General features: G+C 33.5%; 2 protein-coding genes and 1 long non-coding RNA gene across 8 annotated transcripts; all 3 read left to right on the top strand.

Moving 5' to 3' along the window:
- The first annotated feature begins 15,715 nt into the window (after window positions 1-15,715).
- LOC140841356 (protein TRAUCO-like) lies at window positions 15,716-23,197 on the top strand. The gene is made up of 3 exons (XM_073208708.1): window positions 15,716-16,816; window positions 22,153-22,392; window positions 22,977-23,197. The coding sequence occupies exons 1-3, from the start codon at window positions 15,760-15,762 to the stop codon at window positions 23,072-23,074; spliced, it is 1,395 nt and encodes a 464-aa protein (XP_073064809.1). The 5' UTR covers window positions 15,716-15,759; the 3' UTR covers window positions 23,075-23,197.
- LOC140841357 (uncharacterized) lies at window positions 16,826-19,105 on the top strand. The gene is made up of 2 exons (XR_012120140.1): window positions 16,826-17,121; window positions 17,222-19,105. It is a non-coding gene; the product is annotated as an uncharacterized lncRNA (long non-coding RNA).
- Window positions 23,198-48,788: 25,591 nt separating the features above from the next.
- LOC140841355 (zinc finger CCCH domain-containing protein 46-like) lies at window positions 48,789-53,341 on the top strand. 6 transcript variants are annotated; one of them, XR_012120139.1, is made up of 8 exons: window positions 48,789-49,963; window positions 50,476-50,658; window positions 50,741-50,920; window positions 51,009-51,103; window positions 51,187-51,426; window positions 51,565-51,718; window positions 52,143-52,207; window positions 52,370-53,341. XR_012120139.1 is itself a non-coding variant. In XM_073208705.1 (7 exons), the coding sequence occupies exons 1-7, from the start codon at window positions 49,029-49,031 to the stop codon at window positions 51,984-51,986; spliced, it is 1,821 nt and encodes a 606-aa protein (XP_073064806.1). In that variant the 5' UTR covers window positions 48,789-49,028; the 3' UTR covers window positions 51,987-52,132. The 6 variants fall into 6 exon arrangements, 5 of the variants coding, with proteins under 5 accessions (XP_073064806.1, XP_073064807.1, XP_073064802.1 ...); XM_073208705.1 differs by lacking the exons at window positions 52,143-52,207; window positions 52,370-53,341 and adding an exon at window positions 51,953-52,132; XM_073208706.1 differs by lacking the exons at window positions 52,143-52,207; window positions 52,370-53,341 and adding an exon at window positions 51,983-52,128.
- The last annotated feature ends 18,748 nt before the right edge of the window (window positions 53,342-72,089 follow it).

The following is a 72,089-nucleotide window of genomic DNA, read 5'->3' as shown; positions in this document are numbered from 1 at the left end:
TAAGGTACATCCTCTAATCAAAATGCACAATAATTTCATATTTCCTAAAAATATAACCTAAAAATAATTATATATATATATATATATATATATATATATGGAAAAAGTTTGTATTCATTTGAAATAGATGTGATCTAACATTTTTAATTTAATAATAAGTAGATACATAATTCAAGAAGAAGAATAATAACAATGCATCATCAGTTTCCATGAATTTCGGTTTTTAAAAAACAGTCTAAAGATGAGATAAGCCAAACTCGTGAAATTCGAAGTATATTCCAATATGGGGAAAAAAAATAAATAGTTCATAAATTTTGAGCCTTCATTTCAATTAACACTATTCTACCTTTAAAAAAAAAGGAGAGTTATTCAAGAATATACAAAAGATATATCTCCATTGAAATTCATGACCTCAATAGAATACTAGGAATGGTCAAGTACCGCCTACATTCGATAAGGATACTAATTAAACAAACTTTTTTTACTAAGATAAAATAAATTGCATGGGTTTATTTTTTGATGTTCGGAGATTTGAATAACTCATACGTCATTCATTCTTTTTCACAGAAAGATTTTACTAAAAGACTTTGACAATTACAATGGCTTGCAACTACCCACTTCAGCAGGACGTACCAATGCTTAGCTGAAACTCTTACATGGGTGTATTCAACCTAGAGATTTAACGACTTTTAATGACTTTTTTTAATAAGAGACTTTTGTGGATTTGACAGACATTTGTAGAATCTCACAGATTTCTAAACAGAATTCCATAGACTCCTGTAGACTTTTTGCAAGACTTTTGTAGACTTTTGTTAACTTTTTCATATGAAAATCCATGACTCTTGTAATATTTTTATGGGGGTATATTCAATCTAGACTCTTCATTTGAAATATTATTATTATTATTAATGTAAATAAAATTTATTTAAAATGTAAATAGATTTTATTTGTGAAAACAAATAATGAATCACTAGTCAATTTAGAACTCAAAATTGAACTTCTCGATCCTAACCAATTCAACATAAATATTAATTAATCAAAAAATTTAGAATATATAACAATTTCTTTTTGTGAATATTAGATTAAAAAATCAAAATAGTATGACAATTTGATAAAATTTCAGAAGTAGTTTATGAAATAAAATCTAACTTATATTGACAATATGTTCAACATCGCTCCACATTTGATTTGCTATAGCATCTCTCCATGCATTAGCATTTGTCCGTTGTTGTTCTTGTGTATCGAATAATTCACCAAAGTTGTCATCTTCGTAAACTTGTTCTGATGAAGATGGTGGAACTTCAATCTCGGTTTCAACTGAAAATTCATCATAACGACACTCCTTGCGAAGAAAATTGTGTAATCCAGCACAAGCCAATACAATCTCTGTCTGTGTTGTATATTTAAACGGAGGAGCAGTTTTGAATAATTTGAACTGCGATTTAAATATGCCAAATAACCTTTTAATTACGTTCCTCAAAGAAGCATGGTAAAGATTGAACAACTCTTTTGCATCTTCAGGGTGGCGACCTTGGCCAGTGAAATCTTGGAGATGATAACGCACACCACGAAAAGGAGCCAAGAATTGACGTCGATTTGGATATCCACCATCCACTAAAAAGAATTTACCTATCAAACCATATTTTGTAAGATCAAGTAACTAATGTATAGAATATATAATCCTAAAAAATAAAAAAAAAATTAAATAAGCTAGTAGCATTAAAAAAATAACCTTGTGTCACTTTAAGCCCGTTATTTCTTGATAAAACATCTGTCAATACGTTTGAATCATGTGCAGATCCCTCCCATCCATTGAGCACATATATGAATTATAAATCAAAGTTACATGCTGCTAAAACATTTTGAGAAATCGTCCCATGACGATTACGATAACTATTAGTATGACGCCCAAACACCGTGGCAGGAATATGAGTGCCATCAATAGCTCCAATGCAATCCTATAACAACAATATAATAATAATATTTACAACAACATCAATAACAAAAACAACAAAAAGAATTTCATTACTTACATTGAAATAAGGATAAAATCTTGTACTCTCTCTTATTTTTTCGGGCACTGCAGATCCATGTTTGACCATCATATCTGCTGCAATGCTATTTAATGCTTTCAACACCTTGTTGAAGTTTTGGCTTGTATTGTAGTGTGATCGTTCAAAGGTTTTACGAATTAAGCAATATCGGGTATTATGACCAACAACGAGTAAAAATACGGCAAGCATTTCTTCAATACAAATGTATCATGTATCTTGTAAATGTGTTTTCTCTCTAAGAATGTTTCACAATTTTAAAAATACATCGGGGTACATTCTATAAATCTCTCGAAAGTTTGTTGGATCTTCTTTTAATATTTTATGAATATAATCGTAACCCCTTGAAGTTATTGGCCGTCTATTTAAAGGACGATGAACACGTTCACAATTCATGTTAGCTATATGCTTAGTAAAATTATAGAGGCTCCCACGAACTTCAACTAACAAAAACCTAATATTTTCGTGTAATTCTTCTTCAAATTCATCTTCTTCCATTTGTTCTTCTACTTCATCGACGTTGATATTTGACATTTAAATAAACTACCTGATATCAAACAGATAATTAAAATAAAAGAAACTCTATAAATTTATTAAAAACCATTCCATGTATCAAACAAGATATGTTCAAGAAACAACAAAAAACTTATATAAATCATCCAAAATTCAAGAGTTTTCTACTAGATCAATAATTAGAAAAACAATGCGAATAGAATTTTTAACATAAGGTAACTATTTAAGAATTGTGTTTCAAAACATACTCATTCATTCAATTTATAATATATCCATCCCGAACGCTCTTCAATGGTCATTTTCAAGAAATCCATCTCTTTTGATCTGGTATTGAGTAAATCAAGCACCTTATATCGAGTACGATTATCTAAATTTGGGACCTCCTTGATAGCATCCCAACAAGTGTCACCTGCATTCCCTATTGATTCTATCTTAGAAACCACCTTCTCAAGACTATGGGAGAACTCATGCATAGCATTTGGGTCAATACTTTTGAATGTGTTTGATTTTGCTTCAAACTCGGTCCTATTCCGTTTCCTAGTTGTTGCTGGAACCTCTGAACTTATGGGCTGAGAGGGTAATGGTGAAATAGAGTCCTCGAAAAATGGAGGTTGATACGAAGATTCTTGTCCGTCGCTTTGCACGAAATATTCACCAATGTTGTGATCAAACACATAATCGTCTATTAAACTAGTTCTCCTATTTTCTTCTATCTCAAATTTTCTTGCATCAGTGTCATCTCCTACTCCAATTGAGTGTTTTCTTGTAGCAGTTCCAGTCCCAACCACAATTCTCAGGTCTTCATAATCCTCAAAAGTGTTTGTCCGATAGTGTTCATGTTTAGGATGAGACTGGTAGCATAAGCTTACAATAACTGTTGTATCTTCCTTTGAACCACTTTAGACGACTTTGATATTGTGTAATAGTTTTTGCACACCCAATCTTGTCATTCAGAGCGGGAAGTATTTTCTTTTCTACAGTTTTTTTTGCTAAATACCCCATTCTTATCACGCCATCCTCTCATGGCAGCATCAACCATAATTTTTAGAAATTCATTGCTCTTTTCAATCGTCCACACATTATATATTTCTCGTGAATCTCCCATTGATAGTATTACTTAAATATGCATAAGATAAAATCTCAAGAACAACTCACAACAAATTTTATTAAAATTCTATAATCCATAACAAACCTAAAACTATGCAATATACGCATATTGAAAACATGATATTTAAATAATAAAAAAAAACTTACAGACTATTAATTATATTCATTCAAACCTAAAACTATGCAATATACATATACTAAAAACATGATATTTAAATAATAATAAAATACTTACAAATTAATAAAATACTTGCAAATTATTGATTATACTCATAACAAACCTAAAACGATGCAATATACATATATTAAAAACATGATATTAAATAACAATAAAAAACTTACAAATTATTAATTTAGTGAGACATTTGGTACAATTGTGAAATTAGGTTTGTGTGCATCGAATTATTCTCAATAGGATTTGTGTGAATGTGTAGACAAAATCATGAAATTATATAGATTTATGATAAATAATCATGATCAAGCTGACAAGGAAAAAATAAAAATGAAACACCATAGTAATTGAGAAGTCAACTTGAATTTGTACAACAACAAAAAAAAAATCGTGACTGAAGAAGGGAATAATACCTTTGAAGGAAATTGTGCAGGAGGAAGAAGAGCGGCCGCCGATATGGGGTGCAAAAATTTGTTGATAAAATTCTACCAAAATCTCTAAGGTGAGTAGAAGAGAATTTTTTATTTCTAATTGTTGTACCTATTGTTTTAAATTTTGTACATAAAGAAATCTATAAGAATCATGGAAAATCTATGGAAATTTCTACTGGTGTATTCAACATGGGAAATTTATTGACTTTTAATGATTTTGTAGATTTTAAAAATCTAGAGGTATTCAATCAAGACTTTTGCATACTCTATAGAAGTCTTGTGGTATTCAAAATATACTTTAATGGAGTTTTAAAAAGTCAAGTGGTATTCAACATTGACTTTTATAAACTCTATAAAAGTCTACAGGTATTCAAATTTTCCATGGACTTTTAATAACTCCATGGAATTCATTGACATACAAACATTAAAGCCTAAAGTACAACTACAAATTGTAAAAAATTGTATTTGGTTCACCCCAAAGATTTGAATGGATTTTTAAAATTTCTAACTCTCTCTCTGTCGCTTCACATCATATATCTTCATATCTTCTCTCCTCTCATCTATTTCTATTACTCTCTCAAATTTTCGAAGTGTATCTCTATATATATTTTCATCTTTCTTTTTCAAATTTTTCATTTTTTAGCTGATTGTTCATTTAATAATTTTTTATTTTAATAACACGGAGAAATTTTGAATTATAGAATTGATTTTGTGATTTTTAATTTATGATTTATACAAATTAATGTAATATTCAATAATAATAAAAGATGATCAAAAAAATGTTGTTTAATTCTTAATAATTGAATAGTTTCGTAACAACAATGATTTTTTAAATTCATTTTCGTATTTTTAATTAATATGTAAGCTATGATATTTTTATACAAAATTATATTCACACAATAATAAATAATATTTTTTTTACATTTATATTATCAATTTAAAAATAATATTACATGTTAATCAATTGATGTATTTTAAAAAATTTACAAACATGCATATAAACCCACATTATATACATGTATGGATTAAACGATTTAACTTTTAAATAAGTAAATTTATTTATTAATATAAATATTAAAAATAATTTCAAATTGAATATGTTATATATGTCAATTAATTATTGGTTCAAAGAAATTAATAAAAAATCACATGTTATAGTTAAGTACAAAGTTTATAAAATTCTATAAAAAAAAATCTACACTACAAAAGTCTATAAAAATCTTGCAAAAAAGTCTACATAAATCCACATAAATCTGTTTATAAATCTGTGAGATTCCATAAAAGTCAATAAAAATTTATCAAATCCATAAAAGTCTATCATTTAAAAAAATAATTAAAAGTCATCAAAACTCTGAATTGAATACACCCCCCCCCCCCCACTTATAGATTTTCATAGTCTTCAAAAATCAAATTTGAATACCACTTTACTTTTAACAACTCTACAAATCCTAATTTGGATACCTCAAAACTTTTATAGAGTCTACAAAGTTCCATGTTGAATACCTCTAGATTTCTAAAATCCATGAAAGTTAAATTTCTTAGATTGAATATACCCCATTAGTATCTCAAAAACTTAATATAAAATAGTAGTAAGACTTCTAACTATCAATAATTTTAAAATAATTAATTTAACTTAATAGAATTAAACTATATATATTATTTCATACAAAATAATTTAACAAGAATTTAATTTATATAATTATTTTAAAAAATTACCCTCTAATTAAATTTTTGTTGAGATTTAATTTTTTAAGTTAAGCTAATAATTAATTTATCATTTAATTATTCTATCGGGTGATTTTGGTCTGATTTGATTTCTTAGTGTGTTTTTAAAAAATTTAATAGTAATAAACTTTGCATGAATAATTGATTGTCTAAAAAATTACATTAATTATTATTTATATTGACCTGTTGTTAGTAATTAATTCAACAAAACCAAAAGTTGAGGATGTGATTTTTGCACAAGAAGCCCAAGTTGCTGGTCAAAATCTAGTACAAATTTAATGAATATAAAATGGAAAAAAAGCCAGTAAACGACGTCATTTGATGGCACAGTACCGTGTGTTGTTTTCTCTGCACCGTGTGTAGTGCGTGGGTTCAGATCCTCTGCGGTGCAGAGAAAACAACACACGGTACTGTGCCATCAAATGAGGTCGTTTACTGGCTTTTTTCCATTTTATATTCATTAAATTTGTACTGGATTTTGACCAGCAACTTGGGCTTCTTGTGCAAAAATCACATCCTCAACTTTTGGTTTTGTTGAATTAATTACTAACAACAGGCCAATATAAATAATAATTAAATGTAATTTTTTAGACAATCAATTATTCATGCAAAGTTTATTACTATTAAATTTTTTAAAAACACACTAAGAAATCAAATCAGACCAAAATCACCCGATAGAATAATTAAATGATAAATTAATTATTAGCTTAACTTAAAAATTAAATCTCAACAAAAATTTAATTAGAGGGTAATTTTTTAAAATAATTATATAAATTAAATTCTTGTTAAATTATTTTGTATGAAATAATATATATAGTTTAATTCTATTAAGTTAAATTAATTATTTTAAAATTATTGATAGTTAGAAGTCTTACTACTATTTTATATTAAGTTTTTGAGATACTAATGGGGTATATTTAATCTAGGAAATTTAATTACTTTTGATGACTTTCATGGATTTTAGAAATCAAGAGGTATTCAACATGGATTTTTGTAGACTCTATAAAAGTTTTGGGGTATCCAAATTAGGATTTGTAGAGTTGTTAAAAGTACAGTGGTATTCAAATTTGATTTTTGAAGACTATGAAATAAGTATCCAAAATTTCCATAGATTTTCCATGATTCTTATAGATTTCTTTATGTACAAAATTTAAAACACTAGGTACAACAATTAGAAATAAAAAATTCTCTTCTACTCACCCTAGAGATTTTGGTAGAATTTTATCAACAAATTTTTGCACCCCATATCGGCGGCCGCTCTTCTTCCTCCTGCACAATTTCCTTCAAAGGTATTATTGCCTTCTTCAGTCACGATTTTTTTTTGTTGTTGTACAAATTCAAGTTGACTTCTCAATTACTATGGTGTTTCATTTTTCCTTTTTCCTTGTCAGCTTGATCATGATTATTTATCATAAATCTATATAATTTCACGATTTTGTCTACACATTCACACAAATCCTATTGAGAATAATTCGATGCACACAAACCTAATTTCACAATTGTACCAAATGTCTCACTAAATTAATAATTTGTAAGTTTTTTATTGTTATTTAATATCATGTTTTTAATATATGTATATTGCATCGTTTTAGGTTTGTTATGAGTATAATCAATAATTTGCAAGTATTTTATTAATTTGTAAGTATTTTATTATTATTTAAATATCATGTTTTTAGTATATGTATATTGCATAGTTTTAGGTTTGAATGAATATAATTAATAGTCTGTAAGTATTTTTTTATTATTTAAATATCATGTTTTCAATATGCGTATATTGCATAGTTTTAGGTTTGTTATGGATTATAGAATTTTAATAAAATTTGTTGTGAGTTGTTCTTGAGATTTTATCTTATGCATATTTAAGTAATACTATCAATGGGAGATTCACGAGAAATATATAATGTGTGGACGATTGAAAAGAGCAATGAATTTCTAAAAATTATGGTTGATGCTGCCATGAGAGGATGGCGTGATAAGAATGGAGTATTTAGCAAAAAAAACTGTAGAAAAGAAAATACTTCCCGCTCTGAATGACAAGATTGGGTGTGCAAAAACTATTACACAATATTAAAGTCGTCTAAAGTGGTTCAAAGGAAGATACAACAGTTATTGTAAGCTTATGCTACCAGTCTCATCCTAAACATGAACACTATCGGACAAACACTTTTGAGGATTATGAAGACCTGAGAATTGTGGTTGGGACTGGAACTGCTACAAGAAAACACTCAATTGGAGTAGGAGATGACACTGATGCAAGAAAATTTGAGATAGAAGAAAATAGGAGAACTAGTTTAATAGACGATTATGTGTTTGATCACAACATTGGTGAATATTTCGTGCAAAGCGACGGACAAGAATCTTCGTATCAACCTCCATTTTTCGAGGACTCTATTTCACCATTACCCTCTCAGCCCATAAGTTCAGAGGTTCCAGCAACAACTAGGAAACGGGATAGGACCGAGTTTGAAGCAAAATCAAACACATTCAAAAGTATTGACCCAAATGCTATGCATGAGTTCTCCCATAGTCTTGAGAAGGTGGTTTCTAAGATAGAATCAATAGGGAATGCAGGTGACACTTGTTGGGATGCTATCAAGGAGGTCCCAAATTTAGATAATCGTACTCGATATAAGGTGCTTGATTTACTCAATACCAGATCAAAAGAGATGGATTTCTTGAAAATGACCATTGAAGAGCGTTCGGGATGGATATATTATAAATTGAATGAATGAGTATGTTTTGAAACACAATTCTTAAATAGTTACCTTATGTTAAAAATTCTATTCGCATTGTTTTTCTAATTATTGATCTAGTAGAAAACTCTTGAATTTTGGATGATTTATATAAGTTTTTTGTTGTTTCTTGAACATATCTTGTTTGATACATGGAATGGTTTTTAATAAATTTATAGAGTTTCTTTTATTTTAATTATCTGTTTGATATCAGGTAGTTTATTTAAATGTCAAATATCAACGTCGATGAAGTAGAAGAACAAATGGAAGAAGATGAATTTGAAGAAGAATTACACGAAAATATTAGGTTTTTGTTAGTTGAAGTTCGTGGGAGCCTCTATAATTTTACTAAGCATATAGCTAACATGAATTGTGAACGTGTTCATCGTCCTTTAAATAGACGGCCAATAACTTCAAGGGGTTACGATTATATTCATAAAATATTAAAAGAAGATCCAACAAACTTTCGAGAGATTTATAGAATGTACCCCGATGTATTTTTAAAATTGTGAAACATTCTTAGAGAGCAAACACATTTACAAGATACATGATACATTTGTATTGAAGAAATGCTTGCCGTATTTTTACTCGTTGTTGGTCATAATACCCGATATTGCGTAATTCGTAAAACCTTTGAACGATCACACTACAATACAAGCCAAAACTTCAACAAGGTGTTGAAAGCATTAAATAGCATTGCAGCAGATATGATGGTCAAACATGGATCTGCAGTGCCCGAAAAAATAAGAGAGAGTACAAGATTTTATCCTTATTTCAATGTAAGTAATGAAATTCTTTTTGTTGTTTTTGTTATTGATGTTGTTGTAAATATTATTATTATATTGTTGTTATAGGATTGCTTTGGAGCTATTGATGGCACTCATATTCCTGCCACGGTGTTTGGGCGTGATACTAATAGTTATCGTAATCGTCATGGGACGATTTCTCAAAATGTTTTAGCAGCATGTAACTTTGATTTATAATTCATATATGTGCTCAATGGATGGGAGGGATCTGCACATGATTCAAACGTATTGACAGATGTTTTATCAAGAAATAACGGGCTTAAAGTGACACAAGGTTATTTTTTTAATGCTACTAGCTTATTTAATTTTTTTTTTATTTTTTAGGATTATATATTCTATACATTAGTTACTTGATCTTACAAAATATGGTTTGATAGGTAAATTCTTTTTAGTGGATGGTGGATATCCAAATCGACGTCAATTCTTGGCTCCTTTTCGTGGTGTGCGTTATCATCTCCAAGATTTCACTGGCCAAGGTCGCCACCCTGAAGATGCAAAAGAGTTGTTCAATCTTTACCATGCTTCTTTGAGGAACGTAATTAAAAGGTTATTTGGCATATTTAAATCGCAGTTCAAATTATTCAAAACTGCTCCTCCGTTTAAATATACAACACAGACAGAGATTGTATTGGCTTGTGCTGGATTACACAATTTTCTTCGCAAGGAGTGTCGTTATGATGAATTTTCAGTTGAAACCGAGATTGAAGTTCCACCATCTTCATCAGAACAAGTTTACGAAGATGACAACTTTGGTGAATTATTCGATACACAAGAACAACAACGGACAAATGCTAATGCATGGAGAGATGCTATAGCAAATCAAATGTGGAGCGATGTTGAACATATTGTCAATATAAGTTAGATTTTATTTCATAAACTACTTCTGAAATTTTATCAAATTATCATACTATTTTGATTTTTTAATCTAATATTCACAAAAAGAAATTGTTATATATTCTAAATTTTTTGATTAATTAATATTTATGTTGAATTGGTTAGGATCGAGAAGTTCAATTTTGAGTTCTAAATTGACTAGTGATTCATTATTTGTTTTCACAAATAAAATCTATTTACATTTTAAATAAATTTTATTTACATTAATAATAATAATAATATTTCAAATGAAGAGTCTAGATTGAATATACCCCCATAAAAATATTACAAGAGTCATGGATTTTCATATGAAAAAGTTAACAGAAGTCTACAAAAGTCTTGCAAAAAGTCTACAGGAGTCTATGGAATTCTGTTTAGAAATCTGTGAGATTCTACAAATGTCTGTCAAATCCACAAAAGTCTCTTATTAAAAAAAGTCATTAAAAGTCGTTAAATCTCTAGGTTGAATACACCCATGTAAGAGTTTCAGCTAAGCATTGGTACGTCCTGCTGAAGTGGGTAGTTGCAAGCCATTGTAATTGTCAAAGTCTTTTAGTAAAATCTTTCTGTGAAAAAGAATGAATGACGTATGAGTTATTCAAATCTCCGAACATCAAAAAATAAACCCATGCAATTTATTTTATCTTAGTAAAAAAAGTTTGTTTAATTAGTATCCTTATCGAATGTAGGCGGTACTTGACCATTCCTAGTATTCTATTGAGGTCATGAATTTCAATGGAGATATATCCTTTGTATATTCTTGAATAACTCTCCTTTTTTTTAAAGGTAGAATAGTGTTAATTGAAATGAAGGCTCAAAATTTATGAACTATTTATTTTTTTCCCCATATTGGAATATACTTCGAATTTCACGAGTTTGGCTTATCTCATCTTTAGACTGTTTTTTAAAAACCGAAATTCATGGAAACTGATGATGCATTGTTATTATTCTTCTTCTTGAATTATGTATCTACTTATTATTAAATTAAAAATGTTAGATCACATCTATTTCAAATGAATACAAACTTTTTCCATATATATATATATATATAATTATTTTTAGGTTATATTTTTAGGAAATATGAAATTATTGTGCATTTTGATTAGAGGATGTACCTTACATTTTGATGAAGAAGAAGACAATGTAATCATATTTTTAATTTCTATAAACTATATTTTGGGTATGGTGAATTTAAAATCTAAACATATTTTAATATTTCGGACACAAATTAAATGTAGTGCTAACTTTTAGTTTTATCTTATACTCCATGATGTAAATGTTCTAAATTTTAATTTAAGCATTAGGATGCTAATATTCTTATATTGTTGCAAATTTTATTAATTGAAAAAATAAATTTGACAATACTCATTGAATTAAGAGAATGATATCAAGAAATTGTTAACAACTGGTAAAAATATTATTATTAATATAATATTATTTAATTTTAAAATAATTAATTTAACTTAATAGAATTAAACTATATATTATTTCATACAAAATAAATTTAACAAGAATTTAATTTATATATTTTAAAAAATTACCCTCTAATATAATTTTTTTTGAGATTTAATTTTTTAAGTCAAGCTAATAATTAATTTATCATTTAACTATTCTATCAGGTGAGAGAAGTCCAAGTTGCTGGTCAAAATCCGGTACAAATTTAATGAATACAAAAGGGGGGAAAAAGACAGTAAATGACGTAGTTTGATCGCACTGAACCCCTCACGCACACACATTGAACACCCAATTTCACACACTCAAAACACACACATAAAGCCGTGAGTTTTTGTGCAATAAGGGGCTAGGATTTTTGCCCTATTCTTGGTTCTATCATCACCGATCACTCGCTCACACATAGCACGGTTGTTTCATGCCATTGTTACGCAAGAAAAACAATCGAAACATTACTCCGATCACCCACTGTTTTCCCCGCAACAATATTCGATGGTTCGAGCGTGTTTAAAAATGCAAAGGCATGTCTAAACCCTTCTTTAATGCATCGATCATGTTATATATTGTATTTGATGATAAAAGTGCATGAGAAACAATTTTATATAGCCTCATATGAATCAAAACGGTTTTAAAAAGATTTTGGACATTTGTGCTTGGAACTCACGTATTCTTCCAAATCTTGGTGGCGTGTGCTTCGGCTGGGTTCATGGGACATGCTGCTGCTGTATTAGTATGATTTGGAGTGTTTTTAGACACTGGTAGATTGTCTGGAAAGGGGTAGGAGCCGCTGGTACAGAAAGAAGTCGTGGGCTGGATGGATTATGCGTGTTTTTGCATGCAAGGAGATGTAGGTGGGTTTCTGGTGGGGTTCAGTGCATGGACTATTTAGGGGCTCTTGGCTATGGTTTAGGCAGTCTCTAAGGGTCCTAGGATGAGTCTGGTTATGGTGGTTCATGGTCTGGAGTTGCAGCTAGGTGGCTGGAACTAGAAAACTACAGCTGCACAGAATTGGTTCTCATGTGAAGGGCTGTCATGGCCGGTCTTGATGGTGCAGTTCAGTGCATGGACTATTTAGGAGCTCGTGGCTATAGTCTGAGACGTGTTTTGGCTAAGTTTGGTTCGAGTCCCATGTTGTTCGGTAGGTCGTAGGCTATTTTATTTAATTCGGGAATCGTACGTGTCCGAGTGCGAGTTATGTTTGGTTAATTAAATATTGATGTTTTGGCAGCATGTCTAGGGTGTTCCAACGAAGTCCACGATGTTCGTAAATATGTATCACGTACAAAATAATGTTTCTGAGCTATTTGATTTGTCTTATAGCCAAATTATGTTACGGGTTTGGAAACCAGAGAACGTGTCCGAGGATCTCTTCAACTCCTTCGGGAGATTATGTTATGTTAGGGAGCAGACATCCAATCCAAGGGCTGTGGTGATCACTGTTGGCCCAGTACTCTGGTTTAATTTGATTGAACGATTTAAGTTATGGGCTATTTGCATTGAACAAAACTCTACTCAAAATTATTTACGTTTACGATTATGCATGAAAAGTATGAAAATATGATTTTATGATTTTTATAAAATTGTTTATTGCAGGAAAGTCGCGTTCACACATAATTATGCTTATAATATTTTATGTACAAACTGAGTTTAAATTGCATGGATTTTTATTACGTATTATTCGTTATTTAAAGTTTATGCATGCTAAGTCATTAGACTCGCCAGACTTGATCGGTTCAGATGATGTAGTTGAGGAGACATGAGGCGGCGACCAATAAGCAGGCTCGGGCCAATGGCAGTGCAAACCCGAGGACCTTGTAGTTTGAGTTATATTATCACGCCTGTTTTTAAACTGTTTACTCTGACTTTTTATATATTAGTATTGGTGACAAGCAAATTAAATTTATGGGTTTTTAGACTATTTTTAAATTAAAATAGTCATTTTTGGATGTTTGTGATTTATTTTAAATGATGGAGTCTTAAAATTAATTTTATTTTAGTATGAATGATGACCGTTATTTATTTTATGAGTTATATTTATAATAAATTATTTAATAAGAAAATTTTAAATTTTCCCACAAATGTTAAAGTATTAGTATTTTAAGACACAGTTCGTCACAGTTTGTATCGGAGCGCAAGGTTTCCTGATATAGGTTTTGCCACTGCTGGTTGCGAGAAACTCATGAAGTCACGCCTCAAATCTGTAAGTCTTTACGGTTTTAAATGCATTAAGTTTTAAGTACGAGTTTCTTTAAACTTCATATTCAAGTTTTTGAATCATTTTAACATGTTATATGAATATTTCGGTTATGCATGTTGGTTATGTGTTAGGTTAAATTGTGGAACAACATGCCTCATAGACGTGTGATCGACCGTGAGGCTCGTGATGAGGAGAGAGTTTGCCCTTCACGTCCACCACCAGACCTTCAGGTTCAAATGCTTGTAGGCATGACTCAGTTCTTTGCACAATTTGCGATGAACAGAAACGTCTACTGCTAAAATACTACTAGATTTATTTATAAAAAATAAAGCTTTGGCTGAAGTATATTTACACATATGCATAATTAAATCGAATCATTCACATTTTTAAATAATTAAATAACTCCGACTAATTGAACAAATCTACTGCAGTTAAATAAAAAAAAAAAATCGTAAACAGTCAACCAAACTTAAACCCAAAGATCTCAAAAATAGCATAAATAATTAAAATCCAATCTATAACACTCCTACACATAACAGACGTAATAATCCGACTTCTTCAATCAAGCTTTGCAGAGTTGTTGGTTCAATTAGAATAAATATTTTACAAATAAAATTGGAAAAACTGAAGGAATGTGCTAAAACTCAAGGAAACAAAGAAAATTCTAATGGAATTATTTGATATCATTAAGCTAAATTTAAGAGAGCTTTTTCTTGTTTGTTGAGGCATCTGCTTTTATCTATATTCCTCCAACTTCTTTGGCCCATCTTCCACGATCATTGGTCGTGGATCATGAGTCAACTTCCTCAATATGTGCAATCAGCATGCACAAACATAAAGCACATCTTCTCAAAACTAATTAATCTTCCAACCTAATGGGCCTTAAACTGACATGTTTTAGTTTTTATTTGGGCTATAATAATTTGAGCTTGTTATTTAATTTTGGATACAACAATTATATTCATGTATTATATTGCATACAATGTGTGTGTACAATCGTTACTGTTTGCGTGTGTGTGTATGTGTGTGTGAAGAGTAATAGTAACTAGCGAATGACGCACACACGATGCTCGTGTAAAATAATTAGTATTATGTGTATGTATCATGATCATTAATAAATCGAGTCAATTCATAAAATTTGTTATAGTTTTTAATTATTATTTGAATGAAAATAATATAATTATATTAGAGTAGGTTTTTGTGAGACATTATCACGAATCTTTATCTATGATACGAGTAAACTCTATCGATATTCACAATAAAAAGTAATATTTTTAACATATAAAGTTATATTTTTCATAGATGATCCAAATAAGAGATCTGTCTCACAAAATACGACATGTGAGACTATTTCACACAATGTTTTGTCATTATATTAATATGTGATTTGTAAAGATAATATACGATTTTTTGAATTTTTAAAGGAGATTAGATTTTGTAGTTATGAGTACATTATATGAAAAATATTATTTATCGAAATAAAAAGTGTATTTTTATAAAAGCTGATTGATATCACATAGTAGAACTACTAATTTTTATATATAATATAGATAAACTAGTAAAAAGTATTTATAAATTTTTAAAAAAAAACTAGAAATAAAGTGTAAATAGTTCATGGTTTCTTTCGGGCCTTGTTGCATATCTAAAGCCCATATCATATTTTAGTCCAAAGAAATTTTATTTCATCTGATTTTCCTTCAATGCCTCTAATATCTACAATGGAGTCCGTTCAAACACCGACCACCACCGTGAACGGCGGCGACACCTATACTACCGTCGTCGCTGTCTCAGTAGCTAAGGCCGAGCGGGAAACCGATGTCGATAACGTGAATGGTTCTAAGGAAGAGCTGGAACACGCAGCCTCCGAGGAGATCTCCTCTGACGAGACCTCCAATTATGGAACTCCGACTTTGCACCCAGAAACGGATGCCGAAGAGGAAGATGAAGAAGAAGACGAGGAGGGAGAAGAAGAGGACCATACTACGAAGAAGCAAAAGCAGCTTTCCGAATTGCCGAAAGGCGATTCTTCGGATGCCGGAATTTCTGTAATGCCCTCAAGCGCTGATACGAATACGCCGTTGCCTTTTACGAACGGTAAGCCAGCACATGCCGTGAAGAAGCCGAAGAAGAAGAGCAAGGATGTGTGGACCACCACTTCCAGGAAGGGGAAGAAAAAGACCAAGCACGTCTCCAACAATGGTCATAACTCCAAGAAGGCAGCAAGCGGTGAGCTCTCGGCCGAGGGTAAAGTTTTAATCACTCCAATCCCAAGATTTCCCGACAAAAACGACGACAGCCCAGACTTGAAAATATGTCTTTCAAAGTTGTACAAGGCGGAAAAGGTTGAACTCAGTGAAGATAGATTAAATGCGGGAAGCACTAAGGGGTATAGAATGGTGAGAGCTACTCGGGGGGTGAGTGAAGGTGCATGGTATTTTGAAATCAAAGTGGTGCATTTAGGAGAGACAGGGCATACGAGGTTGGGGTGGTCGACAGATAAAGGCGACTTGCAGGCACCAGTGGGATACGATGAGAATAGTTTCGGGTACAGAGATGTTGATGGCAGTAAAGTGCACAAGGCTTTAAGGGAGAAGTATGGGGACGAAGGTTATAAAGAAGGTGATGTTATTGGGTTTTACATTAATTTACCAGATGGAGGGTCTTACGCGCCCTATCCTCAGCGAATGGTTTGGTACAAGGGGCAGCGCTATGCTTGTGCCCCTGATGCCAAAGATTATTCCCCCAAAGTTGTTCCTGGTGAGTACATCTTTGTTCTTTGTACGTAGGTTGTTTCAATGCATATTGTGTTCTTGATCATTGCTAGTGTAGAACTGATGTGAACCAATATTTGACTTTTGTTTGAGAGCTATGTATATGATAACACTTAATTTGGCGATGTGTGCTTTGTAAGTGTCAATAACAAAGTCATTGTCTTGGGCGAATGGATTTGTGATAAGAATCTCTGGAGATCTTTCTTCTCCACTTACTCGTAACTGGATTTTCTTGCAAGTTGGAATCCAGTCTTCTCCCAGTGGCAGGCAGCCCCTCTTAGTCTTAGAGAGGTCAGAATGTTCTCACACCCTATTTGTTTGCTTGGTTTGAGGAAGCTTACTTATCTTATTATTTAGTGGCTTTAGCTATCTTTGGTTTCGTGGCTTGTAGTACTGCCCTTAGCGTGCTGGATCATTGAAAAATGGAGAATTACTATGTCAGTTAAGACCACGTGAGGGTTCGTCATCTCATTTCTCATTCAGATATTGGTCAAAAGAGGAAGTATGGATACAGTTACATTCGTCTGTTCTTGATGGGCTTTTATAGATCAATTCCGTCGAAGTTTTCTCAGGCTGCGGCAGAGTATCTCTTTCTTCACCTTCTTTTCTTGCCACCTTGCATCTAACTAGTGTGGCTAAACAGAACGAGCTAACAAATTAGCTTCGGCTGTTATTGGTTGGAACCATTCATTTTTTGAGTCTAGCAAAAAGGAAGAAAGTATTGCACAGGGGAATAGCCAAAAAGTTTTAATCTGGTGGACAAATAATTTATGTACTCAAAAATCCAAATATACACACGATCATAGTTGTGGACTAATTGTGGTCTATTGTAAATATAATCCTTCATCATCCATATCCGTTCATGCAATTTTTTGAGATTATGGATTTTGAATATTTCCTCAAGCATCAAATCTAAGCAATGAGCTGCACAAGGAGTTAAATACAAGCATGAGAAATTGTTTTCCAAAAGACAAATCTGAAAAAATAAAGTTAATTTTCTTTAAAAATTTTAAAAAAAAATCTGATTTGTAATTCAATTTATAATATTACGTGCTCCAAAATTGCAACTTGTATTATCCGTTACAACCTGGACCACGTTCTATTCTCCAATTCGATTCACAAATTTAGTAACTTATACATCTTATCTGCTGTGTGAGAATAACTTGAAGCATCGGCTAATTCAACAAATATGCTTCTTTTAGGACCATTACCAAAAACATTATTAGAGTTCTAATTTTTTTTTATCTGTCCACCCATCTGTCATGATTGTGGAACCATACCTAGCATGATCTTCTTCGTGGATTTGAGAAACAAGTTCATATTTGTAACTCCTTCTTCAAATACTTAACTTTTACTTCATGATATGATGGAGGTTTCATTCTCACTCCAAAAGTCTCAATAGCATCAATAAAGGGTTGCAAAGAATCATATTCAACGGCATTGAAAGGAATTCCGGCATCATTCATCCACGTAGCAAATTTCTGAACCTCATCTTCTCTTAATTTCTTCTTTTTTCATCATGCTGGCCTTTATTTTTCACACATCTCTGTCTGGCATTTTCTTCTATATCTTTCACAAAATAAAGGTCAATAGGCCTTGTTTGTTTACACCTTTTACCCTGCACCGTAGTACTTGAACCGGATAATGGTTGTTTCCCTTTAGTTTGAATATCATCCTCATCTTTATCTTTTTCCAAATCAACAATATCATCAAAATGGATAAAAATGAAGTATATTATCCATTTTGATTCTTCAAAACACTCTTTCTTTGCATGAACTCTTTGATTTTTTCTTTAACATGCTCCAAACATTTTGGACAAGCTTTCACATTTCTATAGTCTTCAACTAAATGTAGTTTGTTCTGATAAATCCCACCATTTGTTATTTGACCACAAAAATAACATACAATATTTGGATTTTTAGGATCCAGAAGTGTTGCGTAATTCCAGACAATATCCTTTCGATTTGACAAAATTGCTGTGTTTGACATGATTAAATACTGAAATATAAATATCAATCACCTATTACATTATAAAAAATTAAAAAACCACAATTTAAATTTTTTTCCAGAAATTCCTAAAATTAGCGTTTACCAAATTTGGGTAGCAAATGCGAAGAGAACACGGCAGGGATGGTGGAGACGCGGCGGCTGCACGGCAGAGACGCGGCGGCGAAGCAGAGGCGATGCAGTGAGGGTGGAGAGATTTCAAGTCTGCAGATAGGCTGGGCTTAAATTTGGACGTATAAAATTGTAGGGACTGAGTCTGCAAAAAGTTTTTTAAAAAAATTGTGCGGCTTCTATGAAGCGCACAAGCGATCAACCGTCGCCTCCAAGCGAAGCGCACAGAAGCGTGTGCTTAATCAACCTGATGGGCTTCGGAGTGTCCCGGAGCGCATGCCTTGCGCCTCGCGTCACTTTGCGCTTGAACGACCGAGGCGAGCGCTTTTGACAACATTGCACACGATATACGCACGCCATAGGGGGGAGTCTTCGCCATTCACCGTAATTCTTTTTCCGAGGCGAGTGCTTTTGACAACATGGCACACGATATACACACACCATAGGGGCGAGTCTTTGCGATTCACCATAATTCTTTTTCTTAGCCATCTTCAACAGTGCCAGAGCAGTGATTAGAAGTGAGATCCCAACAGAGAACTTTCTAGAAATACTTGGTGTGCACTAGAGAATCTTGCATATAGATAAAAATACAAAACAAATAGAAGCCCAAAATCCTAGACAAAATAAAACAGCAAGGAGCGACGAAAAAATGAATAAGATTAGTATATAAAAGTCCCACGATTATCGAAAATGGGTTCTTTCCAAAATTGAAAAGGAGAGCAAAACCACTACTTTTTTGGTAACCAAAGAAATTAGGAAATAAAATCCTTTCTATTGTCAATGGCAATTCAGCAGCCACAGCTTTTGTTTGAGCAAAAATGGTAAACTCCATTATCTGGAATCCCAGCCGCCTTGGGCTCTGGATCTCGTACCTACCGTGGTGTGGGAACTCATGGGATAAATTAGAAAGTATGGGCTCATGTGCCGCAGAAATTGCTTCCTAGTAATGCCAATGGAATCCGTTTTATGAAGCATCGTTGAACCGTCTATGCTACTGCTTTTGCAAATTTCAAGGATTATCGTTTAATAGGATCATTTTGAAGAAGTTCCCAATTTTACTTTTCTGATCAAAGTGATTATTTGGTCTATGGTTGAAACTTTGTATTACGTTTCAAATAGACATTTTCGTCTCTGGTAGTATGCATGTAATCCATGGCTATAAAATTTGGAAAAATATGTTTCTTTCCTATTTCTAAGATTAAACCAAAGGATTAGCGAATAAATGTGTTAATACTACAATTGATCCATAAATTGTTAAATCTTCCATCTAGATTAAGCCAATCACTTGCCTTAGAGGAATGAATTAACCGGCCTCTCATTCGATCAACAAATAAACCTAGATCATTTCATTGTATTCTTTTAAAGTTGGGTACTCGAGTTCATTGAAGGTTGTGTTGGATCGGTATCTATCATAGAATGGTTTTGGACGAGAAGAAAGAACTTTGAATGGTGTTTGAATAATTTATTTTGATAGTCTCATATGGTAGGTGATGGATAGTGGGTAATGGTTGATGACGTAAAATTTTTGAAAACGCTGAGGAAAGGGAATGATTGAGTAAATATCCCATTTGAAGTTAATGATTGGATAAATTCAATGACGTTTAGTTGGAAATTCTGCTTGTAATTTTTGTATAAAAATGACATGAGTTTCAAGTCATGATTGATATAATGGAATAGAATAACATAGGACTGGAATAAACATTGGAATGAAATGAGAATAGGAATAGAATGATGGGTTTATTCTATTTAAATGATGAGTACCAAAAAAATGAAACATGAATGGAATGAAATTATTTTTAATTGTCAAATAATTTCTTGATTAAATTTCAAAATACTCAAAAATGTTTATTGTTCTTATTATTCAGAATGATATAGATTTATACTAGTTTAGCTAAATAAGGAAAACATTTTATCGAAATGAGGATTAAATGAGGAGTGGGAAAATGGATGGAATAGCTATTTCCATGAATATTAGAATGGCCATTCTCATTAGAAAGCGATATTCCAATGTCATACCAATAATGGGTAAAAGGAATGAGATAGTAATGGTCATTCCATTTCTACCATGTTCCCTTCTACCAAGCATGCCCTAAGTTTTGGAATAACAGAAAGAGAGAAACACCAACTTAATGTACCCTCTAGTTACAGTGTTCTAGCTATGTCTTTGTACTATTCTTGATATGAAGCTTTGTCCTACATGGTGTTCTCTGCTTTGGTTTTTTATTTCAGTTTTATTTTGGGTTGCCTGTTAGAAAACCCAGGTTTTACTTGATTCTTTTGCTTGCTTTGCTTAATTGTTTGTCTGTTAAGATTTCGAATGAGTAAGAACTGTCGATTGTTGGCTTTGAGAAAATGCCTTATATTCAGGTTGATGTGATCTCTTCATTATTCTTTAACAAGTTAAAGTTAGTGGGTGCAATATCTTTGGAAATGAAATACTCCAGTTGGAATAGAAAATCATGTGAAGAGGTAGAGAAATTTGTTTCAATCTTTTTCATAGCTTTGAAACCTGATTAGCTTGTCTGTGAAAGGTATAGATGATGGGTATATTAGGTATTTATGAACTAGCTGGACGAGAGATATATGTAGGTACCTTGATCGCCATTTTTAATTTCCAGCAGGCATTTAATGTCTGTTTATTTGTGGAATGTTTCCAAAGCTGGATGCAGGCGCAGAAATGTTTTTTTTTTTGGTCTAGGGACTGTAGTTGAACGATAAAGTAATTTAATATTTTTTTCTCAAATTGTGAGATCGTGTAGCAATTATGGTTGCTTTATGTTTTGGATTAGTTCCACATGGACTTATAAGTTACAAGCCATGCTTTTTTGGCTGGATTGTGTTTATAATCAGAGGGACTAGTTTGGATTTTTTGTGTACACGACTCTCTGGTGAACCCGGTTTCAGCATGGAATTGAAACTTCCTCAAAAGTATATGAATATAGCTACTGGGGCATGTTTGTGACTTTCGTTTGAAATAGTGCAGAAATGCATTATTTGTTGCCCTTTTCTTCAATTTCAGTAGAAAAATTCCGGTCAGGTGGCCAGTTATATTATTTATTCAAGTTATTTTCTGCTGTACAGTTTGCCAATTTGCTGTTTATTTTGGTTCCTTATTTGAAGTTTCATTCTTCAACATGTAATTGTAGTAACGTGATTAATCTACCATTGAGTTGTTGATGAGACCATTTTTTTGGTGTCGGGCAGGAAGTGAGATGTCTTTTTTCAAGAATGGAGTATGCCAAGGGGTTGCTTTTGATAATCTTTTTGGCGGCCACTACTACCCTGCTGCATCAATGTACACTCTTCCAAACCAACCGAATTGTGTTGTTAAGTTCAATTTTGGTCCTGATTTTGAATGCTTTCCAGAAGACTTTGGTGGACACCCTGCCCCAAGACCCATGATTGAAGTTCCTTATCAAAGTTATGATGGCAAAGTCGAGAACGGTGTGTTCAATGAGAAGAAAGAGTAGCTATAAATTTCAGTTGCTTATATATATCAATTTCATAGGAACCAACATTTCTTTGCATTTGAAACATGGTCAGTCACCTAGTGGGAAACATGACTTTTTCTTGGAACCACGGTTTGCCATTTCCATGTAGATTAAAAAACAGGGTTTAGCTGTAGATTGCTCGAATTAGAACAGAGAGAGAAACAACATAGATTTCAATTTAAGAGGAACATGTTTATTCATACGTTGACAAGATTTTTATCCATGTTGTAAAACGCAAGTATCAATTTCTTCCCTTTTCTGGGGACTTTTTTCAAGTTTCTTGTGGATAATTCATGTTAGCCACGAGTGAACATAGTGGGCATGGTACTATTTCTTGTTTCCGTAGTACTTGCGAATTGAAAGTGGCTAAAAGCGTAAACAACAGCGAGCCAAATATTATTTATGAGTCGCTACATCACCTTGTTCATCTTAGTTATAATTTCTTGAGTTTGTGTCTCTGTTTTCCTTGAAAAAGAATATGAAAGGAACGCCTGTTTCTATGATTCTACGTGATGGAAAGTTTGTTGGCGGTGACAGGTGGTAGTCCATGGAAAATTACAAGAATTTGCCCAATGTTCAACGTGGTAAAAGAGGAAAACAGTAAAATGGTGCAAGCTGGGGAAATGATTGGTTGAAGGCAGTCAAAGATTAAGCAGTATGTATGTACACTCTTACTCAGGTTTGTTATGTTCCGCTTCTAAAAATTTCTTTGCCCGTTTTGTCTCTTGTTATGCTAATGGTCTTGATGAGAGTGAAAACGTGGCTGAGTGTTTGTTTGAAAGTACCTAAATGTAAGATAAATACAAATCTTATGGGATTGTGGAGTGGATTTCTACACACATTTATGGTCTGTTTGAGCAGCTCCATTAATTTTAGTTTTAGTTTTTCCTGTGAAGAAAAGTCATTGGGTTGTGCTTGATTTCTCTTTGTTACACCCTCCCGCTCTAAAAAATCCAATTGGATAATGATTGGCAATACATCTCACACACACTAAACTAACCGTGTATATTCTTCCAGCACTTGCAAATAGGATCTCAATGTAAATATGAACCTGCACTAAAAAGCTTTAAATCCTACTGAAGAAACAAGATTGATTTCCTCTAAATCAGGAATTAAAAATAAATCTCCTACTTCTCAGCACTGAATGAAACATCTTGAGTGAGTCTCATGTGAGACCGTCTCACGAAACCTAATCTATGAATCGGGTCAACCTTACCGATATTTACAATAAAAAATAATACTTTTAACATAAAAAGTAATATTTTTTTGTCATGGATGACTCAAATAAGAGATCCATCTCACAAATACGATCCGTGAGATCGTCTCACACAAGTTTTTATCAAACATCTTTCACAAAATTACAAACAGAAAAATGCAGCAAACTACAAAACAAAAGAACAAATTATTCCGCTTTACCTGAAGGAATATACATTTGAACTTGGTACTTTGACCAAGTTTCTCATTTTCGATATTCTCATAGCAAATTCTGAAGGATCTAAAATTGGCCGGGCGAGCCAAGTGAGTCGAAGCAGGCAGACATTCGCGCATTTAGGTAAGCATAACCACAGTTCTAAAACTGATAGTTCCGATTCCAAACCAAACTGCGCGGATACCGTTTTAGTTTTAATGGTCTCGGTCCCAGTTTCTATTTATTCTTTTGAATTTAAGTAAAAGGAAAAATAACTATTAAACTAACTGTTCAACAATAATATTATAAAATTATACTAATATTTACGTATCATTATAAAGATATAAAAATAGGGGTTAAATTTAATCAACATTATCAAATAGTTTAATTCCATAATTTAAGGTAGTTATATATACTATAAAATCTTAAGATTAATTTACAGTTTCACATGATTTTGGTTTTTTCTTTTAATAATAGAAACTCATCAGTAACCACTCGGTTCTGATTTCTGTTTTGATTTTTGTCTTTTTATAGACGAACCGCGGTTCCTTGGGCATGAGTAACATTTAAGTCAACCAAGATCCTCAGTTTTGTTCGGAGCTGAGGCCGAAAGACGGTCGAGGCGACTACTCGGCACGGGGAGCCGTCGCCTACATCCTCATCCATGAGAGTCACGGTAGATTTTGTGGTTTGATTTTGGTGAAGATGCTTGGAATGGGAAGGACCAGCTTTTGGGCTTACTGTTGGGCCGACCTATGTAGGATCTTTGGTCTCCCCATTGGGCCTGGTCGTGTCTCCTCTTACTTCATTTTCTTGTTTTAGTTAATTTAGTACTTCTGACTTGTGAAAAAGAAAATATTTATAAAAAAAATCAGAAAAATAGGACAGCCTTTGATAGCTTAGTGACCTAAGTCTTCTCAAAGTAGTAAAGTTATTGTTCAAGACCTAAAAATACAGAAAATTTATTACATAAATAGTCCTGCAATTTTAAATGAAATGTATAAATATAACTTTGTGCTAAAAAACTAGAGTTATCAACTTATCATAAACCACAAACCCCTATAAACGCTAATAAACTAATATGTCTTTTATTTTTAGAAAAAATCAAGCACATTTAACTAGCGTATTAAAAAAACTTAAGCACATTTACCCTCTTTTTAAAAATATGAAATTTTTTAATTTAATTATTTTTTAAAAAAACAAGGCTTTTCATTTTTTGAAATTTTGGGAGGAACTAAATTTGGGAGTTAGCAAACCAAGTTGACCCGACCCGTAAATAACCAAGTAGGACAGGCGACACGTGAACATTTCTGCCTCGTTCAGCATTCAGTGACAAACCCACTACAGTAAGAGTGGGTCTCATGTGAGACTGTCTCACGGATTTTAATCTGTGAGACGGGTCAACCCTACCGTATTCACAATAAAAAGTAATACTCTTAGCATAAAAAGTAATATTTTTTATTGATTATCTAAATAAGAGACTCGTCTCACAAATACGATCCGTGAGACCGTCTCATACAAGTTTTTGCCCAATAGTAAATAAGAGAGAGAACGAAAAAGAAATCATATATATATATATATATATATAATTGCATTTTTATATAATAATTATTAAATTAAATTTCCAGTAAATTGGGAAAATTCCTCTTGCACTATGTTTTAATTAAGATTCAATCCCTATGTATTATTTTTTGTTAATTAATGCCTAGCAAAGCCTAAATTTTAGTTTCAATTTCACGTTAACTGCATTTTATTTTTTTGCTTTTATATTATTTTAATATAAATATTATATATAAACATCACCACCTAAATAATGAAACATATTTGTTAATTTATATTAATAATAAAACTGTAATAAAATTTTATTTCTTTATCGATTTTAGTAAATTTTTTAGTACTAATATTGTATTATTTATTATTTTATAATTAATATTATATTATTAATTTATCTCTTATCATTTATTTTTTTTTTTTTGAGGCACGTGATATTCGTTAATAATTATTAGATTCAAAATATTTATATAACATAACATTAATTAAAGAATCAGTTGCATACATAAACATATAGAATGTATCTTATTCCATATAGTTTTATATGCAATATATTATTATTTGTTGGTCAGGTATATGTACTCATGCGAATAATTGCGGATACGTTCTACCTTATTATTTATGTAAATTATTATTTAATTATATATATAATTTTCTGTAAAGTTTAGGTCCCCTTTCTCTGTTTCCTAGAATCTAATATATATTACACACATATGTGTTACGAATGAATTCTGATTATGCTACAATTTTTTTGTAAAACGACGAACTCTCGGTTTTACGAAAAATGTTTGGTTAAGTGTGCACGAGTTAGAGTAGTGCTGATATGAGTGACCTCCTGATAATTTATCGTACGTCAAACTGCACAGCTTGATCTGGTTGGCTAGGTAGGTAGTAAAAGAGTGATGTCATATCTTAATGGGTAATATCGTCTCTACTGGTGACATGAACGACAATATGAAAAAATGTAGAAATAATATCTAAGGGATATAAAACAACACCATCAGATAGACACTCAATTTTCTGGACTAATGGACCTAATAGTCCGATTATTAGCGACTATGTGTGTGTACTTTATGTCGTCATTAGTATAAAAATTAAATTGCGTTTTGATTAATAATTATAAATTTTGACTGAATGTCGACAAGACGAGATCTTGGATATATGACTTAATTACAACGAATGTCGACAAGACGAGATCTTGGATATCAGCGTTGGTTGTCATTGAAAATGTATCGGATGACTAATTAATATTATTTATTTTTTAAAATAAGCATGCTATGTACTCATCTGGAAATATGATAAACACCAATTGACTTAAAACGTACTTAAGTAGTGTTAACAAATATCTTATTTTTTCATAAAATACTTTTTCGTAGGGGTGTCAAAATGCGACACGATCCGTCAACTCGACACGACCCAACACGAAAAAAATCAGGTTCGGGTTGAGGTTTTTCGGGTTCAGGTTGGGTGGATTCGGGTTAGTGCCATGTTAGGCGGGTTTCGGGTTGGGTCGAGTTGGGTCGCGGGTTGACCCGCAAACATTTTTTTTTTTTTGAAAATATTACCTATATTTTATATATTGTATGTTTGAACAAAATTTATTGTATATTTATATGATAAATATTCATCATTTAATATTTATTTTGCATATTTTTTTTTTTTTAACAATTTTTTTATTTGATTTAGTAAATATACTTTTAATTTTCTATGATAAACTTTCAAATTTAAATCGAAAATTTTGTTATTATGTGTCTAAATTAAAATATTATTATTATTTTTTTGAATTTTTTCCATTAATTTTTTTTAAAAAAATTAATAAAATTCAGGTTAGGCGGGTTAGACGGGTTGAGTCGGGTTATACGAGTTCGTGTTCGGGTTGGGGGTTTTCGGGTTGTTTCGGGTTCGGGTTGAAAAAAAATAAAAAAATTTGCGGGTTGACCCGAAACCTGATCCAACCCACCTGATTGACACCCCTACTTTTTTGAGTGGTAACGATTAATGAAGTCAATGTTGGATTTGACTTTTAGTGTTTGTTTATTACATAATACAACCAATTAAGTCCTTCATTATACTTTTTAGTGTTTTTTCATTATACTTATGAGTTCACTAATAAATATTATGAATGATTAATCAACTTATGAGAGTAATCATTTATAATATTTATTCCTATTCATTCATTATACTTTTTTGTATCAATTATGAGTATCCATTTAAATATTATGAATGATTACTAAACTTATGAAAGTATCATTCATAATATTTATCGGTATTCATTCATTATATTTTTTGATATCATTAGTAGTCATTCATAATATATTTTGGGTATCATATAATATCAAGATAATACTTTATTTGATATTATACACTTGTATTCATTCTTAATACATGTATATATTGATATTTATGAAATAATATGATGATATTTAACCTTGAAGTTTTCAACAAGTATTATTAATGAATACTTCAAAATATAAGTTATATTTAAATATCTTCTATTTCATAAATATCAATAAGTATTATTATTGAATATTGATTGTAAGTACTATTAATGAATGTTAGGAGTTATAAATGTCTATGCTCGGTTGAGCAATCGAAACGTGGTGTTTGGTTGCTATACGAATTAAAAGATTTGAGTTGCACCGTTACTACTAGCTATAACTTTTGTTAAAAAGACAAGTGTTCGATCCTACAATTGGTATCAGAGTCAAGGTCACGAGTTCAGTTTTCATTAATTGCAAAGAGTGCAATTATTGAGAGAAATATTGTTGGATGTAATAATTGTTTGTGCGAATAGAGCAATCGGAACATGATATTTGAGATGCTATATAATTTAAAAGATTTGAATTACACTGTTACCACTATTTATAGATTCTGGTAAAGCGACGTACACTCGGTCCTATAATGAATATTCATAAGTATATTGAAAGAATAATACCAAGTGTAAGGTATAGGAAATTCGAGCTACGTAACCTGACTACATGTAATTTAGGGTTTTACTAAAATATGTGTTTAATTATTTTAAAGTATTAAATGCATGATTATTTCATGGATATATGGTTTATTAAAGTTTCACGTATTAGTGCTTTTAGTAGTATTTCGTGCTCGAACGAGGAACGGAGACCGGAGATAATTAAGGAAATTTTTTTATTAAATAATTATTTAATATATGGTGTAATTAAATGTGATTTTCGAAAATGAGCGTTGATGGAGTATTTTTACTCGTCAGGTCATATTTTTAACCGGTACGCAAATTTTAGCAAGTCATGGGATTTTTGAGGGTTAGGGCAATATTTTCAAAAACGTGTCTAAACGAAATATTTTTCAGGAGTGTTTTTGGACTTAATGGGATTATTTTATTGCTTAATGAACCTAAATTACTTTTAATGAAACGTCTACTTATTATAAAATTCTACTGAACATTTTTTTTATGCTATGGCCGCCCATATAAATTATAAAATCCGAAAACATACATTTTGTAAAATTATCCCACTGCTGAATAAAATAACTAAAATTAAAATTATGAAAAGAGTAACCAACCTAAACAATTTACCGTCTAAAAATATAAAATGTCCAGCATAAAAAATCTGTCAAAAACCCTCAACAAAATAAATTCATCAATCAATTAAAAAATGTTTAAACGTGTTCCCATAAAAGCATATTATTGCGGAAGAATACAAGGTCCTCGGGTTAACATGCGCCACCAGCTCCGCTCGTTCAGTCATCATCACCTCCAGCCTCCAAATCAATAAGCTCACATGCATCATTCACACATAGTGAGTCTAAAGACTCAACACACATGTAACGTTAATAGCAAGTACATGTACATGGCACACAAGAGTGAAAAATACTGTAATGAACATATCTTTTGTGAGCTTAAAAAGCGTAAATGTAAACGTGTCATATGAAATCATAATATGTCAAAACAGCTCATCATTATCATCATACATCATTTTCTTTGGTGAATTCAGTTCATTAGTTGTGACTGTGGTACATCATTCATCATTTACAATGGATCCATCATACATAGAACCGCGGTACCCGGCGACTGTCGGACAACAGTGACAGTATTACCCATCCCACGTGCCTAGGCCTCATCATCAGCATTTACATATACATCTTAAGCATTTACATATATTTCGATAAGCCACAACTAATTCTCATCCTTCAAAACGTCATCATTTTCATCACTTATCAAAATCATACACGTGCGTAAATTTCTTAAACCTAACATGCAATTTATTTTCCATAATTTCATAAAAATCATAATCATGATGTATAAACATTTAAAAGCATGATAAATTTGTGCTCGGGGCGCTGCCAGGACTAAAATCTCCCCCGGGTACAAAATGACCATTTTGCCCTTGGAAACCCAAAATGACCATTTTACCCCTAGACCTCTAAATTTCGACCAGAAGCTTACCAAACTCCTTAAAACATCTCAAAACATAATTAAAAGTATTTCTTAGACGTAAAATCGAGCTCGTTTCAAAATTTAATTGATTAGTTTTAAATTTGGACCGGAGTCCCTGTTTTAACCCGAATCGAATCGAAACTTAACCAAATTTTTCCTAACTCGAACCATGACTCAAACCTCCATGACCAGCCTCTAACCCACTTATTTCAGACCACTTAATATCTAGAAACAAGCCTTAAAGGTTGCTGGAATTCTCCAGCATATGCACACAAATTTTCACAACTTGAGCGATGTTACGATAAAAATCATATATCTTTCGTTTCTTATCAGAAAATTACGAATTTGCTATGAAATCAAAGATAACAGAGAGTGATACAAATCATATGTTGAACACATTTTCTGAAACCAATCTATAAGTCGCAGAATGTGAAATAAAACCAACCTATAAGTCGCAGAATGTGAAATAACGAAGGGTCACGAGTTTTGTGACACATAAATTTCAGAGCTTGTGCTATTTTATGATAAAACTCATATCTCCCTCTTTTATCATTAGAAAATTCCGAATTTGCTATCAAATCAAAGATAACAAGGAGTGCTACAAATCATATTTTGAACACATTTTCAGAAAACCAACTTATAAGTCGCATAATTCGAAATAACAGAGGGCGGCGGGTTTTGTGACACACAAATTGCATAGCTTGTGCGGTTGTACGATAAAAATCATATCTCCTTTGTTTCTTATCAGAAAATTACGAATTTACTATCGAATCGAAGATAACAGAGAGTTATACAAATAATTTGTGGAACACATTCCTAGAAAACCAACTTATAAGTCAAAGAATTTGAAATTCTAGTATCCTAATAATCAACGGTTCCGCTGTGCTATGCTGATAAAATAAGTTTTAAGTTGTCCTTACGTCTCCTCAATCCTAATTAAATTTAAATTCAAAATCCTCGTTTGCGAAACGTAACTTAAAACGACCTATGATGACTTAGTTCTATTCTACTATAGTCTCAAATTTTGACTTATCTTAATATTCCTCATACTAGAGATAGATGCCCAAACTTATCGCACTTTACTTTTTTTATATTATACCAGTAATATTCATATACCTATTACATTATCGTTTATGCAGTTCGACTTAAGAAACCTTAACCGCAAAATTTACTGACCGACTTCTATCCTCGGTGATACACTTAGGTACAGTTTGGTACATAGGATATGATAAGTAAGGGATATACAGTATAAGGATAAATCAAGGATAAATATAATGATAAGATAATATGTTGAATGTTTGGTATGATTTTAACAAGAGTGATTAAATTTATATATTGACATGTAATGACAAAATTAACCCTATCACAAAAACTTATATTTCATTGTTATCAAGATCTTGTAATTGCATATCTCAATTCTTAAATTACGCTATATATATATATATCTGGTCCTAAAGAATAATTTTCGTTTCTTTTGTCTTATTTTGTAAATTATTTAAACAATTTCTTTTCCTTTTTCAAAGGTGATCATCGGTCAAATTTGATTTTTACCTTTTTCTTTATATTTTATAATCCTTTTCATATCTAAGGGGCCGAGTAACTATTTGTGTGTGTATATATATGTATCTATATATTTGTATATATGTATGTATTTAATAAACATTTAACATTAACTTAAGTGCATTTAAATAAATGGGGGTAATTAAGTAATTTGAAGTATATTTTATCATTAAATTAGAACTATCACACCTCTTACTCAGGATGTTTTATCCTTCTAAAAATGTATTTATCAATATCATGGACTTTTTAAAAACGTACCAAACGTGGGATAAGGCGGATTATTTATCAATCTCACCCTTATCTCGTGTACCAAACAGTGCCTTAACAGTCAAACCTTATCTCAACCCCATACTAATATTAGCCTAAGATCCTTAAATCGATTTTTTACCTTACGACACCAAACTTACGTAACTTAACTATGTACAAGTACACCCCAAATATAAAATGGTTGCAAGTCTTCAATTTCGAGTAGTGATAATCCATAAAACCCAAAATTATACAATATCGATCTTCTACCTATATATTAAAGCTCTTCTAGCCCCAATTACATGCTTAAACTATTTCCTTCCCATTTATAATATAGTTGAGGCCTAAGACCCTTGGACTTTCCTTATTGAAACGAATGTCGCATTCTTACATATCATCAATGCTTAATTAATACTAGCGTATAAAACTTAATCAGTTCTCTCTGATAATGATGGACTAACTCTAATCTATAAACTTCACTTATAACCCATAAAATTCTAAACTCCCCATATCAAGATTTTAGATTTCTTACCTTATAAAAATTTAATCCATTCATTGATAACTTATATTGAACACAACTAATTCTCTTTTTTTATTTCTCCCAAAATTTTCGTATAACCGCAAATCCCATAAACTTGTAATTTACTTACATAACCCAAATATTCTTTAGATAACACAACTTCAATACACATATCTACTTAATCCCAAGTTTCTTAATGGCTTTCAAAAATTCCTCAAGATAAGGTGTTTATCTCAATTCTTACATGCATCTATCAAGAAACATAACCATCAGTCATACCCAACCTTTTAGAAAAATTTTAACCCTCGCAAAGACACAATTTCAACTCTAGGATCATGATTAAAACTTATACTACATCAAACCTTAATCTCCCGAAAATAAGTTAACTTACTGTCCAATCTTATAACTTAACAAATTGATCAATTTTATCTTAAATTGTTATCACTCTAAATTCTTAATTTGCCACAACATTATCTCACTAACGCTTAAATTTGAAGCCCAATATTGATTCATCCTACAACACCCTTGATTATCATTCTTTATAACATTATAACTCAGATGTTTCAAGGTTATAAATATCTTTCAAGCCTATATCATCGAAAATCCATATCCTTTAAAACATTCGATTATCACTTACTGCTAAACTAGTTCCTCCAAACTTCTTAAAATTGAAAAAAAAATTCTTAATTTTCTCTAAAATTATCCATTTTGTCCTTAATTTCGAAAATTTCACAATTACCCATAAGTTCTTGGCGTTCTTAATTCTATTTTATAGGTTTCTCGTAACATAAAGTTCAATAATTTTAAGCTTATTAGACCCAAAATAAATTCTCATAACCTAGAAAAATTACTGATTTAACTCAAGTGTTCCTCAAAAGTTCGAATTTAATCCTCAAAAATTTTGGAATTTGCAATTTGGCCGTTAAAGTTCTCAAAAATTACATTTTTGACTATACAACTATTCTTCGAAATTTGCATTTTTGTCCCTATAAAATTTTGATTATAGCAGCCTCATTAAACCTTAAAATTCTCTAAACTCAGAATTTAATCTCAAAAATTAGGTAAATTCGAAAATAGTCCCTTACAATTTTATTTTTGCACTTAGGTCCTCAAATTATGGGTTATTACAGTTAGGTCCTTAAAATTCTCAATTCATGCAATTGAATCCTTAAATCCAACTAGGTAGAGCATGCATCATAAATAAATTCTACGTTTTTATAATTCCAAAGATCGTCGTAGTCTTTGAATCGTTATTCCTTACATGAAATCCTCAATAATTAGCTCAACTAGTAAATACAAACTATCAGTAATTTCTTAGAAAATTTACCAGTCCCAAAAGCATTCATAATCTTCATGACTAACTTGTAATCCAAAGAGTAGAACATCGGTACTTACTAATCAAAAAAAAAAAATCGATATAGGCAAATAATTTCCAACCTTTCCTTATGTCCAATAGCAAACTTTTTATTCATGTCCAATTCCACCACAAAGCCAGCATGCATGAAAATCATATAATTTCTTATTTTTTGTCGTAACTGGATAAAAATTTTAAAGCATCTAATCTCAAAACATAAAGACAAATAAATCTGTACTGTAAAACGTATATCATGTAGACATGCAGGTGATAGCATTAAAACATTAAAACTTACAGACTTGAGGTTTGAAGACTGAGCCGCAGAACTGACGATGGCACAATCCTATACAGGACCATTGCTCTGATATCAACTGAAACGTCTAATTATTTTAAAATTCTACTGAAATTTTTTTATGCTATGGCCGAAACCATGCCCATATAAAGCTATAAAATTAGAAAAACATACATTTTGTAAAATCATCCCACTGCTGAATAAAATAACTAAAGTTAAAATTATGAAAAGAGTAACCAACCTAAACAATTTACCGTTTAAAAATATAAAAAGTTCAGCATATAAAAATCTGTCAAAAACACTCAACAAAATAAATTCATCAATCAATTAAAAATTGTTTAAACGTGTTCCCATAAAAGAATATTATTGCGGAAGAATACAAGGTCCTCGAGTTAACATGCGCCACCAGCTCCGCCCGTTCAGTCATCATCACTTCCAGCCTCCACTCAATAAGCTCACCTGCATCATTCACACCTAGTGAGTCTAAAGACTCAACAAACCTGTAACGTTAATAGTAAGTACATATACATGGCACACAACAATGAAAAATACTGTAATCAACATACCTTTCGTGAGCTTAAAAAGCGTAAATGCGAACGTGTCATATGAAATCATAACATGTCAAAACAGCTCATCATTATCATCATTCATCATCATACATCATTTCCTTGGGTGAATTCAATTCATTAGTTGTGACTGTCGTACATCATTCATCATTTACGAAGGATCCATACATAGAACCGCGGTACTTGGCTGCTGTCGGACATCAGTGACAGTATTACCCATGCACTGTGCCTAGGCCTCATCATCAGCATTTACATATACATCTTAAGCATTTACATATACTTTGATAGCCACAACTAAATCTCATCCTTCAAAACGTCATCATTTTCATCACTTATCAAAATCATGCACGTGCGTAAATTTTCTTAAAACCTAGCATGCAATGTATTTTCCATAATTTCATAAAAATCATAACCATGATGCATAAAATTTAAAAGCATGATAAATTTGTGCTCGAGGCGCTGCCAGGACTAAAATCTCACCCCGAGTACAAATTGATTATTTTGCCCTTGGAAACCCAAAATGACCATTTTACCCCTGGATATCTAAATTTCGACCCAAAGCTTACCGAACTCCTTAAAACATCCCAAAACATAATTAAAATTATTTCTTAGACGTAAACACGAGCTCGTTTCAAAACTTAATTGATTCGTTTTAAAACTTGGACTGGAGTCCCAGTTTTAACCCGAATCGAACCGAAACTTATCCAAATTTTTCCTAACTCGACCCATGACTCAAACCTCCATGACCAGCCTCTAACCCACTTATTTCAGACCACTTAGGACCTAGAAACAAGACCCAAAGGTTTCTGGAATTCTCCAGCATATGCACACAAATTTTCACAGCTTGAGCGATTTTACGATAAAAATCATATCTCCCTCGTTTCTTATAAAAAAATAACGAATTTGCTATCGAATCGAAGATAACTGAGAGTGATACAAATCACATGTTGAAAACATTTCAATAAAACCAACCTATAAGTCGCAGAATATGAAATAACAGAGGGTCACGGGTTTTGTGACACCGAAATTTCACAGCTTGTGCAGTTTTACGATAAAAATCATATCGTCCATGTTTCTTATCAGAAAATTACGAATTTGCTATCGAATATGAGATAACAGAGAGTGCTACAAATTATATGTTGAACACATTTCCAGAACACCAACTTATATGTCGCATAATTCGAAATAACAGAGGGTGATGGGTTTTGTGACACAGATATTGTATAGCTTGTGCGGTTTTACGATAAAAATCATATCTCCCTCGTTTCTTATCAAAAAATTACGAACTTGCTATCGAATCGAAGATAACAGAGAGTGATACAAATCATTTATTGAACAAAGTTCCTGAAAACCAACTTATAAGTCGAAGAATTCGAAATACCAGAGGGTGACGGGTTTTGTAACATAGAAATTTCACAGCTTGTGCACTTTTACGATAAAAGTCATATCTTCCTCGTTCCTTATCAAAAAATTATGAAGTTGCTATCGAATCAAAGATAACACAGAATTCTACAAATCATATGTTGAACGCATTTCCAGAAAACAACATATAATTCGCATAATTCGAAATAACATAGGGTTAAGGGTTTTGTGACACAGAAATTTGCAGTTTTACGATATAAATCATATCTCCCTCGTTAAAACCGATCGGCCCTCACCAAAACGTGACTAACTCGTGAGTCCAGTCCCTTAAAACCTTAACTCCAAACGTATACAGCCCCTAACACCTTAAACCAGCATCCCCTTATTCAAGAAGTCAAGAAAACCTGAATTGCATCAAAGTGTAGGTGTATTTCATTTCAAAACTATGAAAAAACGATACCATATAATAGATCAAAAGATTTCACGTACATAAATACGCAAACCAGCATATTACGATGTGAATGATGAGAAAAACAAGATTTTGGGCGTGCATTGAAGTGTAGATGCTCGAAAACTTGAAGAATCGTGCATCGGGAAAGCACCGGAGAAGCGGGGAGGAGACTTGCTTGAAAATGGTGGAAGAAAACGTGACTTGCTGCTGGTTTTACACGTAAAGGTGCTTCTAAAGGAGGGGTGGGCGGCTGTTATGTGGGGATTTAGGTTTAGGGTGTGTTTAGTGGGTTTTTAATGCACTAATGGACCAAAAATAAAGATTAAGGGATCCAAAAAGGTGTTGGGCCCATTAAGCACAAAATCAAACCCAACAAGTCAAAAATGTTTCCGAAAAATATTTTGTTTTGGTATGTTTTTGAAAATATCGCCCGAGCCCTCAAAAAGTATTTTGAATCGTTAAAATTTGCGTTTAAAAATATGCTCTGGCAGGTAAAAATACCTAACGAAGCTCATTTCTTGAAAAATACACTTAAAACACCTTGTATTAATTGATAAAAATTTAATCATGTAATTAAAATAATTTTCCTGATAATTCCCCAGTCTTCGTTATTCGATCGAGCACGAAATGCAACTTAAAATCCAAGTGCATGAAAATTTAAATAAACCATGATTAAAACACATATTTATTTATACAATAAACATGCATTTAAAACATTAAAACAATTTAATAAAATATATAAGAATTTTAATAACTTGCATTAATGTGGTTTACGCGGACCTTCAAATTTTTGGGACGTTACATTTAATTTTTTTATTTTTAATTAAGGGTCCATTAACACTAAATATTATGACTTAACCCTACGCTTAAACCGTAAACCTATTTTCTTAACAACTCGGCCGCCCCCTCCATCATTCTCCAGAAGCATTTTCAAAAGTACACTAGCAGCCACCTTCGAATTCTCTCAAGTTTTTGCAAAGAAATCCTTCTTCGTCTCTCCGGTGCAAGTTCTACGCGAATATCTCTAAGGTTTCGATCATATATATGCAAAGGCACACCCAAAATCTCGTTTTTCTCATCATTCACATCATTATATGCTGACTTGTGTGTTTATGCATGAGAAACTATTAGGTCTATTATGTTGCATTGTTTTTGCAAGGTTTTTCATGAAATACGCATACCGTTTTTCATATAACTCACGTTTTTCCATGGATTCGTGCAAGGGCTGCTAGATCTATGTCCCAAGAGGCTAAACACTTCGAGATCTAGAAGGATAAAGGGGTCGAGTGCACGTCGGGTCATGGTTAGGCAAGGAGCGATCATATCTTGCTTTGTTGAGGCAAAGGGGGAGAGGTGGCCATGCAAGGGTCGAGCAGGGCTGTGGTACAGACCCTGGAGGGTCGAGCCGTGGTCCATATGGACTGGAGTGTGGCTGCCTTGGTCTAGGTTAGGTTCGAAAGTCATAAGGGCTAGGGGACGCGCATTTGAGTGTAATTTGGGTGATATCGCGCAAGGCTTTGTGCATTGGAACTTAAAGCCAAGTTAGATATGTCCAGGAGGGGTTTGAGCGTGTGCCGAGGGTAGCTGATCAGGCGGGGCCGAGCTGGTGTGGGCTTAGATTGACTACGGTGCTAGGATTGCAACTAGAGCTAGGGTTTTTGGAGTGTACCAACTTCAGCAAGGTGCAGCCGAGTGTGGGGGTTCAAATGAGCTAGATTTGTGTTGTTTAGGGGTTGTTAGGGTGTGATTAAGTTGTGATAAAAATTTAGGAAATTTTAGGTTAAGTTTCGAGTTGATACGGGTTAAAACGAGGACCGCGGTCCAAGTTTTAAAACGAATCGTAAAATTTACAGAATGAGCTTGATGCTACATCTAGGAAATGATTATAATTATGTTTTGAGGTGTTTTAAGGAGTTTGGTTGGCTTCGGGTCGAAATTTTGACTTCCAGGGGTTTAATGGTCAATTTGGTTTCTAGGGACAAAATGATCATTTTACACCCGGGTCGAGTTAGCGGTCCTAGCAGCGCCCTGAATAATAAAATGGCATGTTTAAAATGTATATGATATTATGAACAGGAATGCAATGTACCATAACGTACCGTACTTTAAAACTACTTAAAAATTTGCGAAAAATAACATTTTTTCTTGGATAAAGAATAATCTTTCAAAATACATTATAAATAAAATGCTTGACTAAATATATGGAATATAAACGAGTACAAATTATTTCCGTGTCATCAATGTCACAATCAAAACGAGCTTGCAAAAGTACTTCTTTAAACAACATGAAGTACTTTCATTAAAATCGAGGTGAATGAGTTAACATGCATGAATTTCTTAAAAACTTAAACCGAAGAGGGCGGGTGGTGCCGGTGCCATCAGTTGCACGGACAATGAGCGGCTCTTGACAGGCTTCTAGGTGGAGGGAACATGAATGAACTGACCCACACAAGAATGAGAGGGATTCCAAGACTGTTCAATGTAATGGACTGTACAGTTGAAGAGGGCTTTAAAGATTTGATTGGTACTACTCATATCACAAAGCTGCATCTTCTTTTCAGTAGCTCATCACATAAGAACTCCAAAGTTAAGCGTGCTTGACTTGGGGCAATTTTGGGATGGGTGACCTCCTGGGAAGTTTCCCAGGGTGCGTGTGAGTGAGGACATAAGCACGCTGGAAAGACTCGTCTTGGTACAGTGAGGACAGTCATCAAATCTGGGGCGTTATAGGTGGTATCAGAGCCGACCTCTCTTAGTACGGTGTGGTTCGGGGACGAACCAAGCGGAAGCTGGTGGGCATGTGAGGCCCGGGGCCGAAGAGGGCGGGGGGTGATCGTCGGTGCCATCAGTTGCACGGACAATGAGCGGCTCCTGGTAGGCTTCTAGGTGGAGGGAACATGAATGAACCGACCCACACGAGAATGAGAGGGATTCCAAGACTGTTCAATGTAATGGACTGTACAGTTGAAGAGGGCTTAAAAGATTTGATTGGTACTACTCATATCACGAAGCTACATCTTCTTTTCGGTAGCTCATCAAATAAGAATTCCAAAGTTAAGCGTGCTTTGACTTGGGGCAATTTTGGGATAGGGTGACCTCCTGGGAAGTTTCCCAAGGTGCGTGTGAGTGAGGACATAAGCACGCTGGAAAGACTCGTCTTGGTACAGTGAGGACAGTCGTCGAGTTTGGGGCGTTACATCGGGTTAGGCCTCCGCACAGTCCGAGCCAACTCTCTGGTCCTCACCTCTCGCCTCCTCATTCTCGTCCTTACCTTAATCGATCAAGTCTAGTGAGTCTAAAGACTCAACTTTAGACTCACATGTATAACCTGATAATAGCAAGTAATACATAATAAAACCACATGCATTTTAAAGTAGCACATACATACTTAAACTCTAAACATACTTACATAAACGTAGACGTGTCGTCATTTCATAAACATTTTCATACACGTACTTGCATCATACATACGTAAACATGCATATTCATCATCATGTTGCGTAGAGATATGTTTCAAAGCAAGTGACTCATAACATAATGCGCCTGATCAGACTAAACCAGGGTACTAGGCTGGCAGGGATCATCACAGTCTTTTGACCGAATGTCCACTCCCACATACATAAGATCCAGGCCATGCTTTACCGGGTGGATTGGTCCCTAATAATGCTTTATCGCTCTCCAATCCTGATCAAAACCCGGTCATACTTTACCAAGGTGGAAATGTCCCCAACGTTGAGGGCTTTGTTGGAACGCTCTAGAAATGCTGCCCCTAACCACATCATCAAAGATTCTGGAGATTCCAACGAAGCCTCCAACCAAAACTTGAGAAAACATGAAGAACATGTACAAATTTACACAGTTTGAGCTGTTTTACGATAAAAATCATATTTTTCTCATTTCTTATCAAAAAATTACAAATTTGCTGTCGAATCGGAGATAACAGAGTAATATAAATCATACGTTGAAAACATTTCCAGAAAACCAACCTATAAGTCATATTCGCAGAATTCAAAATAACAGAGGGTGACATGTTTTTTAACACAAAAATTTCACAGCTTGTGTGGTTTTACGATAAAAATCAGATCTCCCTCATTTCGTATCAGAAAATTACGAATTTACTATCAAATCGAAGATATAAAAAATTATTACGTTTTATATGTTGATTTTTTTCCCAGAAAACTGATCAAAAATTCGCATGATTCGATATGACAGCAGATTTGATTTTTGAGATCTAAAAGTTGTTCCAAAATCGTTCCAAGCATTATTGCTCAAACTTTGGATAACATATATGGATTTTTACACACAATATGAATCAAAATATTTATTATGACAAGATCGATACAAAAAAATGAAATATTATACATGCCTTGATGATTAATACTCACGATACAACGAATATCGAAGCGAGGTGATGCGAGAACTGATCTGGGATGACTTGTGGCACGTTTCTTGCTGCAAATCAAACGTGAGACTGCTGAGCAATCGTAGAGGAAAGGGGTTGGTTGCTGAAGGACTCAAGAACCCTAGTTTTCCTATCAAAAGGAACAAAACACAAGGTGTGCGTGTGTGTGTTGATGGGAGTGCATGTGTGTAACGTGTGAGTGTGTGTGTGATTAGGGCGTTAATTAGGGGCTTAATTAAGGGGTTAATTAGGGGCTTAATTAGGCTAATAAAATAGCTAAAAATCAATTAACATGTTAATTAAATTACTAATCCAATACTATTAGCCTAAAATAGCTAAAATCAATTCACATGTTAATTAAAATACTAATCCAATACTATTAATCCACCACTAATAATATTAGAACCCCTAATTTTAATAAAATACACGTGTGTCAAATTTTTAAGATTTAAAATCCCCAATCATTCAAATTAGTATTTCTGAAAAGATTAAAACCTTAAAATCACCTAATAAATTAAATTATGCTTTAAAATGCTTAAAATTTCATAAATCATTTAAAATACCAATTTGACTGAAATAAAATACCTCATTATTCATAAATCGCCTAAATCGTTACAGTCTCTTTTATCGATCTCGCATTGAATATTCGCCTAAAACATAAACTCAAAAAAAGTTTCATCAAATAAACATGTAAAAATTTAAAATAATGCAAATAATAAATCATATATCGTTAAAAATCATCTTAAAATTAAACAAATAATTTAACAATTTAATAAATACATGAGTTTACGTGTTACTGATTTTGGGCTCTACAATGATTTTTATGTAAATACGAAAAATACGTTGCATGCTTGATTTAAGAAAATTTACGTATATGCATGATTTTATAAGTGATGAATACGACTGACAAGTTTTGAAGAAAATGAGTTGGTTGTGACTAATACGAACACGAACGCGAACACAAACATGAACATGTAAAGCCAATGCTCAGTGGATGTGTAAAAATGTAGCTGATGTCTCCATCGCCGGGTACCGCGATTATACATAGATGGATCCATCTTAGAGTTGATACGAAAGTCACAACTAATGATCTAAATTCAAATAAAGAAAATGAAAACATATATGCTGATATGATGAGATATGTTATGAACACATTATGCTTTGACATGCTATGTTTAAGTTCGTGCTTTTAAGATAATGAAATGTATGTTAATTACTGTACTTTTCATTGTTGCATGTTATGTATATGTACTTGCTATCTCGTTTCAGGTGTGTTGAGTCTTTAGACTCACTAGGTGTAATTGATGCAGGTGAGCATGATGAGTTTGAGATTGTAGGCGCCGAAGACTGAGTATGCAGAGTTGGGGGTGCGCACGATGACCCGAGGACCTTGCATTTTTCTGCACTAAATGTTTATGGGTCATGGATGAACATTGTTTTTTTTATATATTTTATATCTTTTTATACGTTGATGATACAACATGCTTTTGATGGTTGCGTTTGAGCTCTTTTTCAAATAGTAGTCTAGGAATTCGATGATATTTAGAATTTATTTATCTGTAGTTATTTTATTCAGTGATTGAATAACTTTTTAATATGCATGGTGGATTGTTTCATTCGCATGGATATCTATGAGTATTTTTTAAATTAACTTGCAAAAAGAAAAAAAATTCATAGTAGTATTTTTGTAGTAGACGTTTCATCAAGTATAATGGACGAGTATCAATATGTAGTATAAATGAATACTAGAGAACATGTTTTTTTTTTGGGTATTAAATAACATGAATATTTCATCCTAACACATTTCAAATGAAAACTCTGTTAGACTTAATTTAATTGTGGTGATGAGAGTCAAAACCAGTAGGCCGTGATAGTAAAATAATAAGACAGTATAATAAGCAGAAGCTCTAGTATCGCTTAAACAGAAGTAGTACTTCTCAAGTACATCAGAACTTAGAAAAGCAGAATCAGAACTTAGTTTAAGCAAACAGAACTTAACGTCTTTGTTTGATAGTTACAAGTCTTAAATGTTATCGTTATTTTACCTAGTACTAGTATTAATTGCACCATTAATGTTGTACGAAGACATTTAACGCTCCTTACTAGTTTGGTATGAAAAAAAACTCGTTATTCTGAAGCTTTCTGCAGGACCATTTTTAGGTGATAAAGCTGATTTACTCAGAGTCAAAGAATTCGTTTTGTTTATAGACGTTTGATTCAAAGCTATCTACATATAAGGATCAACCCTATATAGAAAAAGAAGATCATCATTTCTATCAAGAAACACATTATCTATCCAACGTCATTTTGAGCAAATCAAAGGACTACTTGTTATCTTAAAAGCTCAACATACGAAAAAGCAGCACACTCATTATAGCACTTATCTGATCTTCTGAGATCATATTGTGCTCCAAGAAGACTTCATTTATGATGACCACTATAACATCAAATGTAGTACTTTTATGCCGAATTAACATGACAAAAATTAGATATATATCAAATCAAATTAAGTACTTTTTAGACCGAAATAATTATATAACTGTATTACATGATAACTACGCAACATGTTTATTTAAATCTATAAATAATATTAATAAGACATCATAGTGCATCTTCCATGACAACACTAATATAAACTTCATTTATGGTGGCCATTCGAATATCGAGTATTCTGTCATCAAATTTAAGTATTGGAATTGAATAATAATCAAATATCGACTATATCAAATTTAGTATTCTTAAGGATATATCAAGTATTTTAACCATATTTCATGATAATTAAGCAACATTTGTATTTTTAAAAAATAAATAAAGTTAAAAAGTCATCCTAAGATACACATCTCACTTTCATTTTTCTTATCTCAATAATTTAGTATAATTTACTGAAATTAAAATCACATTGCAAATTAATTCAAACAAACTTATCTAGTTACACATTATTTTTAATAATAATAATGTAACATTAATATAACTAATAAAAATAAATTATAATTTATTAATAACAAGAATTGGTTAAAATAATTATTTTTATGATAATAGATATCAGATTCCAAGATAACTACACAACATGTTTATTTTTTAAAAATAAATAACATTAATAAGTCATCCTAATATACACGTCTTATTTTCTTTTTTCTCATCTCAATACATTAATATAATTTACTTAAATTAAAATTACAATCCAAATAATTATAACAAATTTATCTTGTTACACCTCATTTTTAAAAAAATAATAATGTGATATTAATACAACTCAAAATATATTATAATTTTATTAATAACTAAAATAATTAGTTTTATGATAAAAATAGACATTGGATCGATAATTATAATATAATATTAATTATACGAAAATATTAATTTAGTCAAAAATATGAAGAAATATATAAAATTATATTAAAGTATAATAATTATAAGAAAAAATTTATTACTAATAAATAATCCAAAACTATTATTTCTATTATTTTTGTTTTAAATATATAATCAAATAATTTAAAAATTATGAGAAACAACAATAATATCAATAAATGATAAGAGATAAATTAATAATATAATATTACTTATAAAATAATAAAGAATACGATATTAATAGTAAAAAAATTACAATTAAATTCATAAAGAAGAATTAATTTGAATATAAAAACAAATGAAAAAATTAATAAATGATACATAGTGAAATAATAAAAAAAAGAAAATGAGTAAATATTTCAATTAAGAAGTGAAAATAAAATTTTTGGGTATCAGAGAGTGAGAATAAACGTTATTGATACAAGAACTGTACTTTAAGTAAAATTTCTAGAATTAATTGATTTAAAATATTATAAATAAAATTAAAATATTATATTAATTATTAAATTTTCATTATTTCTAATTTCCTGAAAAAAATAAAAAATCAATTAATATTATAAAAAATAATTAACTTTTGATAATAATATAAATATGCATTTATTATGATAATTAAAATATTAATACAAATTTGAATAATAAAAAATGGTTAATAAAAATTATAATATTACAGTTACAAATAATATAATAATAAAATATGCATTTATTGTGATAATTAAAATATTAATACAAATTTGAATAATAAAAAAATGATTAATAAAAATTATAATATTATAGTTACAAATAATATAATAATAAAAATATGATCAATAATAATTAAATTATTTATAATATTAATTAAATTAAAAATTATATTTAAAAATTATTAAATTTTTTGAATTTATAATTATTTTAAACTTTATAATATTAAAAAAAAATTAAATTAATCAACATAATCCCTTCTCCCTCAAAAGATTATATAATCACCCATAAGATGATAATAATGCATATAGTGCGGGTCGGGTGCGGCCCTATCACAATTTTAATCATGCACACCAAACACATGACAAGTGAATGATTAAAAATCAATCTTTCTTATCAAACAATGCCATAGGCATTGTTTGATGTAAAATTAAAGTTTTTTTAAAATTTATCCTTAAATTTAAGCCCGTGTGCACGGCCACTGGTATTCCATTGTACAAAAGTAAGATATATCTACAATTAAACACTTATTTCTTCTATACATAAATAGTAACTAGAGAATAAGTTTTTGTGAGATGTCACAGGTAAGGCTGTCTACATGTAAAATGAAAAATAATAATATTGAAAAAATCATAATATATTTTTATAAGTCGGTTCGTATATCTGTCTCATTAAATTGAATAACAATACATATGAATTTTTGTCCTATATATCTTTTCTGGATAGCATTTACTATAATTCAATCATAATCAAACTTGTGAATTTCTGAACCAACTTATCTGTTAGTTATTTTAAAATTCTAAAAATCTTAATATCAAAAATTAAAATTATATAAGTCTTTTTACACTTACATTATATTATATTATATTATGAAGGAAAAATCCACCGAACCCAAGAAACTTTGTATTTTTTTTTCAATAAACATACGATAAAAATTTATGATACTAAATCTGAAACGTTTATTTGTTTCAAAGTGCGGAAATATTTTTTTATATAATAAAAGCTCACATTTTTGAAATAACATTTAAACTTTTCGCATGCATGCACTCTACAGAAAATATAACATTTAAAAATGATCTTAAATATTTGACAGTAAAAATAGTGCAGTTTAAATAACCAAACTCATCCTAAAACCATATATAAACATAAATGTATAAAAATCTTAAAATCATCAACGTATGAAAATATTCATATGCTATCAAAACTCGTAACTCATAATGCGGAAAACATGCAGGTCTTCGGGTCGTGTTACCTCACCAGGTCTACCTACTCAGAGTTCGGTACCTCCAGTCTCCTCAGCATAAAGCTCACCTGCATCAAACACGCCTAGGGAGTCTAAAGACTCAATACACCTGTACCAAGAATAAAAAGTAAATATACATAGCACACAACAGTGAAAAATATCATGCTCAACATATTTTTCATGAACTTAAAAGCATAACATAAACGTGTCGTATAAAATCGTAACGTGTCAAAGCATATCTCATCATGTCATCATATACGTATACATTTTCATTTAACTGAATTCAGTTCATTAGTTGTGACTTTCGTATCAGCTCTATTCGATAGATCCATCTACGTATAACAATGGTACCGGACGGCAGGGACATCAGCGACGGCATTACCCGTCCACCGAGCCTTGGCCTCGGCTCATCATATCTCATGTCATCATATACATATACATCTTCAGTCTACAATCAATTCTCATCATTCAAAAACATCATCATATTCACCACTTAATAAAAACATTCATATACATAACATTTTCCTTAAAATCAATCATGCACCGTATTTATCATAATATCATAAAAAAATGATAAACGTGATGCATAATCATTCAAAACATGATAAAATGTGCTCAGGGCTCTGTCAAGACCAAAATCTCACCCTGGGTGCAAAATGACCATTTTGCCCTTGGACACCCAAAATTTACCGTTTTATCCCTGGACCTCTAAAATTTGACTCGAAGCTTACCAACCTTCTTAAAATATCACAAAATATATTTATAAGCATTCTTAAACTTAAACTTGAGTCCCTGGACACCCAAAATTTACCGTTTTACCCATGGACCTCTAAAATTTGACCCGAAGCTTACCAACCTCCTTAAAATGTCCCAAAACATATTTATAAGCATTCTTATACTTAAACTCGAGTCCTTTTCAAAACCTAATCGATTCGTTTTAAAACTTGGTATGAATCCCGGTTTTAACCCGAATTGACTAGAAACTTAACCAAATTTTCTCAACTTTCTACCATACTTAGTACACATCTAAAAGGCCTTAAAACCATCAAAATTAGACCTTAAAACTTTTGAATGGATCCCTGAACAGCTGCTGGAAAAATCCAGCAAGTTACTAACCGTAACTGTAGTGCACCAAATTCACATTTTAACCTTCCTAGACCAAACCATCGAGGACCAGCCCAAAACCAGCCACTCTTAGCCCTTGACCAGACCCTACTGGACCTATTTGAACCAAGCCTATAGTCCCATGCACCCCAACCAACACGCCTGAACGCTAGCTCCCACTGAAGCTCCTCCACGTGCACACAAGCTCTTAAGCATTCAATCCTAACCTAGCCTTAGACAACCTCGACCATCCACTATGGTTCCCGATTTGGACGCTCTAGGGTCCAGGGGTGGAGCCAAGAATCCGATTATACCCGGGCTAGAATTTTAAATTCTAAAATCTTTTATATTTTAAATTGATCTACCCAGACTAGTATCAAATTTATCCAAAATTATAAAAAAAAATTACATATAAATTTTTTAAAAATTTTTTGGAACACCCGGGCTAAAGCCCGGGTGACCAGTATTGTGCCTCCGCCCCTGCCAGGGTCTGCATCACAGCCCCGGACAGCCCCTTGCATGGCCTCCTCAACTCCTAGGCCGTAACTCCCCCTTCCTCAACCTTGGTCACCAAAAACACAACCAAAGCACACGACCACTTAGTCTCCTACACCGAGATCTACACAAGCCATAAGACATAATCTCAATGTCTTAAACAACCCTTAGATCGTCCAAAAACAGCAGCCCCTTGCAATCATACAAGAAAACATGAGATGGAGTTAAAACAAGACAAGGTTTTTATGTCAAACTCAATCAAAAGTGCAAGCACGATGTAGAACATATCATTCTCATACAAACACATTAAAATCAACATATATATGACGTGTGAGATGAGAAAATGAAAATACAAGCGTACCTTGTTGTAATTTACGCAAGAAGATCGAAGAAACAAGCGTCGGAGAATTGCCGAATGAACTTTTATTGAAGGATATGGCTATGGCCGAATTTTTGCTACACTTTGCTGCTGAAATGCACGTAAATATGTTGAAGGAAAGAGAGGTGGATGGCTGATGGGTTGGGAAATAGGTTTAGGGTATGTTTTGGGGTTAGTTAAAAATGATTCTTGAGCCCTTTAAGCTAAAAAAAAAGCACATCAAGTCCTAACACATTCTCGAAAAATATTTCGTTTAGATAAGTTTTTGAAAATATTGTCCGAGCCCTCAAAAGTCTTTTAATTCGATAAAATTTACCTACCGATTAAAAATATGCTCCGGCAGGTAAAAATACTCAAGAAATCTCATTTTTTGAAAAATATCTTTAAAACACATTATATTAATTAATAAAAATTAATTATGTTATAAAAATAATTTTCCTGATAATTCATCGACCTCCGTTCCTCGTTCGAGCGCGAAATGCATCTAAAAAACCATTATGCATGAACTTTAAATAAGTAATGAATTAAAACACAAATTAATGAAATAAACATTCATTTAATGTTTTAAAATAATTTAATAAAATACCAAAGAAATTTAATAGTTTGCTTGCATGTGGTTCACATGGATCTTCAGATTTTCGGGACGTTATAAAATCTATTCATTTATCAAACAAATCATTTCTCAAATTATTTTTTTCTTTATCAATGTAGTATTATCCACAATTTATAAAAGTTTAATCCATATGCTATTTAAGAATTTATATTATTGTTCGTATTAACTCATGTTTGCATACATTACATAGTAAATTTTTTTATTAAATAAGTTTTGTGAGAAAATTATATAGATTATATTAAAATTAAAAGTTTAAAAATATTTTGATTATAATTTATATATTACAAAGGTATGTATGTATGTACAGGCACCAACCCATAATTTACCTTTTATAAGACATGAAAAATGAAATAATCACCATTTCTCTGCTCGGTTTCCCTCTAAAAAGCTCTCAGTCTTTGATAAAAACCAGTACTTTAAACCCTACAAATTCCTCCCCTGTTCACTGTCAATATCACTCTCTCCCCGGAGATTTTGATAGGCAAACGAAAAGATAAAGATTAAAGAAAAGCCCTTGTTGGAGTGGATTTCTTGCTGGAGTTTACAACTTGTCCCTGCAGAAAATTTACTGGGAAAAAATAAAGGAAAGAGTTCCAACAACTCTCCATGGATACATCTGAGGCTACCAAAGTGTTGATGTCAAGAATTCAGAGTTTGGATCCGGAAAATGCTACGAAAATCATAGGAGTTATTTTGATACAAGACGAAGGGGAGAAGGATATAATAAGACTAGCCCAGACTTCTGATACCGTTTTGTTATCTTGTATTAATCATGTGAAGATTTGTTTGGGAATTAGTCCAAGTTGCCATTCTTCCGACGCTTCAAATGCCATATGGCCAAAGAACCCATTTTCGCTTAGTTCATCAAGAATCTCGATACCAAGCGATGGATTCCATTTGAGCAACCCTTCTTCACCAGCGGGTGCTTTTCCAAGCATTAGCCCGAGGCCTGTCTCTTATACTTCTGCAATGAATGACGCTTACAGTAGTGGTGATTGTTTTTCGGGTTCGTCGAGTTTGTCTCTGTATGGGGATGAGTTAGGTGAAGAAATGTTCAGCAGCGGTGGTGGTAGAGTGCGGGTGCACCCGAAAGTTCACGAGCAGAATGATTCCATGGTGGATCCAAGAATCAGCCCAAGTGGAAGGAGTGATTCTCTGATTCTCCCTTATACCGAGGATTTTAACAGCAGCATTATTTCCCCTCACTCCAACCCATTTCACCGAAGGAGTTGTTCTGGGAATGATGATTCATTTCTTGTTAATCCTGATGAAGAAGGTGCTGGAAGTGGATTTGGGTGGACTCCTTGCATGTACTATGCGAGGGGGTTTTGCAAGAATGGTAGTTATTGCAAGTTCTTGCACAGTGTCAGTGGTGGTGCTGAAGGTATTGATGTAGGGTCTCCACGCCCGAATTCTTCTGGGCTTGATGAGTTTTTGAGGATGAAGGCTATTCAGCAGCAGAGGTTCGCTCTCATGGCTTCCGTAGGTCACTATCCTAATGGATGCAGCAAGCGTGGGAACTTTCTGAATGAGAATCAGAGGTAAATTTTTATTTGAAATCTACCTGGTCCTTCATTTTTTAAGCAAGTTCATCACAGGTGCAATTACTGACCTTTTTTTCCTGAAGAGTTGAAATAGTCTGTCATTCTTCGTTTTCACAGTTTTTTCCCTAGTGCCTTTGTGCTTTTTGAAAAGGCGGCTATGTTCTGATTTCGATCTCATTTTGGTTCTGGTTATTAGTATTTGCCGTTTATGTTACTTCAGCTGGTTTTAATCGTAACTTGTGGTATTATTCTTGCTCCCTTCCTCATTCTTTTGTCTATATTCTACTGATAAATCTAGTTTTTGGTAGATGCGTGTGAACTGAATGCCTGCTAAAATAGTAATCCATGACGATCGTTTAATGCGGTTTTGTATGTTTATAATGGAAAACTTAACCAAGTAGATTCTATATTGGTATAGAGCTGTGGCTGTTGATAATGGATAACACTTTTTGGTCATCCGTTTGAACTAGTTTAAGTAATTTCTCATCAGCAGTGTGATGTAATGTTAGATCGGCTACCGCTGCGCTAATGATGGGAGATAGTTTTCAAAAAATTAACCCATATCTACCTGAGAGGAATGACTCTTTTTCAATGGGACTCAGTTCTATTGCACATTTGAGCTCTCGGCAGATTTACTTAACATTTCCTGCTGACTGTACATTTAAGGAGGGGGATGTATCTGTTTACTTTTGGTAGGTGCTTTCTTTTACAGTTTATTTAAATTTTCATTCATGGAACTAATACTAAAATGTGCTTGGTCGTCTTTGTTTGAAGTAATTTTGGGCCGGTGCAAGATGTTAGGATACCATATCAACAAAAACGAATGTTCGGGTTTGTCACTTTCGCCTTTCCCGAGACTGTGAAGCTCATTTTGGCAAAAGGAAACCCTCATTTTGTTTGCGGTTCTCGTGTTCTCGTCAAACCTTACATAGAGAAAGGAATGTTCCCCGACAAGTACTTTTTTCACTCCATCTTTCTCCTTCCTAGGAGCTATAACTATCGATGCCGTATTGGTTATAACGTCCAATTTTTATTGAATCAGATGCAGGAAACATCAGAACATTGAGTTAGGGGAATATGCTGCTTCTCTAAGTCCTACGGAACTTGATTTGAGAGAGCACCTCGATATCCCTTTTGGTATTTACACGCAGATGGCTGCATATTAACCCGACCACAACGAGTTTATAACATAATTCTTCTTTAAATTTTTTTTTGCACAGGACCGAGAATGTTGCTCAATTCACAAGAGATGATGCTTAGAAGAAAAATGGAGAAGGAAGCTGAATTACAGCATGCTGTGGAACTCCAAGGAAAAAGGATGATGAATTTACGCCTAACGGACCTGAAAAATCAGCCTCAAATGCATAATTTTTTTCCAGTTTCCTCTCCAAGACGGACCCAGTTGACAAATCAGAATATCCTTGTTTCTTCTAACGCATTTGATCAACAGGTCCCTGGAGGTTAGATTTGTAAACCTCCGTGATTTCATAAGTTCTCGAGCATGTGTGTGTGTGTCTGCTCAAACACAGGCAACAAGTTGGAGTGGCTTGACATCCGAGTGCAACAAATTAGAAGTTGCCGTCTTTTTATTCTTACAGATGATGATGGTGGCCAAGAAGCAGCTGTATCTCAAGCCATTACAGCTGATGATTTGAAGTTGACAGGAGGAACTAAATTGGCAATTAACAATGATCTTGAAGGTGCCAATAACCAAGAACATGTAGACGAAGATGAATCTGATATATCTGAAAGGTACTAGAAGTTAATTTAAAGAAGTGCAGCATGATGCGTTTTGATAACCTTGCTGAGAAAGCATACATGATAAATCCAAGCTTCAACTATTCTGCTTGTTGTTTAACTGTTTACTAAAATCTTAAACTGTTTCCTAAAAAAATTTGTCCTGTTATATGTTGTTTTTGTTATGAAACAGCTTGGAGTACACTCTTCCTGATAACTTATTTGCTTCGCCTACAAAATTCTCTTCAGAAAACTGACCAGTTTACTTCCCTGCTCCAGATGAATCCTCTGACCCTCTATAGTTTCCAGATCGCATTATATTAAATGCTAAGGTACTTACTTTTCCTCATTTCCTTGTGCTTCCTTTTGTTCCTTAGCTTCCACATTGAAAAAATTTACGTATCTTCAGTTGTTTACATGCTGCTTTATTATTGTGAAGGAACCACTGAAATGTAGGTATCAGTAGCTGATTGGTATAAACAAGCTGGGAATTAGCTTAGCATGGTAAGATCATTGATCTTAGATCAACATTTTCTGATATACAATTAGCTGCCTTATCCAGCTGTGTTGTATGTAAACATAGTTAGATTTATCATAAAGAACGCGGATTACTCGTTTTTTGAAGGATTGAATCTAATGTTCACTTTTTTACGTTGTTCGATGCAGAAAATTCGAGCATCACTTATTAAGAACTATTACATTGTGCAGCTATATAGCCGAAACAATGTCCATAACAATAGGAAAGGATCTGTAAGCAAGATCTCCTCAATATCATCCATCATCTATGTTTATACCATACTGCTACTGAACACCAGGATAGATGACAGCTCATGTGTTAGAACCGGGTAGCACTTTGTTCATTTAACATAGTCAGTAGTTTTTTGGACCCCTTGGAACTATATGACATATAACAAACAAAAACAGTTGCAGATAGCAACTCTCACTATCACAGAATGCAAATTTAACTCTATTTTCTTTGTTTTCTACTCCTTATATTCAATCCTCTGATTATCTTGGGCTTTCTATACTGCCCTGTATGGAATGCTGGATACTTGACCAGAATGTAATGGTTATCCTACCGTGATCAAGATACCATGGAGTGTGCTTCGAAAAACGATCTACTATTGGTGTGAAAAACTTGGGATATAGGACCTTAATTGAAAGGAAAATGAGAAGATTTGACACTTATATTATGCCAAATCTTAAAACTAGAGGAAGGAAAACATGAAAATTAACTTAATATTTATCATACGATTGCATGGGACACTTCCAGTCCAGGATATATTGTCAAAGTAAAGGAAGGAAATTTATGCATGCGTGATTAGGTGCAGCCTAGATTGGTTGAAGGGGTGAAACACTAGTGTGAAGTGTATTATTAATATTGAACGCAGAAATGGATTGATGAAAGAAAGATTTTGTTGTCACTCTTTTCCACCGTGCAGCTTTCAAGTCATCTGTCAAATTACTACACAAAGAAAAGAGGGAAAGAAAGAAAGAAGTAGTTTTATGGGTTAATGTCACTTTACTCCCTCTGTTTTTTTATCCATTCTTACTCTAACCTCAACCCTTTTACTTGCATAGATTGATCTTGCTCGGAAAGTTATCCATAAATCGCCCCGTTCAAAACTGATTCTTACTATTATAACTAGTTTATGCATAAAAATGTGGTTTTGGGCAGATGTTTGGATCCATTGTAGATAAGAGACCGCTACGAGTGATAGTTGTATGATTTAGGCTACGTTTGGTTGGAAGGATATGATAAACTAATGATTATTATGTAAATGATAAAGAAAATGATTGTGGTAGGATTGTAATATATGGTGTAAAATAATATTATGTTTGGTAAGATTTTTAAGTGTAGGATAATTTTGAATTTTTTTGATGAAAAGACAAAATTGCCCTTCCCCTTCGCGACGACGGCCGGCAGCCGGCAGGCCGGAAATGGTCGGCCGGAAACGGCTGACGGGGGCGGCGACCGGAAACGGTCGGCGCCGGAATGGTCGGCGCCGGCGCTCGGCGGTCGGCCGCCGGCGGTCGTGGCGGCGGCGGGGAAGTGGTGGTGAGTTTGAATATAAGAGAAGGGTAAAATTGGAAAAATATGAGGTATTAAGAGTTGGATAAATAATCCTAGGAGGTGAGGAGGTATTATTTTAACCTACCTAATATAACCTAATCATTCATAGGAGGGATTGGCTTGGTTAAATAATCATGCGTACCAAACAGCTGACTAGGCACCGCCTAATCACTCAAACCAAACACTCCCTTAATGTATAAGAAGTTCAAATATGTTGATAAAAAAGATGATATGAAAAACTAAATAATGTTTGGTATAATTGTTTAGATTTATCACACCTAATGAATTTTATAAATATTATGTTAAATTGTAACGTGCTTTATGATTAGGACTGGATTTAATTTTAATAAATGAACTTCATGAAGAATGTGGTCATGTGGAGAGAGATACCAACTCATACTTATTTGAGGGGGAACTGAGAATTGGGAAGAATTTCAAGGTTTTGAGTGCACAATAATAATAACTTGTATTGTCTCACATCGAAACTTGAGTGTAAAAGAAGTGATTGAAAGATTATAAAATGAGAATTTACCCCCATAAATTATCATATATTAGTTGATTTTTTAGCTAAGAATGCTCGACGAGTTTAAAAAAGAGTTTGTTTAATTATATTTAAAACGAACTTGTTTAATGAGTCTAACTCGAGCCAGACTCGTTAAACATGGTAAACAAACTAATAACAGGCCGAGATCGAATTATGCACGAGTTTTATAATATTAAAACAAGTTGATTTCGAGCCTTATGATAAAAACTCGAAATTTGAGTTAGCTGACTTGTTTAATGGACACTCTTTTGTCTTTCTTGAAATTGTAAGGGCCACAACTCAAGTGGCTGTCCTACTGACACTAAATTCAATGGTTATAAACTCTTCAAGGGTACACTCCTTTTGCTCTCACTATTCAAATATTATTGGTTTTTAGGCCAATGAATTTAAGAGGGAAAAAAATCTAGACAATGCATTTTTCGAATGTCATAAATAAAATTATTGTCAGTATTATGATCTACACACCTATCCATAAATTATACTAAATATGAAACAATATTCCATCCTCCAAATTGGAATATTGTTCAAAAATATTGAGTTACACACATAATTACACTTTAAACCTACTCGACAACGTGAGAAACAACATTTGCGTAGCGTACACGATTAATTTGATTCGTGTTTTGAGAAATAAAATTAGGAATTTAATCTTTGTATGATCAAATTTTTCTAAAATATATTCTTTTCAATTTCTTAATAAATATAAATCACACGCAAGAAATGTACTTCCAAACTGGGCTGAAGCCCAAAACTTAAACCATCATTCATGGGCCAGCCCAATATTTAGTATATTTTTAAATGGGCCCATTAAAAAAAACACAGAATTTGTGGATCCTAGTAATGCCTCAGCATAAATGCTAATAAAGATTTTAAAGTTATTATTTCCGTGGGGTGGTGTTTTTAAATTACGCTGGTTTTCCTAATTATATATTTATATTAAAATTCTATTTTAATTGAGCTCAAGCTACCTCAGGACATTATCTTCAAAGAGGATTTTATGATCACAAGTGTTTTTTGAATGGGTGTCATGTGAGACCGTCTCACGAATCTTAATCTGTAAGACCGTCTCACGGATCTTAATCTGTGAAACGGATTAACCCTACCCATATTCACAATAAAAGTAATACTCTTAGCATAAAAAGTAATAATTTTTCATGAATGACACAAATAAGAGATCTGTCTCACAAATACGATCCGTGAGACCGTCTCATATAAGTTTTTGTCGTTTTTTTTAATTAAAAAAATTAAGTAGAATCAAGATTGAACGTCGACGTCATTGTATCTACACTGAGAGTAATATCTCTATCGTAGCATCTCATTAACTTTTTTATTCCACTCGATTATGAAACTTATTATCCATATTGTGGAGTTTATGATATGTAGGTCAAGTGTGAAAAATATTATTTATATTGGTTATTTTTTGCATTCGATGTGCGTATACATGTTAAATTTAATAAGAATATAATTTTATATACTTCAAATTTTTGTGCAAAACGGAATATATTGGATTAACTTTTTTCTATTTAATTTTGTACTTGGTTTTTACGTTTTTCTCATAATAAATAAAAATAATAAAAAGTGAGGGAAGGGTTTTTTGGGTAAGAAACTTTTGTGTCACCAAAGGCCAAAAGTTGGCTGCTTGACAATAGAATATAACGTTTTAGATGCAATTTTTTAGTTAATAATAGTTATGATCATCCATATTGGATGCAGATTGTGTTTAATGTGAGACTATGTTACAAACATATATATGTAAGATGAGTTGGTCTGATCCATATTTAAAATGAAAAATAGTACTTTTGACATTAAAAATAATATATTTTCATGAGTTGGATAAGATAACAAATTTATATAACAAAATCGACCTACGAGACAATCTTAAATAAATTTTTGTTTTTAATTAATTGGTCAATCATATTCAAACCTTGACAGATCATCGTGCCTGGAATGGTCAATCATATTCAAAGTTCAAACCTTGACAGATCATCGTGCCTGGAATGGAATATATATAAAATGGAATGCCAGAACTCTTAGCAAATTAAAGAAATGTACGATTTGAAGATATACAAATACTAGTTATTATATACATTAAATAAAAAAATACAATAGTCCCTCATGACTTATTTCAACATTAAAAAATTAAAAAATAATGGAGAGCAATTAATGTAGGTGCATTTAATGGCGGCAAAAAATTGTGGGAGATGGTCTCACGGGTCGTATTTGTGAGACAAATCTCTTACTTTTTATTGTGAATATGAGTAGCATTGACCGTCTCACATGAGACTCACTTTTTAATGACACTTCATTCAACACTTTAATTTGGGAAGCAGATTTGGCGATGATCATATATTCTTAGTTGGTCGTAGTTAATGTTGACTTGTTAGGGGCTAGAATTATAAATTTTGACCAGAATTATAAATTTTGACTAGAATTATGTTTCCACATGCAATTTTAAAAATAAGAAAACAAATAAAAATTATCGATTTAATATTTTGTGTTATTTATTTATGATGATAGAACCCACTACTATTTGGTACATATTGAAAAAATGTCTGGAGTAACAAAGTAGCCAACAAATCATGTTAGCTAGGTAAATTATACCAGAGAAATCTTGTCTGACAAGCTCATACGAGAAAATGTTGAGAGAAAAAATCGAACTTTAGGCTATTAATCAACTCACTTACTCTACCAATTCAGATATGTTCTCATGTGCTAGGATTTAATATTTTAAATCAGATTATTGGATGGTAAATTTTTGCTAAATCGGAACAAGTAAATATGCATGCGTCTGCTCGTATTTTGGCCTTTTTTAAAAAAATAAATAAATTGGGAACATAGGACGAATAAATTACATTCATGTGTAGAAAAATAAAGAAGACTCCATAATATATATTAAAGATATTAAAGGATAATTAATAAGAAGATCGGCGAATTTGTATGATTGAAATCTTCGCCGCTTTAAGTCCAGTCGGAGCATTGGCTCTTGTAATAAATATTTAACCTAAATTTCGGGATTTGATATTGTCCAATTCAATTGATTAATGAAGTATACTCCTTTTATTATAATTATTAAATTTGAATTTATATTAAGGGTCAATTTTCGTCATTTATATTTATCCTGTTTTGTGGCAATTTTAGTTTTATATATCATTAAAATTGAGTTTTAATAATGTAGTTTTTAAAGTTCTGACAGTTTTAATCATTTTTAAACTAATAAAGATAATTTACTCATAACATAAACAATGACAAAAACTTGTGTGAGACGGTCTCACGGGTCATATTTTGTGAGACATATATCTTATTTAGGTCATCCATGAAAAATATTACTTTTTTTTATTGTGAATATTAGTATGGTTGACCCGTATCACAGAGAAAGATTCGTGAGAGAGACCGTCTCACAAGAGACCTACTCAACAATCAAAATAAAAAACTGAAATGAAAAATTCCAATTGTCACAACTACAAAACATTAATATCCCATTAATATCCCATAATAGACCAAGAGATTAAAAGTTGAAAATAGTGCGGTTGGTGTGGCATTAAATGGGGAAATTTGAGCACGTTTCCAGAGAAACAAAATGGGATGGCACGAATCTAGCTTTGTTGGTGGGCTTCACAGTGTGGAAGAGTCAACCACTCACTTTTCACATAAATAAATTCTCCAACTATCCAAACCACAATAGCTTTAGCTACGTGCTACTTTTAAAATATCAACACATCCCCCCAAAAAAATAACTTTTTATGTATATAAATAACTTTATTATTGTATCACGAATTCTCATTTTTTATACAACATTTTTAATTGTAATACACGAAGCACAAATCATAAATAGGGACTGTACAATACAACACAACTATTTGCATAATTCGTTCGTTTTGACAAATTTGATGTACTCTTTTGTCACAGGGGTTTGAAGAGAGTGGATAAAAAAACTGACCTAAAATGAAAGAAACTGTGTTGAAGACATACATAACAAAAGATTGACATAAATGGTTGAGATCAGAAGTAGACAGAAGAATTAAGTTATGTAAGAGTTATATATAGATATATTGTAAGTAAATATTGCAATTCTCGAAACATAAACAAAGTAGTTTAACATTGTAACAGATACAAAACGTCGAACAAGAACAAATGAACGAATACAATAAAGCAAACTGAATCATGTATGAAGTACAATGTCCTTAAAATAAATTCATCTCCTCCAGTATGTGCTTCGAGAATCAAGTTTGACGATTGTTTCCTAGGATACAACAAGACAACTAGTAGTAACCTAATACGAAGGTACTACATCGGCGAACCGAAGAAGTACTTGAACTTTGTCACGATGTGGAGGAAAGCAGCAGGAGGTAGAGAGAAGAAGAGAAACAAAGTAATATACGAGTGGTGGAGATGTTTGAAGGACTCATGACTGTCTCTATATATAGGCACTTAGGTACCATAAGTACAGTCACAGATTGGCCATACAAACGCCAAAGGTTGCTCAGCTGGAGCACTAATAGTCAACCATATAGAGCATTAACAATCAGGGCATGTGGATGGTCACATCCAAAAGGATCTTGAGTGAATTTTCGAAAATAAAACTCAAGAAAATAACAAAAGTCTGGTGGACACCGATGGTCAGTTTTTCCTTGATCGGTCTGAAATTCAACGTGCACAGGTCACCCTCGTATGCTTGCACATCAGTCAAACCTTTTACAATGCAAATCAAGCCCTTGATTTTCACCCTACCCTGCGCAGGCGAGAGAGAGAGAGAGAGTCGCTTGACCAATCATTCTTACACTTTCACAAAGTACAACTCAATATAAGCTTCTCCATACTAAGATTATTTTTCTATGTGAGACATTCTTCATTCTATAGTCACCATCCACTTAAAAAGCCCATAAGGTACTTATCTAATTTTTATTCAAAATAAAAGAAGACCAATAGGCCAAAGTACAAAGTCCAACAATCCCCAACATGAAAGAAAATTTAAATGTATTCGACGATTCTTGTGATAAATTTCAACAATTGAATCTTGTATAGGATATGTAGATATTACCCTTTGAAACTTCTCTTGAGAAAAAACAATAATTCAATAGTTGACAGTAGACGTGATATTTTTGAACTGTACAACCTTCTGTGTAAATTAAGATATATTTCACATATGACTCTGCCTGATACTTTTCAGTGCTCATGATTGTGTTCGTTTTGGCTATGAACACATTCCTGGTTTTTCAAGTGAATCTAAAATCGAGACTTGAAAATCCTTTGAAGTGGCCCCACTTCTCTCTCATATATGTGATTCTTGTTAGAGTAGATGCCCTGCAAGCCAAAGGTTGGCTAGGGAATTTATTGACTCAAGTGAAATAAACAATCTTTATTTTAATATAATTTAACATTTATGGTCTTGTTATACTTTATCTGTATACCCATGCAAATAGCATAGATAAAGTCCTTGATTATGCTTTAATACAAATGAATCGTACTTCGATGTTGAAACTCATTTGTAAACACTGCATATTCTAAATTCGTTCCTAGTCGATTCAGCCGCCTAAAACAGGGATAAAGGCCGCTTGAGCTCGAGACTAGCATCTGTGATGTTGTGTACTGCGTTTCTTGGTAAGGGCATAGAGATGTCCAAACATGCAGATGGGTAGTCATATGATGATTATACCGAACAACCCTCCCTCGGACTTTCCAAGTGGTTATCATTCATCGAGAGGATAAGTCTGTGGTTATGATTGTACACCATTAGTCCTTACGACCCGGGACAACACTGAGGCTCAATATGCTAGGGCTGTGCTTTGACTCGTTTACCGGCTCCAGGAGAGTCATCAGGTGGCGAGGTTGGGTACAGTTGCGACACATATAGGAGCCAGTGCATTGTAGTCAGGGATTCACCGCTCACCTACGGGTGTGGATATCCTATGTGATCTAATGAAATAATAGTGCATGGAATCTCTGGCCAGAGTACGAGATGTACGTTGGAGAAGGAGTTCTCCAAATAGTACACGCAATGCCACTATTATAGTTATCACATAGTTCTCAAATTAATATGCAACCCTCGATAAACCAATGGTTGCAGATTCGATCGGGATATATGAGATGAAGGGACCGTACTGTACGTTAATCATAATCGACTGGTTCTTGCAGGCATTATCAGTGATACCTAGGGGATCATGGGGCGATGCTACTAGACGCTCTTACCATGATCCGATGGGTGCAATCAGAAATGAGTTCTGACATTCTTGATCAAGGTGTTGATGAAAAGAATGGGGCTAACTAGGGTAAGCACGAATAAAGGATTATGTCCTGAATCACAAAGAGTTGTGAACCCACGACTAGCTGTATCCCTGAACCATTGAGGGTCACACAAGTACTGGATTGTTTGTTCCCGTTAAGAGAGAATAAATTCAAGGAGTTGAATTTATATTATGATATAGTAAATCCAAGGATTTGAATTTATGATAATTAAATTTTGAGAAAATAAATTCAAGGAGTTGAATTTATGAGATAGTAAATTCAAGAAGTTGAATTTATGAAATTTGGAGAGAACAAATTCAAGGAGTTGAATTTATAAAATTTGGGAATTTAATTTATTAAACTCAAATGTTGGGTTTATTAAATATTAAATTTTGGAGGTGATAAATTCAAGGAGTTGAATTTATAATTTAAATATTAAATTCAAATGTTGAATTTATAATTGATTTAATTCTCAAAAGTTGAGTTTATTAAATATTAAATCAAATATAGTGGGGGTATGTTTAATGGGCTTGTATGAGTACAAGTTCAACATATTAAATAATTAAAGTTATTAATGGACTTTGATTAATTAATTAAACTATTTGGGCTAGCCCAATTAATTAATCAAGTCCATTAATTTTAATTATGAAATTTAGGTCAAGCTATTGTTTTTAAGGAAATAAAAATTGACCTAGCCTCCAATTGGATTCCCATTGTAACTCACGAGAGTTGTACAAAATATTCCTCCAAATTTTTGCCACTTTTCAAGAAAAAATTTATTTTGAGTTCTCTCTCAAATTTTAGATCTCAACGTAAAACTTCTTTCAAATATTCTAGTGCTATTTGAAAGAGGAACAAATCTTCTAGTCGTGGACCTAATTAGAAGGATTGAATGAAAGAGTTTTTGAAGATCGTTCGTAGGGATTCATCAAGAGCTAGATCCGCCTATACCGGATTAGTTGGAGCCAAGTGATTTAATTCACTAAAGGTATAATTCTAACACCCTATGAATGTTTATGATAAAATCATACGAGCGTCCAAAAATATTTTGATTGTCAAAATAAATAAAAATTTTAAAACTTCCGCTGCATTTGGGCGTGTAGAAAACCGAGATCCTACAATTCTATATTGTTTCTCATCATAATAATTAAAATATGTATTGATAGGATCAGTTAAAAGTGAAAAAGTGTTTAGAAAGGGGTGTTGAATAAACACTTTCAGTTTTCAAAACCTTTTCTCGATTTATGAGTCAGTTTAGTGATAAACTGATACTCGAGAATCTTGTAGGTCAATATCAATCAGTTAACAAAGAACGTGTAGAAATAAACTGATTGATAGATAGAATAAAAGCTGAAATAAGAAGCCACTTCAGTTTTGGACTTAACAATGCCAAACCAAAACTCTCAGTTACAAACTTGTTTACAGTACTCAATATAACTGAAATAATCTAACACAACTGATCTCTTCAAGATCGAGTATTATAGTTTGTGCTTGAAAGCTCCAAGTATAGCCTGAAAGCTATGAATGTATACAATAAGCGTGAGATTTGATGTTTGCAAGACTTTTAGCAGAGTAACTGAATAGTAAATCGATAGTTGTTCAGAGTTCAAAGATTCAAAAGTTATTCGAAGTTGTTCTTGAGCTGCTCTTCTCTGCTATTTATAGGCTTCCCTCCAATAGTAATATTAAATAAAATTTGAAGCTTTCTATCCGTTGCTTGCCACGTCAACATTCTTCTGATAGTCGTACACTGCAGCTTTTCTAAAATACGGCGATCTCACTATTTGTTGCAGTCAGCTTTTGTTGGTTGAATGTCTTTTTCCTTAACTGATGACGTGTACAGCTGAGAGATCAGCTGATTGATTCATACAAAGAATAAAAGAATTAAATAATCTTCTAACTGAATAAAATAATCTTCAAAAATATGCCTAAATAGTCTTCTATTTCTTCTTGATCAACTTAGAAGATTGCTCTGGCCGAGATTGCTCTGGTTGATCTTTTCCTTTTTCTTCCCCCTTTTTGTCAAACGCATCAACCTTTTTGGATAACATCCGTGCATCAGAGGAGAGTTTTAAAACTGCATTCATCAGGATATCTTGCAGTAAATCCATTCTTTCGGAGACAGTGCTTTCCAAAAAATCAAGACGTCTTGTAACTAAGGCTTGAGTTTGGAAGTGAGTTTCAGCTGACACTCTGTCTTTTCGAAGTTCTTCTATTTGGAAAAATAATGAAGTTACGTTCTTTTGGATTTGCTGTTGTAATGCCCCGAAAATTGAGAATTCCACGTAAACCACATGCATGTAATTATTAAATTCTTTGGTATTTTAATAAAATGTTTTAATTGCATGGATTAAATATGTTGTGTATATTTACATGTTTAAAATATATTTTCTTCATGGTTGCATTAAAATGTATTTTTAAAGGTTATTCGAGTTGCGATCGAGGAACGAAGACCGAGGGCTGAAAAATAGAAAATGTTTTTATTAAATAATTTTTTTTAATTATTTAAAATATGGATGATGTTTTTTATTATTTTTGAAAATAAGGGTTTTGAGGTGATTTTATACGACGGGACGTAAATTTTATCGATGTTGGTTTTTCAACAAAAATACGAACTTTTTGGCAACCCGGCTATTAAATTCACAAACTTATTTTAACCAAAACTATTTTAATATTTTAATTAAATCCTAATTAAGACTAATGGACCTAAATTGTTGGCTTAATAGGCCTAAAGCCTTGTTAGTGTTTAATTAGTATTTAATGTATAAAAACCACCCTAAACCCACACTTTGTTCACGCCACTTTCTGAAAAATTTCTCTCCCAAGTCCTTCAAACACACGGCACACAAATCCACAATATTTGAAGGGGAAAAATCGGGAAAAGCCAAGGAGAATTCAAAGCCAAGGTCTTGCTCCGTTCTTCGCCGTCGTCAACAAAATAATCGTGCGTTAAAAAGGCAAAGGTACGCCATATTCTCCTTTTACTCATCATCACACCATATTATGTATTTAATTTACATGAAAACAAGTTGCAACTTTGAAGATTTTCGGATATGCATATTGAGTGATTTTTAAAAAATGTATTTTTATCCAAAACCCATGAATTTCATCTACCTAAGGGGCTGCCATGATTAAGATGTGGTATGGTCATGTTTTACACAAGTTTAAGGGGTCATAAAACACCCCAAAAGGCTCCACACGTTAACGGAATAAATCTGGAAACGAATTGATCCATTTTGGAACCAATTTACTGTCATGTGATGTAGGGTTCGGTTTCATGGGATTAAAGGCAAGGCTTGGGTTTGGTTGGGACCAGAGCATGGCTATGGTCTGTTAGGGATCAAAGGAAGAGTCCTAGCCATGATAGGACTCGTAAAACAGGGGCTGGGAGGAGTCCTTGCCAACAAGGACTCCACCCGAGAAGCATAGGGGACGCGCATGGTGTATGGATTGCGAATCATGTGGGGCTCGGTCAGGGGGCTTTGGGCTGGGCTGGGCTAGTCTAGGTCCTTAGGGTCCCAAGAGGGTGCGCTAGTGTAAAAGCCTGTATTTCGTATTCATATTTTAGCGGAATTATTAAAATTTTTCTAAATAAATGATTCTCTTGCTTCATTTATAAATAAACATGAAAATAATTTTAACTTTAAAATAACAACGGAAGCCAACATAGTATTTCCAACAACAACTAAAAATAATCCAACATATTAAAATTTAGTTTGAACGATAAAAGGTGCATAAACTAAAACATGAGGTCCTCGGGTTTACTACTGCTGACCCAAGCCAACTCACTGGTCTCCGACCTCGGCCTAGACCTCATCAGTACCTACAACAATCAAGTCTAGTGAGTCTAAAGACTCAACATGTATATATCGTGAATAACAAGTAAATATATCATAAAATCGCATGCAACGTAAAAATATGGTATCGTAAAGCGCATGATGAAAATCGTATCATGAATAATTATAACTACATGCATATATGAAAATCATACGTAAAATCTTTGCTCAATAGAGCCCTGTCATATCATATCATAATTTTCTGGTAGAGATAATGTTTCTAAGCAAGTGACCCATAACATAACGTGAGCGCCTGATCAGACTAAACCACAGTATACTGAGCGGTATAGATCACCACAGCCCTTGGACTGAATGTCCGTACCCATACATAATCATAAACCGGTCGTAAGTCACCGAGTGGAGAGGTCCTCGGTTGTGCCTACCGACTTCCAAACCCATAAACGTAAGGTGGCCACAAGACATATCGCATATATCTCAAAAATAAATATTTTATAAATTTATGCACGTAATATAATTATAACCTTATTTTTACCGGATGAGTTGGATCGTTCTCAGGCTTGCTGCGACTTAATTCTAATATGTGACACATGCAATAAATCTTAACTTGACAAAAACTTAACAATCGAACTAAAAACGAGACGATTAGAACAAATAACTTGATTTTTAATCATGGCTTCGTACCAACCCGAATCAACATTAAACCGACGTTTAACCATGATTAAAAATACCCCTAACCTACTGAAAAATATTCATGATGATAGCTGTACACGAAAATTGGTGAATGGAATCCAAAAACAAAAAACACTCTTTCGAGAGTCATGTTGGCACATTTCACCGTAAATTCTCGTACGACCTCTAAACTCGACCAAATCACGAACGGCCAAAAACATGACTTTCCTAACTCATTGAGGTACTGTCCTGTCCAAGGCCGTGGGCTAAAAACCAACCAAGAACTCAAACCACCTCCTGAACCGCAACTCAAATCTGCTGTCAAGAACAGAAATGGCAGCAACAACTATGGTACTTGTTTTGATCAATTTACGAAACTAATGGCCATTGTGGCTTGCACCACCAACCAGAGACTCTTACCAACATCCTAAGGCATGGCTTGGATCATGGCTAAGGGTTAAATGTCAACCACAACCCAAGCAAATACCTAGGACACCAACAGCCTACCAGCCGAGAGCACCCCTTTTGGTGGAGTGTCTTGTATTGAAATATTTTACTGTCTTATCTCGTTCCAAGGGACATTTGATTGACCATGGCTCGATCTTGACATGTTGGAGTGTTGTATGAACCATGTTTATGGGCTAGAAGCCAACCATAATCCAAACAACACACCAAAACCGAAAGTGTACACTTCCAGAAAATGAAGAAAACCGAAATGCACTTGTGTTGTTTTGGTTAAATTTTTATGGATCTGTGAACCAATCCTTGAAGGGTTGATTTGGTCACGTCCTAGACCTGTTAAGGGATAGTTCTAACCATGGATATAGTCCCTAGGACAGACATGATTCGAACTCACTCCTAACCAACAAAAAAAAAATGTGGTTCAATTCTGCACCCTTGGAAAAAGTTGATGTCATTTCATTAATTGTGAGTGTGTGGACGTAAACCAATGGGCTAATAACACCCTAAAACACTTTAAATCATGCCTATAAGCAGCCATGTATGCCTGGAATCGAGCAACCCCCTGTCAACAACACAATATAATAAAACGTGAAGCACATAACATTGGCCGAGAAGTTGTACAGATTTTTTCAAGAGTTTTGCTGTCAAAATGCGTTTTGTCACTTGATTTATGAACATATACTGATTTAAAATAACTAATATAACTTGATCGTAGAACAAAGGAATGATATATACATGCCTGGAATTTGTTTTGCAAACAAAACAAATCAATACGACGAAGACGAGCGGCGGAACGGAGTTAGATTTCTTTTCTTGTTTTCTGCTGCTATCTCACGCCTCTAAGCTGCTGCTTTTCTCTGATTATTTCGGTCACAGTGATGGAGAAGTGTTATGTAATGGAGGTGATGGTTACAAGGGGTGTTAAAGGTGCCATTATATGCATTATGGTGGGAGTTACAAGTCAAGAAGTTGAAGAATTTTGAAATGATTCCCTTCCCTAGCTGTCGTTGGTTTTTGCTTCTTATTCCTACTACATGTGCTCGATAATTTGCTTAGATAATGGTTTGAGGAAAATGATGTGGATTATAGTATTTGAATTTACTACTACTTAGTGAATTACAAATGGGAAACGAATACAACATGAAGTGCAATTAGAGATGGTTTGAATTGAGAGTTACCAAACAATTGAAATATTTTAAATTTGAGTCAAAATTATTACTAATTTGCATAATGTATTATTGATTACCCCCTTGTATTTTAGCTTCTTAATGTTTTACCACCCATGGAACATTTTAGTGAATTAACACATTTATTTAGAATAAACTCTTACATGGCATTGCATGGTTTAAAATTTAATTATTTAAATGCTATGCTAAATTTCTTGACTATTTTATATCTAGATTAATCCATCCTTATTTGTTTACATATTTTAATTTAAAATTTAATTAAATATTGAATCTAAGAGAACTTATTTAATTACTTAGCTCCAATTAATTTATTAAATCCCAAAGACATTCTTTTTCTTTAAATTAAATTATTCTTTGACTTAATTTAAATTTAGGAATATTTTTCTTATTATTAATCTTATCTCTAATCTCCAAACTCCAGTCCGGCCTCGCGTATTTATCCTGGAAAAATAAAACTAAACATCTATTTTTAAAATAAATAATCATTATTTAAAATTACTAAAAATGACTTAAAAACTTCATATATTTAATTAAAAATTCATTTTTAATTTAAATAGTAACAATTATGCATGGCTTATACGTAATCTGATTTTCGGGTTCTACAACTCTACCCCCCTTAAAGGAATTTCGTCCCCGAAATTAAAACTTACCGAATAACTCGGGATAACGACTCCTCATCTCCGGCTTAGATTCCCACGTAGCTTCCTCCTCCGAATGATTGAGCCATTTGATTTTCACTAGTTTGACCATTTTGTTCCGAAGCTTTTTCTCTTGTCTGTCTAGGATTTGCACTGGTTTTTCCTCATAAGACAAGTTCGGAGTGAGCTGCAACGGTTCAAAGTTCAAGACATGCGATGGATTTTCCATATACTTCCTCAACATAGAGACGTGGAACACGTCGTGTACTTCGGCCAGATTTGGCGGAAGAGCAACACGATAAGCTAATGTTCCAACTCTGTCGAGGATCTCAAATGGTCCAATGAATCTCGGACTGAGCTTTCCTTCTTCCCGAACCGCATGACACCTTTCATCGGTGCTATCTTCACGAAAACATGGTCACCAACAGCAAATTCCAGATCTCTCCTCCTCTGATCCGCATAACTCTTCTGTCTACTCTGAGCAGTCCTCATTCTATCACGGATTTTGACTACTACATCAGCAGTCTGCTGCACAATCTCCGGACCCAATTCTGCTCTCTCCCCTACTTCATCCCAATGAATAGGCGATCTACAATTACGACCGTACAGTGCTTCATATCTCCCATACCTATAGACGACTGAAAACTGTTGTTATAGGTAAACTCCACCAATAGTAGCTTTGGTTCCCAACTTCCGGAGAAATCAAGAACACATGCACGAAGAAGATACTCCAAAATCTGGATAACTCTCTCGGACTGATCATCTGTCTGTGGGTGGAAAGCTGTGCTAAACAACAACTTCGTACCCATAGCTGAATGTAGACTCTTCCAAAATGAAGAAGTGAACTTAGGATATCGGCCAGACACTATAGAAACGGGAATACCATGAAGCCTGACGATCTTCCGGATATATAACTCTGCATACTGGATCATGGAGAAAGTCGTCTTAATAGGCAAGAAATGAGCTGATTTTGTAAGACGATCGACAATCACCCATATAGCATTTGACCCTCTGACTGACTTCGACAAACCGATAACGAAGTCCATGGTAACATTCTTCCACTTCCACTCGGGAATAAGAAGAGGCTTGAGCATACCTGCTGATCTCTGATGTTCCGCTTTCACTAGCTGACACGTCAGACACTCGGATACAAAACGTCTGATATCCTTCTTCATTCCAGGCCACCAATATAATAACTGCAGATCTTTGTACATCTTCGTACTCCTTGGGTGAATAGAGTACGATGACATATGGGCCTCAGCTAAAATATCTGTTCGAATAGAATCGCTGCTAGGAACCCACATTCTGTCTCGATATCTCACAATACCGTCTCTAACTGTATACAAGATACTGCCCTTGACTTCATCTCTCTGCTTCCACTTAGCCAACTGCTCGTCTGCTAACTGTCCACTGCAAATACGGTCTAGAAGAGAAGACTAAATTGTCAAAGTAGATAAACGAGGAACTCTACCTCGAGGATATGTCTCTAGATCAAATCTCTGCATCTCAAACTAAAGAGGTCTCGAAACCACCAAATGTGCCATCCCTGCGACTTTCCTGCTCAACGCATCCGCAACTACATTATCTTTGCTAGGATGATAGCTAATGTCACAGTCATAGTCCTTCACTAGCTCCAACCAACTCCTCTGCCGCATATTCAACTCTTTCTGTGTAAAGAAGTATTTGAGACTTTTGTGGTCGGTAAAGATCTGGCACTTCTCTCCGTACAAATAATGCCTCCAAATCTTCAATGCAAATACTACGACTACCAACTCTAGATCATGAGTAGGATAATTCTTCTCATGAATCTTCAACTGACGAGAAGCATATGCTATTACCTTACCATGCTGCATCAATACTGCGCCTAACCCGAGTTTCGAAGCATCGGTATACAGAACAAAATCTCCGGGTCCTGAAGGCATGGCCAACACTGCTGCTGAAATAAGAGATTGCTTCAATGTATCGAAGCTCTTCTGACATTCCTCGCTCCACACATACTTAACATTATTCTTCGTCAATGATGTGAGTGGAACTGCGATGGAGGAGAATCCCCGAATAAACTTCCGATAGTATCCTGCTAGCCCAAGGAAACTACGAATCTCTGATGCATTTTGCGGCACAACACAATCTCTGACTGCTGCAACTTTCGCTGGGTCTGCCTCAATACCGCTGCTTTTAATGACGTGGCCTAAGAATGCCACTTTCTCTAACCAGAACTCGCACTTGCTGAACTTCGCGAATAGCTTGTGCTTTTGTAAGGTCTGCAATACTTTGGTCAGATGTCTAATGTGACCCTCTTGTTTCTTTGAGTAGATGAGAATATCATCTATGAATACTATCACGAACAGATCAAGATATGGCTGAAATACGCGAGTCATGAGATCCATGAAGATCGATGGTGCATTCATCAAACCGAACGACATCACAAAGAATTCGAAGTGGCCATAACAAGTCCTAAAAGCAGTCTTGAGAACATCGGCGTCTTTCACTCTCAGCTGATGATAACCAGAATGCAAATCAATCTTGGAGAATACTGAAGCTCCTTGCAACTGGTCAAATAAATCTTCTATCCTCGGGAGTGGGTATTTGTTCTTCACTGTAACTTTGTTCAGCTCCCGATATCAATGCAGAGCCTCATCGAACCATCCTTTTTATTCACAAACAAGACCGGTGCGCCCCATGGCGAAAAGCTCGGGCAAATGAAATCCTTGTCAAGAAGTTCCTGAATCTGTTTCTTGAGTTCTGCCATCTCTGTCGGTGCTAATCGGTATGGTGCTTTCGATATCGGTGTGGTACCTGGAATAAGCTCAATAGAGAATTCCACCTCTCGCACAGGTGGTAAACCAGAGACGTCATCAGGAAAAACGTCTAGAAAGTCCCGGACAATAGGAACATCGGATGCTGACTGTTTGGGCATCTCGAGAACAGATACAAGAGTAGCTAAAAATTCTCGGCACCCTCGATGCATGATTTTCCTAGCCTTGACATAAGGTATTATACGCGGTAAATTAAAATACCTGTCTCGCTCGAATAAGAATTGCTCTATCCCAGGCGGTCGCACTAGAACAGTTCTCCACTGGAAGTCAATCAAAACTCGGTTCCTCAATAGCCACTCCATCCCCAGAATGATATCAAATTCTGGCATCGGTAGAATGATAAGATCCGTATACACAAGATTACCATGAAGTTCGAGATCTATATCCCGGATCACATTAGTAGCTGTCATCTCCTCTCGAGAAAGCAATGCTACAGAATACGCTATGTCTAGCCCAATTGTCTTGATTTTCAGAGAATTTGCAAAGGTTTTTGAAATGAACAAATGAGTAGCCTCTGAATCTATCAAGGCTTTCGTAGCTGAACCGGCTATAAAGATTCTCCCTGAAAGACTGGAATATAATGCTAAACCCAATAGTTTTACAAGAACTATGCTTATAGACATGCAAAGGTCAAAGTTCTCCTAACCTAAATTCCCACAAATTACACTGATTAGAACATGCAAACCTATCATAAATTCTAAGTTCAAAATCTTAACGCAAAACATTAAACTTCAAATACAACTTAAATATTTAGGATACATGTCATGAGCATCGTCTCCGAGTTAGTCTCCGCTGCATGGAGAGCAAAAACTCTGCTTTGGGTAGGCAGATTCTTCTGAGGACAATTCTTCAATATGTGGTCAGTACTACCACATTTGTAACACTTTCCCGAACCATAGATACAAGTCCCAGCATGACGACGTGAGCACTTGGCACAGACTGGATACTCCACTGTCCTCGGGACTGCTCGTCCCTGCTGTTGTTGCTGCTGCACTTTGATCCTGGGTAGACCGTGGAAAGGTCTCTTATTCTGATGCTGCGGCTGAAGGGACGGTGTGGTGCCTGAAATGGTCGTTTACCGTGGCGATCGCGTTCAATATCATTCTGGTCTTGCTCTGCCGCTAGAGCTCTGGAAACAGCAACATCATAGGTAGTAGGGCCAGTCACCCTAACATCACGGCGTAAGATCGGCCGCAGACCATTCAGAAAATGCCTCAATTTGGCTCCAGCATCATTAGCAATTAGGGGTACAAAATGACATCCTCTCTCAAACTTACGGATGAACTCCGTAACAGTCAAGTCTCCCTGCCTCAGGGTCATGAACTACGTGGTCAACCTGGAATGCACCTCTTCAGTAAAATATTAGAGTAGAATACCTCTGTGAAACGTGTCCAGCTCAAAGTAGCCAAACCCAAAGCTACAGATGCTCCTTCCCACAACAGACGAGCGTCTCCTCCAAATAGATAAGTCGTACAACGAACCCTATCTCCATCTTCGAGTCACCATGAACTCGAAAATAACCTCAAGGGACTTAATCCAGCCCATGGCAGCCATAGGATCAGACGTCCCTAAGAACTCCTTCGGTCGCATCTTCATGAACCGCTCATAGATAGCCTCCGACCCCGTCTGTCTGGCTCCCACTGCATTGTTCCCCGCAAACTGTGCGAAAAACTGAGTCATCCCAGCTAGCATCTGGGCATTCATGTCTGGTGGAGGGGGTGGTGGTAAATCTCTCTCCTTGTTCTAATGACGATGCTCATCACCTCCCGTTGATCAATAATGCGTCTAGGAGTCATGCTGTTCCATAATTATAACCCATACGTAACCAACATGCATAATTCCACTATTTATTTAAATTTAAATAAATACTGCATAATCGTAATCTTGTCATAAAATTTTTCATGCAATCATGATGTAAAAATATTTCATGCTTTAAACGAAATGCGTAATCGTAAAGCTTACAGACCGAAGAAGTGA

The sequence above is a fragment of the Primulina eburnea genome, chromosome 9, assembly GCF_022965805.1.
Source record: "Primulina eburnea isolate SZY01 chromosome 9, ASM2296580v1, whole genome shotgun sequence".
Classification (NCBI taxonomy): domain Eukaryota; kingdom Viridiplantae; phylum Streptophyta; class Magnoliopsida; order Lamiales; family Gesneriaceae; genus Primulina; species Primulina eburnea.
Note: the sequence above shows the minus strand (reverse complement) of the source record. Positions and strands in the feature narration are given on the sequence as shown.

What these genes read in the sequence shown, in the direction of transcription:
- LOC140841356 (XM_073208708.1), top strand. Translation starts at nt 15,760, where the DNA reads ATGCCTCTAATATCTACAATGGAGTCCGTTCAAACACCGACCACCACC. An exon ending in TTCCCCCAAAGTTGTTCCTG is followed by an intron (nt 16,817 to 22,152) that starts GTGAGTACATCT and finishes GGTGTCGGGCAG; the next exon opens with GAAGTGAGATGTCTTTTTTC. An exon ending in TGATGGCAAAGTCGAGAACG is followed by an intron (nt 22,393 to 22,976) that starts GTGTGTTCAATG and finishes TGGCGGTGACAG; the next exon opens with GTGGTAGTCCATGGAAAATT.
- LOC140841355 (XM_073208701.1), top strand. Translation starts at nt 49,029, where the DNA reads ATGGATACATCTGAGGCTACCAAAGTGTTGATGTCAAGAATTCAGAGT. An exon ending in AAAGGAATGTTCCCCGACAA is followed by an intron (nt 50,921 to 51,008) that starts GTACTTTTTTCA and finishes TTATTGAATCAG; the next exon opens with ATGCAGGAAACATCAGAACA. An exon ending in TGATCAACAGGTCCCTGGAG is followed by an intron (nt 51,427 to 51,564) that starts GTTAGATTTGTA and finishes TTATTCTTACAG; the next exon opens with ATGATGATGGTGGCCAAGAA.